Source organism: Seriola aureovittata, chromosome 18 (assembly GCF_021018895.1).
Source record: "Seriola aureovittata isolate HTS-2021-v1 ecotype China chromosome 18, ASM2101889v1, whole genome shotgun sequence".
In the NCBI taxonomy this organism is placed as follows: domain Eukaryota; kingdom Metazoa; phylum Chordata; class Actinopteri; order Carangiformes; family Carangidae; genus Seriola; species Seriola aureovittata.
Genome location: NC_079381.1, coordinates 20,970,020 through 21,041,343, shown reverse-complemented (window position 1 = coordinate 21,041,343; position 71,324 = coordinate 20,970,020). Strand labels below are relative to the sequence as shown.

Here is a 71,324-nt window from a genome sequence, read left to right as displayed (position 1 = left end):
AGGCTAACCTTGGTGAGCAGCAATCTTTCAGCATCTTGGGGGACAGGGCCATTACTCTGGCTGGTGGTAAACCAGGATAGCAAAGTGCCTCCAGCGGATCTCGGCTCTATCTGATGGTGGCACCACAGGATAAGGACCACACCCCCGACCTGATAGGTCTTTGTGGGGGCTTGTATGTGATTGAACATGTGGGACACAGCTCCCTCTACAGGCTAGAGGTGCCTCATTACCTGCAGACTCTGGTTCCAGGGGTGTTGAGCCTCCAGCCTGAACCACTGGCTTGCACCAGCCTGGCCCCATCACATTGGCCTGCATCATCGGTTTGTGGACGAGGTCTTCCACAGGTCGTACGGAAGTTAGCGTGTCCTAAATGTTTTAAGAAGGTGGTGGTTAATAATGTATTTTCATGTGCACAGTAAATGAAAACTGTGTGTTCTTTTGCATTAGTGTTTGTTCATATTCAATTCATGACCCAAAATAGTTAGTAGATAAATTATGTTATGCCAACGTATGTTTGCAATACTAATTTGCATCAACCAATTCACTTTTTGGAGCTTTCTTTCCCCAGTATTATGGTTTCTTGTAAGAAGTTCAGTCCAACAACATCATTCAAACAAAAATTATGTTTTACAAGTTAAATTTTGAGAGTTTCATACTACCAGGTTCAACAAATAAAAATAATCACAGATTTCCTATTCACAGTGAACACCTCGCAATGACAGAAAACAGCTACAGAAAATTAAAGTTTTCTTCAATCATCAATCAATCAATATCATTTTACAATCAAGATATTAGAAAAAAAAGAAATATATATCTCCACATATTACTAGAAAACATAGCAAAACATATTTATTTCATTGTATCTTATGCACTGTGTTTTATGTGTGTTATATAGTATCTGTTCAGTCTGCTTTATAGAACTTTTGTAATTGTTACGAATGATAGCCTTACTGTTTGTAATGTTATTTTTTTTTTTCTGCATATAAAGAATGAAAAAAGTTGTTGAAGGGTGAAAGTGTTGCCTGCAACGCTAAACTCAGGGCAGGAAAAACCCATCGTTAGATTGCGCTTACTTTTGCCGTACGTCACTTCCTCCCTCCTCTCTCGCTTCCATCTTGCTCCCCGCATGTGTCTGCTGTTAGTTTACAGGTCAGTGAGGAGCTTTAAATACCTTCTTCCCTGCACTGTTTCCCCCCGATCCGACGGCAAGAGGTAAACGAAAGCCTTTTCTCACTAGATGGCTGAAATCTGCCCGGGTTTGAAGCTAATGTTACTGGCGGTTTTGTGTGGCTGTGAGTGACAGGCCGTCCACTCCACAATCTCCCAGTTAGCTCAGACGCTAGCTAGAGTTAGCCCACAAGTTCTAACACAAAAGCTAAACCACACCTTGTGTCGGTGCAGTGGTTGGCTGAATTTGTCAGCAAACGTTATCTTAAACCAACCCCGACGTTAGCTGCGGTGCTTTTGGCTTATTTAGTTTGTCCTACCACAGTCTTTTGTTGTTTGGCTTTCTTCGCTGGTTGTCCATAACACAGACAGATAAGTGGAAACATGAGCTTTTAGCTCATTAAACTAACAGCGCATGTGACTGTGAATCTGACAGCTCCTTACTTGCTTTTGCAAAAAAAAAAGTACTTGCTTCTTTTTTATCCGCACTACCGCCGCCCACCACACCCACACTAAAGCCTCTACTCCCTGCGTGTGTGTGTTTACATGTGTGTGTCGTTCGAGTAGGATTTCCCTAATTTCTCCTCATTTGTTTACACCTTGCAAATCATTAGGATGTACTGCTGTCAGATAATCTTATTATTATCTTTCTTAATCACGTGGTAATCAATACATAGTCAAGGGCCGCTCATAATTTGCTTTAATTTTACCAGCTGTGGAAAGGTATACCGGGCTTTCCCTAATTTCTTAGATAAAATTATAGTCCAATTTTTAGAGACTAATAACTGTCTTAAGACCAGCAAGATAATGCCGTACTATGGAAATATAGAAATGCTTCTGTAGTCATTTAGAAAAACATTAATCTCATAAAAAGATAAACTAAATGTATCAAATTGAGCCATTTGAAATTGCAAATGGAAATTGTCTAACAAATTTCAGTAATTGTACCCAATGCTATGTAATATACTGTATATAGATAATCGCAACTGTCTATAGGTTTACAAGACTGATTTCTTTAAAACAATTCTTTTCGTCTCATAGGAAAAAAGTGCAAAGTGTCAGGGAGCTTGTTATTTCAATAGCGGAGTGGTTTTCTGAGGCAAAGATGATCTGTTCTCCTGGACTCATCTTCGTTTAGAATAACACAATTGTCAGCATGTCACATTTCTGCTTCACCAGGTGTTTTTGTGTTGCCTTCATTCATGAGTGTTTGGATCAGATACACAGCCATTAAGCCGTGAGGCAGTCTTCAAGAAAAGGCCTTATATCACGTTTAACTGGTGGCACCATGCCACTACTTTCTCTTTCCATAGTCCATCACACGTGCGATAGCTGTTTGTCTTATGGGGTTAGATTTTCCAACAACACAGTTTGTGTTTGCAATGCTTATTGAGATCAGATCCTCCAGTCAGCACATGAATGAAGCAGGTCACACCAAATATGTGCTACTCACTAAATGCACATGCTTCAAATAAGGCAGCTGTTAATTAGTGAATAGCAGGCAAGCTAAGGAGCTTCAAAGGTTTCAGGGAAATACTTGTCTTCTTCATCTGAGATGACGGTTACTGCTAGGGTGTAACACTGCAGCGCTTCACAGTCTTCATAGATCTTATCACATTGACTGTAGATAAATGTCAAACATACATAATAGGACTCTGATCAAAATGGTTTCAATAACTTTTTTTTTTATTTGTTGTTGCTGCATGTCAGACAGATAGGATTTTCAGTTTTGATACAGATGTCTAATTTTTGTTGCATTGCAGTCCCTTGCTGCATGGCGTGCTTTGTATCTTGGTATCTAAGCCTGCTATGTGCTGTATGAGCAACCGCAATTAACATAATCATATGTAATGTTCTTTCTTTTTGCAGATGAAAGAAGCAATTATGAATCAAGAAAAACTTGCTAAACTACAGGCACAAGTCCGCATCGGCGGAAAGGTAAAAAAAAAAAACAGCATTGTCACAGGTTACATGACATTTATCATTTTTCTTCAAAGCTCTCAATCTTCTCTAATCTTGACACAGTACTTATTTTATGAGACTAAAATAAAAAGCTGAAGAAAAGAAACGCTTTAACTGACAAGAGACGACTTTGATACTACTGTATGTGAGAGTGGAAAGTTTGATGCTGTGCAGGACGATGAGAGTCTTGGTTGAAAATATTAATCTGGTGACATAAGACTTTGAGCTCAGGCTGTGCAGCTTCATACAACCTGAGCTTTAGATAAGTTTCTTGCCTGTTTCTATGACAACCAGCAATTTTATCTACAGTTTTGCTTCATAGCAGCAATCATTTTTGGCAAAGGTGTACTGTGGGCCAGAGAGTGAACTACACTAAATAGACTACAAACAGCTTTTGGGCCAGAAAATGACCATATAACATGTTTGTATGAATGTCCCCATAGGGTAGTGCTCGCAGAAAGAAGAAGGTTGTACACAGAACAGCCACCGCAGATGACAAGAAGCTCCAGTTCTCCCTAAAGAAACTTGGTGTCAACAACATCTCTGGTATTGAAGAGGTACGCATAAACCTTCCTCTCAGTTTTGTCCCACCGTGATTTCAAGGTGTATTTGTTTCAGTGATTTGTTATTTTGGTCTGTTTCAGGTCAACATGTTTACAAATCAAGGAACGGTCATCCACTTCAACAATCCCAAAGTGCAGGCCTCCCTCGCAGCCAACACCTTCACCATCACTGGCCACGCTGAGACCAAGCAGCTGACCGAGATGTTGCCGGGCATCCTGAACCAGCTGGGAGCCGACAGCCTGACGAGCCTCAGGAGACTCGCCGAGGCTCTGCCCAAACAGGGTCAGCGCTCATACTCATTTAACACGTTGAATTAAGTTGTAGCATAAATCATTGTAGGAAAGGCTCCTAGTTTCCCTGATATGGACACACACTAGATTCTTAGATTCTCACCGATCTTTTCTGTCCTTACAGCTGCAGATGGAAAAGCGCCGATTGCAGCAGTAGAAGAAGAAGACGATGATGTTCCAGGTGAGTGCTAAAATGTCGCATTTTGCATTATATTCTGCTTGTCGTGCATCAAACTGTTTTGCAGTCTTATTTTGAAATACTCCTTCACACTTGTCCATTATTGCAGCAGGTTTTTTCCTCTCTTTCTCTCAGTTAAATACCCGTGGCAGGTTTGCTTTTCTTTTGGCTCATGAAAGGGGTCACACCAAGGGGATTCATCAGTTACTTTAGACGACGGAGCAATGCAGCGTTTTGTGTTTAAATCTCATGTTCATTGTTTATAAGATCTTAAGATTCGGTTTGCTTTTCTTTGTCAGGGAAATTGACCAAACACATGAGGTTGCCATTACAATAATCTCTCGCTTTTCCCAGGACTTCTCTCCCTGTAACCAGAGTTCGCACTAATGTAACAAACGATTACACATGTATTCAGCAATAGGAGCACTTGAAGTCCTAATGGCACAGGGTTAACAGCCATTGCCATCACGCCGTTATTGGAGTTAAGTTTCCTTTTTGTTCTCCCACTGAAGGAACATGTTTACTCAGACCTTTTGAATTGTTTCCATTTTAACCCTCGACCCTTTGAGCCAAAACCTGGAGACGCGGATTTCTCGCATTTCATGGAGTAATTGAAGCCAACTTTTTGGTGCGTTACGCCATAATTTTTACAGCTGCTCTCAGTAGTTGTCAGGGCCTCATATACAGAGCACATTGCAGTCCATATTAGAGTGGGAAAGACGAGCAAAGAAGTGAGGTTGCATTACACCTAGTATCATGTTTCAGATAAACACACTTTTCCTGAATTATGCTCCGCCACCTCCTGAGAATCATTTGTGCAGATGGGACATGCCTTTCTTTCTACTTCAGTCAATTTACCGCTGAATCTTTTGTTGTTTCAGATCTGGTGGAGAATTTTGATGAAGCATCCAAGGATGAGGCTAACTAGAGGAAATGGGACTCCTGGAGTATCAAAACTTGACAGGACCATGTGGGGCACAAGATGTTTTAATGTCTATTTTGAGAGGTGGAAAGTTAATCGTTTAAGTACCTGAGAAGATGGATAATCTGTCAACTTTTGGCTGTGAGCATTCTGTAATTTGTGCAACACCTGAACAAAGTACTTGCATACTCTTAAGTGAATTATTTTTGAGTAATTTTTCTAGAATAGTACTCTAAAGTATTAAAAACCAGGGTAGCAGTATTTAAGCATAAGGTATTTTAGTACTCATTCCACCTCCTGTTTGCCACCAGACTCCTCCAAATGCTTGTTGTGCTCTGTGGTCCAGTTAGAGTGAGAGATTGTGTTTAAAATGTGGTGTTTAAGGCTCCTGCTGTACATCCGTTACTGATCCTTAATTCTTTGTGGCCTCGCTAAAACCACCATATCTGGAAATAAACCTTTGCTACTGTCAGTAACTTCTGTTTCTTTTAATCATTTGAGTAGAGTAGAAATAATTAACATTTTTCCTTCTGCTTACCTCACAACTGCATCGCCAGGTGCAAGGTTTGGATACCATGCTGTAATATTCAGGTATTTACATACATACATATATAGATAGATAGATACTTTATTTGATGACCCTCTGACTTCTCTGGTGCCACTGTGACATTAGTATTTATGGATTTTTGTGAAATGGATGGATTGCCATGAAATTTTGTACACACATTCATTTCCCCCTCAGGATGAACTCCGAACTTTGGTAATCTTCTTTTAATCTACTGCCATCATCAGGTCTTATATTTGATTTGTTCAATATTTTGGTTTTTGACCAGACCAATACTGTTAAACCTAAAAACCAACCCTCAGCTGTCTATTATCAAACGTGTAGTTTGGTTTCATAAACTAGCAAATGTTAGCATGCTGAACTAAGATGGTGAACATGGAAAACATCATACCTGCTCGGCATCAGCATTGAGTTTAGCTCAAAACACTGCTATGCTTAAGCATACAGTCTATGGTACTGCCTCACTGAGCAGCAAGCAAGGTGAGAGACTCTTAAGATCATGTTTGACCATTGTTTGATCATGTTCATGCTTTTCTTCTCAACCGCTAACCTTAGCATAGCCTGCACATTAACAATGAACAATAAAATTGTAACTTGTCAATATGAAACATAACAAGAGTTACATCAATATGAGAATTTTATCACATTACAACACAACGTGTAAATTATTCAAATAAATAAACAGAGTACAACTGACACAAGGATCTTCAGTAAACAAACAGCTTGGCAGTGTCATAAAAGCACACAATCTGCCACGTGCATTCTGGACAGTAATAACGGATTTTCATTCCACCCACTGTTGTCTTCAGGGAAGACAGAAGAGCCTCAGAGATGTGCTCAATATGAAAACCAGACAGTATGAACACCAACCAATTCAACATATTACAATAAAATTCTGTTATTCTTAAAAACTGTTGATTACGGTTAATAAATTAGTTTATAAAAACACTTGCAATAACGGGAAAAGGGTAATGACAGCATGTAATGCGATATCTGATATTACAAGGGAGTCAAAACGGAGCTTCAATGCTTAATTAAAGCAAAACAAAAGCCTGCACTGCACTACTTATTTGGCAGCATACTACAGGTGGAGTGCAGTGCATGCTGGGTTGTAGTGAAGAGCTCAACTTTACATTTCTGTTTTTTGAAATCTGTCAGTGTATCCTGATAAAATTTGCTAACACACATTCGTTGTGAAAACGTGCAGAGTAAAACAGTTTGAGAGAAGCGTCAAATTCAAAATTCACACACACTCACTCACACACTCACACCCAACCTTCATGTGCATCATGCCCACAAAATAATGTCGACATGATGCAATGCTGTTGAAACATCACTTAATGGAACTAAGTATTCCTGTTGGCTGACAGCCTGGGCGTGCTACATGATTGTCCAAGAGCCCAGTGATGTCCCTCAAGTATTTGTTTTCCTCAAGTGTCACAGTTCATTCTCTGATTCCCATCAGCAACTTCAGTAAGTGTGCCTCCATCACCTGTTGAACTAAACATAGAGACATACAAGATTTTATCCAACAGTCATTTAATAGAGGATACTTATATGTACAATCTAAGGTGGCTGTCCTTCATGTGAATAGTAACTGTGCCTCCTATTTCCCTCCTTTAAAAAGATCATCCCATTTTTTATTGAGCAGAAAATTAAATACATACATGTTCTCCAAATGTATGATGTATTTTTGCTTTTGTTTCTTGTGAAAGGCTTTTAATGAAAATATCAGTACAACAGTATTAGTTTAAGTATCTAAAATTATTTTATTTGTAAGATCTATTACAACCTTTTTTTTGCTATGCAGTAAAATCCATCTTCACTCCTTTGTATACACTAACTCAAAGTCATGTGTAGGTAAGACTTTGTTATAGCTTAACTGAACCCCCTTCTAGCCCTAAATGTTGGCTCAGACTATATGTTTATTTTTCACATACCATTTCGGTGGCCCATAGCCACGGCCATGTCCATTGCATTAAATCCAGAATCTGACTCTATGGTAGGATCAGCACCACTCTCTGGAAGACGTACAAATATAATAAACAAATAGTAGACACATAATTACTGTGCATGTTCATGTTAGACGCAATATTTCCTCAACACAAAACTGCTATGTTTATATAAACAGACAGATATTTCTGACTGTCAATAAAAGGTTTGTCCTCACCTAACAAGATTTCGACACAGCGTACGTGGTTGCCATGGACAGCGTACAGCAGAGGGGCTCCTCCATTCTGAAACCCACAGAGGCAACATCACAACAAGCCACACAGACTGAAGCCTTCACAGGGCTTCATCTGATACCAACATTAAGCATCCAGCGCAAAGTGATGGTCATTTTTTTAATTGTCATATTCTACTTAACCAAGTTGAGACAACATGAAAGAAAAGCTCAGTATTCTTACCCAGTCATATTCGTTGACATCAACTCCACAGTCAATGAGCATCTTCACAATATCAGTGTATCCCTTACTGCAGGCCAAGGACAATGCGCTTTCCCTCCCTTTGGCCAGGAGGTTGGGGTCAGCACCCTATAGTGAAAAGTGACGTGGAATGACAAGCGGTTAATAAATATAGAGGGCATGCTCTAATGTATTAAAACCATAACATCTGAATAAGACAGGAGGTTAATTTTTCCATACATTTTGGAGCAGAAACTCGACAACAGCAATTTGTCCGTGTGCAGCTGCCCACATCAGAGGAGTAAAGCCTTCCTCATCTTGGAGATTGATCACAGTCTCTATTAATATGACACATAAAACATTGTCACAATATGTACTGTATTACATATATTCATCCATTATCTATAACCACTTATTCTTTGCAGATTGAGGGGAGCTGGAGCCTCTCCCAGCTGACACTGGGAGAGACTCAGCAACAATCAAAACATTTGAAATACCATGAAGAGAGTACTTTTCTTCACATGGTGCTAGAACCATAGAAAAGTACTTACTCTATAGAAAAGTTATTTGGTCATATAACTATTCAATTTTTACATTAGTTCTCAAAATACATTCCAGTTCCAGTTTGTCAGGGATATGATAGTAAACTCTACATCTTTGATTTGTGGATTGTTGGTCAGACAAAACAAGATACTTAGGGCCATCACAATTTTTCTCAATTTTCTGGCATTTTATAGTGAAAAAAGTTAATCAGTTTTTGAAAACATAATTATTATTTACAGCAATAAGAACAGTTGTTATGAGTGTCGTTTCAGATTATTTCACCACTGCATGGCCTTGGAAAATTATACTCATTTGACAACCTGGGGGAGACTGCCTACCTTGTTCAATCCTGCTGGCCAGAAACACCATTTCTCCCTGGGCTGCCAGCTGGTGAATGGACAGAGCTGAAGGAAAAAACATGCAGGTACTGATTAACATTTTGACTGGAAACATTTTAACATATGGAGTTAATACAACCGTGGTACTTACAATGCACCAGAAGAGGTGTGGAAGAAACCTCATTGCCGCGGTGTTTATTGGTGAGTGTGGTGGACTGTTTGATGGGGGAGAAGTGTTTGGTGGTGGATGGTGTGTAAACATGGCGCACCTGTATGCCCGGGGACGGTGAGGTCTGGATGTTGCACTCAGCTGAAACAGAGGGAAACATTTTGTGGCTCTCACATTAATTACAGCCTTGTACATCAGACATTCTCACAGGATAACCAAGTGATAACTAAACAGATAAATAGGGCTCCGGCTCCACCCTACCTTTGAATAAAACAGAAGCCACCTCCAGATCAGAGTTCACCTGGTCCTGGATGTTCTTGCTATCTTCCTCGTTGAGCGACTTGACAAATCTTGAGCAAACGTTCATGTCAAAGCGGTTGGGCAGGATGAACTTGATGCCCATAGCCACATTTTGAGTGCCCGTGTCAACTGGGCTTGCACCCATCGACTGCTCGGTCTTGATGGCACTCAAGTCTGGCATCACGCAGATCCCCTCCATGTCCTCAGAAACCAGGGGGCACTCTGCTGTGCCGTCCGAGGCTGACACGGCGGCGTTGTCCATCCCCTGATCACTCACTGAGCTGTCACACTGAGATTCAACTGAAACCACCACACGTCTGAAATGTGGAAAGTTTATTTCACAATTACATATAGATACCAAACAGTCCTTAGTCTCATTTCCCGTTACACTAAGCGTTATTTAACTCATTCGGTTAAATACCCAACGACTGTCTGTTAGCTATCAGTTAGCATGCTAGCTGTTGTTATCGTAACCTTCCGTTAGTCACACTAACCGGCTGGGGCTAATAAATGTTACCATGGAAACACATTACGCGCAAGCATTAACAAAAGCAAATTTTCTGAAATGAAAAGATATCTCACTCGATAAGACATTGTTTTTCTTGGATATCCTCATGGACTCATCTCTCTCCTTTCGGTGTTTTGATAGATCTGAGCATGCGCAACTGGTCTCGTCCACAAAGACGTGCATCCAGTATTAACTTCCCCCCGTTTTTTTTGTTATTTAGTTCCGGAGCCTCTCCATCATGCTGACTACTACACAGATATTCAGAATTAGTTATTTGTGAGGTGAATCATTTTGATGTCGCTGTGTAATTTCAAACACACAACTTTACACACTGTTTTTTAATAATATCAGCCTGAACCTAAATCATGCTGTTGGCTCAAAATGAAAAACAATAAAAAACAAATATTACACCATTTTTATGTACATTTATAGAACACACATCAAGAAAATGGCACAAAATTAGTCAATTGATGTGCTCACATATGGTGTTTTGCTATATATAGGCCATTTACAGGTACTTATTAAGGTAATTTACACAAGGAATGAATGACAGACTGAAGTATCAGTATCAGTATTGAATGCATTCTTTTGCAATGCTAAGGTAAATGTAATATTATTCTGAAGTCAGACCTGAGACACAGAAACCCACAGTGAGAACATTTTTCATTGCTCAAATGCCCTAATTTCCTATGTATTATATTGGAATTGTAACATGAACTGGTTGCTTCGATCCTGGCCTATATAGCTTAGATGCTGCTGCAGTCATTTAACTAAAGACATGACATGACAGTAATGACATGCCCTGAAAGAAAGTACAGAGAAGCTGAACGCAGGAAGAAAAACAAGCTTAATTTGTAAATCTTTTATGATATTATGAATGACAACATGTTGTGGTGTTTAAATGTGGTCAAAGATATGGGGGTTGTATGCTTATTAATTCAAGGGTACTATGTGAGGTTACTCCAGAGTTAAACTTCATCCTCAACCTGTCTGCATTATAGAAGCATACCTTAAGTTTCATGTCAGTCTTTGTACATTCTTCTCTGCTAGTTCAGCCTGAATACTGATGTGACTTGCAGTATGCCTTTCAAACAGAAGTGAGACAGTTTATGATCTGCCTCTGCTTCTTGGCGTTCTGCAATTTCTGACACAGGCCATGAGAGGATGTGACGCAGCTGTATGGAAAATAGAACTATGCATCATCTAAATAATGTCTTTGCCTTTCTGTCACCTGTTGTACAAAATTGTATCTATGGAACAGAGGTTGTCCCAGACATGTGAATCAGGTGCACCGGGCTCAATGCGCTGTGAGCACAGCTGTGGGGAGGCATCTTCTGAGGATGCTCCTCATTTTCTTTGAGGTGAAGTCTCTGAGCTCTGTCTCACCACTGGGGGATAATAGAAGTTTTTACCTAAGCTATTTTCTATTAGTCTGACTTGATTAAACCTGTTGTTGCCCACTGTCTGAGTGCGCCCTCTGCTGGAGGTTTGAGCTAACCAGTTATTTCATACATGCAGCACAGGCCCAGCCATCCCAAAAGTTTGGTCGCCAGTTTGGCTCAAACTCGAATTCCTGCATTTCCTATAATGCAACAGCAGTGATGGAAGAAGGACTCAGAAGTTGTACTTACTTAAAAGTACCAATATAACAGTGTAAAAATACTCAGTGTAATACTACCTCCTAAAACTTGTCAGTGACCACTAGAAGATCCTGAAAAAAACCCCACTGAAACCTGATCAGGTTTGTTCTTTCATGTCTCTGACAAAAAACACTGACATTGAGCGTTTTCTGTGAAAAGAAAACAAAGGCAAAAATTTACTTCATTTCCTTTTCTGAGGGTTGTGTTGCAAAATTCGCAACTTAATGACTGATGTTTTTTGTTTTAATGATTACTGTGTTTGAAAGGTCAAGAGAAGCCTTTGAGGGTGAGGTATACTGTTTTGTTTCCTTTATATCTTGAACATTATTGGTTTAGTTTCCTGCTGTGTGATGCTCCATCACATCACCATGGGCGCTGCAAAAAGAGACAAGGATATCTGTCCTGCTGTTTTATTTTGACAGCATGTGAGTCTCTGAGTGTGCAATGAATTCCACAGTGTGCTGCTCTCACCATCTGCAGGACAGATGACCGTACCTTGTGTCGATATCACTTTGTGGTGCATTTTGGAGCATACTTAGAAAAACAAATGCAACACTAAAATTAATTATGGGGAATGTTATCTAGAAACCTACCACAAGATGGCAGGACTGGGGGTTCACAAATCTTTTACTCACTTTTATATTTTTGCCAACAGATGGCACCACAGTCTCATAGGTTATAAGATGCAGTCAGTTCTGATGGAGTTTGTGGGGTTTTCTCCTAAATGGCCTCATCCTCTCATCTCCCCAATTAAGCAAGACAACACTGTCCTGAAGGAAACTGTTTATCAAACTCAAATTGCTGACTGTGTTGAAAGTAAGACATTACTATTGTAGCCTGTCACCTCTGACACCATCTGTTGTAAGAAATTTAATCTGTTGCTCATTATCAGTTGTGGGATAAATCTGGGAGCAAGAAGTGTGGGAAAGTCGTATCTCTCATTTCCTGTTCATGTCACATGTCTGTGTCTTCTATGAGAGCTGGAAGATTTTTATGCAACAGAGAAGCATTAGGATGTAAATTATACAATGCAAATTGAACACTGCTATAAAACAGGGCCACAGACATAAAAACAGTCATACCAGACCAGGAACTGGCTGTAAAAACAAAACCGTTGCGTGTACAGAATTGACCAAGGCCTCATTTTATTTCTAATGAATTTAACCTCTCATTTCCAAGTGGAAAAATATATTGTATAATTGTAACTGTAATGTCTGTTTTCTTTCAAAAATGATATTGTTTCTCTTTTAGCTTTACAAACTTTGATCAATTAAGCATCAGGCTTATCTACAGTAGGCCTATTACAAAAAAGTGGGCATTTGAAGTTAGGGGTTTTGAATGAAAGACCTTGCTGAGTTGCATTATGGGAAATGTAGGATTCAGCATTTCTGGAGCTTCACCCATTCCACAGACTAAAAGTCACGATCTTGGCCTCTGCTGGTCTGATTGTGACCATTAAAAAAAATAAAAAATCCTAACCTCTGACACAAGCTAACCTTATTTTCATGTAGCCCACTAGGTAAAATAAATCTTATACATACCTCAGAAGTGCATTTCTGGGTATTAGTTATGTAGGTTATACCACAGTGTAAAAATACTAAACATTAAACATTTTACATAAGAGAGAGTACAGAGGCAAAACGTACTTAAAGTATCAAAAAAGTATTCGTTTAGCAGAGATTTTATTAGCATATTAGTGTTAATTTCATCTAATTGTACCTATGCTATACATTTTCCACCACCAATAAGAGTGAAACGTTAATGACGGTGACGTCACCCCAACTTGTTTTTGATTGGAGGAAATTGAAATCGACCTGCAACCGTGTTTTCCCACAACCCCCACGAAGTGCAGAAGATTTACACTCTGATGTTGCCCATGGAAATACATAAAGCACCGTCACTATTAATGAACTATATACAGGGGATATTCCTTTATAGGCTTTATAGGGATGATACAAGCATATCATATCATAAGACTGTGTGTGTGTGTGTGTGTGTGTGTGTGTGTGTGTGTGTGTGTGTGTGTGTGTGTGTGTGTGTGTGTGTGTGTGTGTGTGTGTGTGTGTGTGTGTGTGTGTGTGTGAGAGAGAGAGAGGGGGCTGGACCAGAGGAGCAGCAGGCTGCAGAGGGGAGAAACAAGTCTGCGACACCTGCAAACAAACTCCCAACCGACTCCCTCCTGGAGCGAGGAGACGGGTGAAGCTGAGAGACCAAAGCAAACCGGAATCAGGGGAGAGAAAAATGTTTTTTTAGTCATTAAGTAAGAGACTCGAGCAACAGAGAAAGTTTAGTGTCGCGCTATACCCTTCATCTGAGTTCACGGCGGATCGGACCGAGTGTGGAGAGCTGAGAGAGAGAGAGAGAGAGAGAGGGAGAGAGAGAGGGAGAGAGACGACATCAGGTAATGGCAATAAGCTGATCATTAGAAAACTTCAGTTTAACGTAGAGTTTGGTGGACGACGTGAGATTGTCGTGATGTTGTTTATTCAGTCTGTCGGTTATCTGTCGTCTCACCGATTTTTTAGGTGATCAGACTGCTGGTGCGTTCACAGGTAAAACGTAAAAAAGCGTGGCATGGCTGGCTGGGCTTCAGCGCCCTGCACCCATTGTTAATTCAAACTCTTTCATACTCTGCTGTGATCAGTTCATAACTTTAGCTATAGCTCTGATGCATTCACTGACTGGTTTCGATTGTTTTATGCAGGAGTTTTACTTCCCAGTGAAAGCAGCAGAGGTCATTTATTGTTCCTGGAGGATGTGTTTGAATGCTGATAATGTGTGTAGCAATTATACAGAGACTGTTTTCACTTCTCTGAATGGGAGTTCATGAACCAGTCCATTCAGTGGCTTTGCAGTAAGGTTATTTTCCATTATTGAACAAGTATAGAAAAGATGGCTGGACTTTGTTTACACTGCTGATAATAGATAACCTATTATAATGGGTCTTCTTTGTGTTAATGACACTATACAATCATTAAGAAGTTAAGTTTTTACATGTTTTGTATCCCATGAAGTCACAACTGCACTGTGGAGTGACTAATTGTGCCATCTGTGTTAGTTTCATCATTGCATTGAGCAGCACATTCTTATGAGAAGTAATGAGTAACATTTACCTCCATGTACCAAATAAGAGTGTGTAGCAAATGAAAGTGTAATTATCAGAAGCTGAAAGCAGAAAAACTTTTCACACAGCCTGATAACTGATAGCAGCTTGTCATGTGAGAGGAATTAGATTATTCAATCATGCATCAGCTGAAAAAAAAAAATCTAAGGACAGCAGGAACAACTTGTTCACGTCTGAAAATATTTGCACCGCTTGTATAGAAGTCAAAATGAATTTCCGAAATGAATGACACCATGCGTTATCTTGCTATGTGTGCCTCTCTTTCTCACGCTCGGCCCTGGAGCGTGTGGCCACAAGCCAAGGTCAGGTTTCTTATTCACATTGAACATGTCAGAGGCTAAAGTCAGGCTGAGGACGATGACTGACAAAAATTTCTGTGCAAACTAGAAAAACTGGGCTCTAAACCTTGGACCTAAGATTCATCCTTTTGTTGACCTAATGGGGCGCAACCTGTAAAGGACAATGTTTATTCTACAGTATGACATGTAAACCTTCTCTATTTCCTTATACAGTAGTTTAAGCCCCATTGATATGAGCAGGATTAAAAGCAGAGCTTGACGCCAACTCCTGTGGCATTGCCCTCTTCAATAGATAAGATTTCCTTTGGGCACAACATTACACTATGCAAATGTGATAGTGATATTATTGTTAGATAAACCCTAAGGACATCAGTCAGTGTATTACAGTATAATGTAACTGAACCTGCTATTAAGACAATGAATCCTGTTGTTGTTGTTGGTCCGCTGCGGCACTTCACAGGTTTATTTTCATAACATAATATAACCTTGGGGTTTGACCCAGATTCAGAGCATGGTGCCGCCGACTATTACAGTTATGATCTTGCAATCATTTACTTTTATTATATTTATATTTACCATAAAAAAGGAATTGTTATTTTATTTGTTTTATTTGTGGAATAATAGGTTATATTGACAATACTAAAGATGAAACCATTACTCGCTGATTAATTGATAAGTCGACTGACAGAAAATTAATCTGAAACTTTTTTTTATAATTGAGTAATTCTCTAGGTCAAACTTCTGCAACGTGAAGATTTTCTGCTTTTCTTTGTGTAGTATCATCTTAAATGGAATATCCTTGAGTTATGGACAGCTGGTCAAACAAAACAAAACATTTCAAGACCGTCTCCCTGGGCTCTGGGAACATGTGATGGGCATTTTTTCCTTTTTTTCTGACAGGCAATAGACCAAATTATCACTCGATTAATGGAGAAATTGTTTTGTCAGATGCGAGCCGCAGCTGTAATTAGGCTACAGACAGCTGGTTTGTTATGTACAGTGTATGCAGTGTATACAGCGTAAACAAACACGTAACGAACTGTTTCGGCTTGTCCAAGTGGCTCATGATGCAGATGAGTGTCCAGACAAAGTGCAGCCTGCAGAGCTGACACCACTGTGCAGCTTTGAAGTCATGCACTATTCACAGCTGAGAGTGAAGTCACAGGGGATCAGGTGTGTGCAGGTGATGATACAGTTACGGTTTCCTCCCTTCCTGTATTCTGCCTGAAGACTGTGGCGCTGCGGCTTGCTGTAGCTGTTGTAGCTTCATCCACATGCTGGTGGTTGATCCCTGCTGATGAACTAGCGGCGCTAAGCAGAGCACCATGTGTATAGGAGTGTATACATCTCACATGTTTCCCCAGAAAATGACCTCAGGTGTTGGTGTGTTTACTATTTTCAAATAACTATCATTCATCACTTATCTCAGTTCTCTGGCTGCAACATATGTTTCTCCTTTTGTTTCTGGCTTTGGAAGACAACACGTTCCACCAAACTGCACTACACAGACAACCGTGGACAAAATATAGTTTTTCATTATAGTGACATGACTGTTTCCTCTCCAGGCTGTGGCTCTCCAGGCTCTGGTGGATGGGGAGAAAATGGAGGTGAACAGAAGAGAGGCGCCTCTGTATGTAAGTGCCAAAACGATTTGTGATTGTGTGATGTGCTGTTCGTCTAGCGGAGGGGTCTGTTAGGGTATTTTTGGGAGTGGTTGGGCGATTACATGAACTCTAAATGCTCCTCTGGATTAGTCTCCCACATTTAGACCCAATCCTGTCTTTGTTCTCACCAGAATTAGAGCACTCTAGTCTTTCCCTCCAGCTGTCCCTTTCCTCTCTCTCTCTCTCTCTCAGTCCTGACCCCTCTGTCTGTGCTGTGGTTGACTGGCAAGCCTTGTGTCGCAGGTGAAACCCAAGCCAGGAGGGGTTCAGTCCCTGGGGAAGCCAGGCCTTACACAGTCTGTTCACCAACTGACAAGCACCCCCCCCCCCCCCCCCCCCGAAAGCTTGCTCTCTACAGTGAACATGGGAGCCAGGAGAAGAGAATATGCCCATTTGTTTCTTGGCTTTTTAAAGGAGTATACACACCCAGTTTTATGAATTAAATAAATACACATTTTTCTTTTGGACGGCGTGCAGGTGTGTTTGAATTATTGTTTTAAAACTTTTTTCTTTGCTGTTACTTTCATTTCTTCCATCTGTCTTCCTTTTCCCCTCCAATCCTCCATATCCTGCATCTCTCTCTCTCTCTCTCTCTCTCTCTCTCTCTCTTTCTCTCTCGCCCCTATTCTCCGGTCTGTGTGGAAGCCTGGGTGGGCCAGTCACTGAAGCGTTGCCAGATTTCTGGTAAGCAGAGTGTCTGCTTGTTTTGCTGTGTCACCAGTTTCAGACAGGGGGTGGGCGGGAGGCTCACTCCAAAACCTTTGCTTCTACTGGCTCATAGAGGCTGATTGAGGACCGCTCCGAAAAAACCCTGGCCTGTGAATCATTACGGGCTCTAGCACTTACACATACACCTCTCCATTAAGAGGAAGTGGCGTCTCCACCCCTCTAAGGTCACAGCTCAACAGGAGCAACTCTCACCGCTGAATGAGGTCCACATTTCAATGCCGGGCTTTGTGCAGGCAAGCCACGGCACACTGCTGTGATATAAAGGCTGTTATTGTAACACGCCCAGTAAAGTTTTATGGTGCACCTCCACACATGCAACACAGTGTCAGACCCGCAGTAGATACAGTTAGGCCAGATCAATGGACAAATGGCTGCATTGACTTGCAGGCAGAAAGTGTGGGAGTTCCTGTGTTGTAAGGAGGTTTTTTATTGAGGTTGGGTGCAAAAGTTCATGTCAAAGTGATTTTATTGTGCGGGTGTGTATGTGTGAGTAAAAAGTTGCGGTATGTGCTTTAACCATGCAGCTGTGAGGGTGCACGAGGTTGGCGTTTTTTTTTTAACAGCTATTGCATAGATTACCTCTGAGCATGAACTGCAATTAGTGCCAGCATCAAAGAGCAAATACCTGCAAAACGAATGACACTTAGTGCTGGTGAACATTGCACCTGCTAAACATCAACATGTTATCTTTGTTTTTGGGAGCATGTTAGCATGATGTTAGCATTTCCCTTGGAGCACCACTGTGTCTAAGTATAGTCTCACACAGCTGCTAGCATCGCCGTGTAGACTCCTTGCAGCTGTTATCTCAGTACAGCACAAATGGAGGCAGATTAGCGATATCCTTGCTGTACCATATTTGTTCAGTTATCACCTTCTCTTTGAGCGAGAAAGCATCTCTGTGGTTTATGATTTTCTTTTAAGTGCTGTGGTTGTGTTTGCGATGCTTTTCACATGTTGAACCAATAGAAAACCTCACCCTGCCCGTTATTGATTGATAAGCCAATCAATCATGAAAAGAAGGAAAAAAAATCTTTAACTGAAACAAATAATTTGCCTTTTTCTCCAATATTGCAGACCTAAAATATCAAGATTAGGTGCTTCTTGGAATTATTATGTAACAATCAGTCTATACTTGGCTGCCCTGTTCTTTGAAGTGAAATGTTTGTAACACAGCGCCAGTTTTACTGACGGCCTTTTCTTACATGTAGACCAGTTATTAGTATCTCATTTTCACAGCAGATTAAATCAGAGGTATGTGTTTCAGCTGAGTATGAGAACAGGCCGACAGTGCAGTGCCAGCTGTCACCCTCAAGACTCCAATGAGATTCTGGTCCACTGACTCTTTTAGCTCAGATGTGTCACTGTGGTATTCTGTCACTTTCTTATACATTTTTGAGTTTAAAGAATGTTTTGCTCGATGTATTAGCGTGTTTGAATGTTTATGAAATGGACTGAGCATGTGGGCTTTGGTAGAATGGTCCAAGCATCTGCCTTTTCTCAGCCCCCTGTGAGTTTTTGATCAAAGCCAAAGTCATTATGATATAATGATTTACAGTGACTGTAACAGGAGCGTCTTTTTTTTTTTTTGGTAATTCTATATGAGGATTTCATTGTTCAGTAGACGTCATTCGTGTCAGCTTCAGTTCCGAAATACTACACTGTGAAAAATTGTTAATATTTAAAGCAGAAAATACTCAGTCCCCCCAGACGTCAGGCTGTCTTCTCACTAGGAGAACCTACTGTTATTGGAGCTGTTTTTGTTGTTGCAGTAGCAGCGATCTCGCTCCCCTGACGTCACCTACGTGTTGCACTCAGGAGATCGGGGCAAGAGCTGGAGAGCTGATGACTTGCTGGTTTCCTGGAGACCACAGGCAGCAGATCTGATGTTGTTTTTCCCCAATGATCGGACAACAACATGTGGGGATTACAAAGTCATGTCACTGGATTTGGTGTTTTAGTGAGAACCAGTGCTAAACAAAATACCCAACAATTATTATGTTATTAAGGTAATCATACAGTCGCCTTTTAGATTTGTAGCAATCTTCTAGTCCATATGTGAAAAACCTCCTCATGTTTATGTTCCATTATTAACACATTATGCTTGACCTGAAAACTGCCCATATGGGAGGCATGAGGTAAAAACCACAAGGTGTTGAATATTTCATTGTTACTGGATCAGGCTGTGTCATGATAACGCCCAGGAGTAAAGGCCACAGATCACATCAGTCTGACATCTTATCACCAGCCAGCCGTCCTCCTTCCTCTTCCCTAAGGCACAGGAGATACAGTTAGGATCAAACAAATTCTCTCTGATCAGATTGTGCTGGTGTAAAGCAATATTATCTGAGGTTGTTGTAGACTGTTATGTGGGGAACTACAGCCTTCTTGGAGGAGTGGAAACACAATCAAAAGATATTAGAAAAGAAGTGTTCACATGTGTTCCTGTGTCTTTCATAGACAGGTAAATATAATTGCTGGAAGACAATACAGGAAGAGTAAGGACAGAGAATTGATAAAGCTTCTTGATGTTTACATGATTTCTTGTCCAGTGACAATAAATCGGATAATTAACATGATCGGTGTCCAGATCTATGCAAAAAGTGTCAGAAGAAAGTCTCTCCAGTACTTAAGAATAACTATTTTATTTATTTTGAAAACATAAAGAAAGAATGTAAAAATTATTCCTCTACTTTTCTAAATGACCAGTGACCGGTGTCTAGCTTGGCCTTGTAAGAAATCTGATTGGCTGCGCAAAACACAGTCCGACATCTTATCTTCTTGTTATGTGGAAAAACAATCAGCGATAACATTAACAGTGGTAAGTGTGCACTAAGTGGTACTGCAGCAAAGCACTTAGTGCGCACAACGAGCTCAGAAAGTGCAGCTTGAGTCAGACCTCTATTATCAGTATAAAGCAATAGCCTGCTAACACATGAGGTCAGTTGCATTTCTAACCCCTGAACCGACCATTCAGGGGTGGACTCAAGTAGCAAGTGTTGAAAGCTCCCAAGAGTTTAGGGACAAAGTGAATAAAAAGGGATATTAGTTTGAATAGTGCCGTTATTGACTGGTTAGCCAGGAGCATATGACCTCTTGTTAGAAAAATCCTTCACCTGTAATTACATTGACTAGATACATTTTGAAAATAACATTATGTCCTCTCACCATACTCCTAAGTTATGGCCAAGTCTAGAAGATTTAAGCTAATGTAATTACATTCTAGCATTTAGCCATGCTAGAAATAAAATAGCAGCAAAAGTAATGACAGTCCTATCAACCTCAGTCCGACTTAGCTCTACTCTCCAGGTCATACCTCTAAATATACTTCAATGACCAAGAAGAATTAGCCTATTTTCTTTTTAGCCAGGCTAGCAGCTAAAAAGAAAACGTATTTGCAGCAAAAGTAATAAACTTCTGTTATATTTAGCATTTTGTGCTAATTAGCAAATGTTAGCATGTTAACATGCTAAACCATATGGTGAACATGGTAAAGATTATACTTGCTAAACATCAGCATTTTGCATGCTCACGTTAGCATTTAGCCCAAAGCACTGCTGTTGCCTCACTGAGCTGCTAGCATGGACACACACTTTAAGTCCTGTTTAAATATAATAATGAAGATAATCCATGAAGTTGAAACTGTAACGGTCAACTGTGTATGCTTCAGCCCCTTGTGTTTGGTGAACTCCTGCTAAAATGTAAGACTCTGGATGATTATGATACATGGAGAGGCCACAAATGTTAAGATGATGCAGGTACTAAAAATACATTTTAACATGATGGATGCCTTAGCCTTAAGTATTAACAATGAGGACGAATTAAGGATGGCCCATAAATCACAAGATAAAACCCTAAACTGAGCTCAGGAAAACAAAAGATAAGATATTGCACAAGCAAGGAACTTCAAGTATGCGATCCCTCTTGAACTTGAACGATGCATTCTGAGCTAACCCTCTTGTAAAGGTCAGTGCTGGAGGAAAATAATACTGAGGAGGAAAACTCAACCCTGTGCCTCCTATTGTTTGGTCATCTAGATTAATATTTAGGGCAAAAAAAACATCTTCTTTGTTTTGTTAGTGAATAAGAGGCACTCCAGTCACTCTACCGGCATTGGTAACCGAATTCTTTATAAATGCTTATATGCTGCAGAAACATACCAGATACACTGACTAATGTGAGTGATACTACTGAGAGACAATCTTGTTGATTTTTCTCTGTGTTTGTGTACACACAACATGAGCTTCTACACTATCAGAAATAAACAAGTTTACATGGTATGTACATTTTACAACACTTATGTAAAGATTAAAATGACTCCCAGATAGAACTTAAAGTCTAAAAGCAGCAGCTATGAGTAGTAAAAAACAAAAACAAAGCTAACATAAGTCACCAAACAGCAAAAACACAAACTCTCACAAACAAAATAAAGAACACAACTGTGTTAAATAATACTAAACTGCAAAAAACATATGGAAAGATAAACTTATTGTCTACAATCCCACTTATCCCCAGTCTAAAACCCAAATCCCAACTCTTGAGTCGTGGGGGTCTTTTGAGGTAGGAAAAAACTGAGTTTATATGAGGTCAATAAAAAAAACAAGGTCAATGATGTAACAGAAATAATGAATCTCATTATGAAGGTGGATCATGAAGTAGACACTCAGTAGGGTGCAGCTCTCTCCCATTGTGAGAAAATAACGGGTGTCTTTCTTCCTTCTTTTTTCCCTGCTGCCCCATTTTGCCTTCTTCCATCCAGCACAGAGTGTACTGTGAACTTTGTGAAATTGACTGAAGTAGATTTAAGGTGTCAGCAGGCTGATCAGAAAAAGATGTTTTCCCCTCTAAAGAAAGTTGTTTAGTCGAGCCCTGTTACTGATTTCCACCTTAAATTGGAGCCGTTTGAGTGTGATAATTAAATGAATAATTACGTAACTACGCTGATAGTTTTATGACGAATCATTTACTTTCGTTGACTTTCTCATCTCAGGGACAAGTGGAGGCCAATGTCAGGTTACAAGCCAGCGCTCCTGATGGTGCAGAGTTTTACGTTGTTGTACAAGGTTCAAGACTTACACATGTGACCACAGCAAAAAGAAGAGATGATGGGCTGACCCTTTGCTTCACAGTTCCCGGTAAGTCCTTCAGTCAACTTAATGCCAGTCAGGTTTTACTCATTGCTTGTCATTACCTCCAAAGATCTATTATGGTTTTCTCTGTCTCCCATAGGCCATGACCTTGTGGAAGTTGTCTGTGTCACATCCTACTTTTATTCAGAGGACCAAGTGAAGCCATGCGAGGGTGAAGCATCTCTTGAATACTTCAGGGACGTTGCCCAGGAAGCAGCAGAGTATCTGAGTGCACACAAAGACCAGCTCAGCCCCCAGAGCTACCTAGAAGTCCTGAAGAGGTTTCCTGCGTGGGCAGATGCTGCTGATGAGGAGTTCCCTGCCGGAGGGTTAGAGCGTGATGAGGAGGATGTGCGATTCAGAGAATGTAGAGGCGATGAATCTGGTCTCAGGCATCTGGATGAGAAGATCACGCAGGCTATGGCCAACATAGATTACCCTCAGCAGTGGAAAAACAGTCAGCCAAGGGAAGGTAATGAAATAGTATGTGAGAGTGTCAGTCACAAACTGCAGCCTTGTCGGTTTTTATTTGCCAGAGGTAAATTTGTAAGCACTTTAGCAGTGCCTGCCATGATACTGTTGCTTTCTAACGCCTCTAAAGCACAGATGCAACTTCATATTGCACTAAAAAATTGTCCTCAAAACTCAAACAGATCCAAATCAATCAGTCTATGTGGACTAATTTAAGTGTCTCAGAAGTCTCAAATCTGAGCAGCCTCATCTTCATGTCCTGGTTTGTGCTATTTCTACTACTTCTTTTTATCCAGAGTAACTGGATTGACATAAACTGTCTTCAAAGTTTCACTCAAACTAGTAATTTGATTTCCACACTAGCATTATTTAAACTTTTCATCATCAAACGAAGAGTCTTATCTCTCTTAATTATGTTACTAGATTAGATTAGATAACCTACTTAGTTATGGCAACAGTTAATCCACAATTACAGTAATGCTAGCTAGCAAGTTAATGTTAGCTAGCAAACGATTGTTAGCTAGCAAGTTAATGTTAGTTAGCTGCAAAGTAATTACACATATACCTTTTTTTTCAGGTAATTGTTATCAAATTGTAAATGCTTGTAAAAGGGCTGTCAATTGGTCATATCAATTTACATGAGGTAAAATAAAAAATACAAGTAGATAAAACCTGTGTCAAATGTAGAATTGTCTTGCCGGCAAATATAATAATGTGAATGAAAGTTCTGATGTGGTTCAGTACAGTGAAAATAACAGTGATACAGATAATAGGAAATCTCACAACCTCAGATATCTCGAAACTTGGGCGAATTAAAGACAAAAACATCTTCATCTAAATATCAGTAGGAAAAAGTTAGAAAATAAGTCGTTTGTTTGTAATTCCGATGCACCAACCCTTTTAACATACAAACAATATTAGTCCTTCAGGTTAATATTGTTGACTAGGTTTCAGACCCAACATGAGATCTGACTGTGCAGACCAACTCTTCTATCACATGATGTACAGGACCAGCCAGCCAAGCCAGGCAGAGGCCAGTGTGCTCCAAAGACGGAGCAATTACTGCCATTATTCCTCCTCAGTCAGATTAGAGTTGTCTTGCAGACCTCCGTGTCTATTAAATCAACTCCCACAATCCTCCTCTGCACCACACTCCCACTCCTTTACACCACAGCTGTGTCAGAGTTGTTTTTGGCGTCTGGCCTCAGATTTTTGTTATTTATGATGTTTCATTATTTCAAAGCATTATTCAAAAACAGGAAACACCAGCTATGTGCCAATGCATTACTGTGTATTGAACATAGGTGTGTTTTTAAATGAGATTCAAAGAGGTTTAAGAGATCACATGCCCAAGCAGAGTCCAGAGACAGGGGCCCACAACAAATGACATGTCCTTTTCAGCCCTCTGCTGAATGCTGTATAGAGTCTTCGGAGTGTTTTCTCATTAGATATCTGTATGTGCATGGCAATGTGCATGCAAAAAAAAACAAATGTCCATGCAAAATATGGGTGTGGGGCAAATGCAAAGTAGCAAAATAGCTGCCAACCCTTAGTCCTTCAGTGCATTGTTTGTTTACTGGTCAATTTGACAATGACATTCTTGTCTGCTGAACGTTGCATGAAGAGCATGTTCAGTATTCGCTCTTCTCAGTCACTCGAAACTGGGTCACAATCATGGTCACAATTAGCGGCGCCATTTTGGAGGTGACGGGGGTGTTTCAGTTCATCTCGGGGCTACAGCAGCAAATCGGAGGGAATAGAGAAAATGTGGGGTTGAATTCTTCTGAATGCTTCCAGGTTTGAAAGATAGTACCATGGCAACATTTCACCCGCTCACCCACACTTAAAGGGAAGGCCCAGAGATACAGTCTTTCTGCTGTGCTTACAAAACCACAAGTGTGTATATGGAGGATTTGCTAAGCAGTAATCAACCAGCATAAACATGCCAATCTGTTGTAGAAAGTGTGTTAAGTATACCCTTACACTCTCTGTTTAGACTCCCTTATATTCAAGTGCACCCGAGGCAAGAAGCAGCAAATGTTGCACAGCAGGTGCAGGCTGAGTGAAAGATCCAGTTTTTCAAGGTAGAAATATAATTGATAAACTGCGAGCCTTTCATTACTTCATCTGCATGGTGTGTTACTGTCATACATTCCATACATAGCCAGGACGTGATCTATGCATGTGCGCGGAGTGAAGGTTGATTGCTATGTTTACTTCCCTATAGACTGGTATGTTCAGTATGTTCAGTTACCTGAAGAAAGGATGGAACTGCTGTTTATTCACTTATTTTAATCTGCTTTGTGTATAATGTTACCTAGAGGCAAAATTAGTTTGGACTTTGTTTATTTTATATCTCTGCTTGTATCTCCCATTTCTTTTACATCTCTAGCTGCTGAGCTTCAGCCCAAAGAAACCCTGCTTCACCTGGCGGTGCGTTTGGGTTTGGTCCATCTCTCCCGTTTCTTAATTCACCAACCGAGAGGTCAAAGGGCACTGACCTCACCCAATCAGGAAGGAGACACACCCCTCCAGCTGGCTCAGAGGGACGGACAACATGCCATGTTCAGGGTGCTGGCAGCGTAAGGCTATGATGTTACAGTTTGTGTACAAATCTCTTATTAGTGAGACTGTAATAATCATGTACAAACATGAAATAATATTTCTTTCAGTTTCTCACACAAACACCTTTATTTACTTCCAGGAACTATTTTCAGAGGGAACTCCTTGAACTATTTAAGGAGTTTAAAGGCTGTCTGGATCCTTTTTATTTTATCACAAGTTAAGCTCATGCTATTAGCTTCTTATTATTTTAAAGAGCTGCTAGAAAAACATGATCTAAGACCATGTTAGTCATGACTCAGACATTATTATCATCTCTGGGACACAAGCCACGTCTTCAGATGACCACACCTGCCAACATCAAACATAAACTTCCTCCTCATGAGCTGATCAGAGCCAAATCTAAGTAAATAAGTTATAATCCATATGCAAAATAACATATATCCAATAAAAACCAACTCAGCCAGCAAAGGAGAACATGAAACCCACAGCTTAAACCGTCTGTGCTTTACAGACAACCACTGAAATCTACTCAAGCAGCAAAATAAAATAGCACTGTTTATAGATTGCACAGTAGATTTGCTTCAGGTCTGATAAGAGCTCATATTTACTCGAAATTTCCACCTGCAGTGATAGAGCTGTACAGATAAAGCTCGAGAGCTTGTCAGTGGAAGCATACAAATGATATAGCAATGACAGCACATGATAACTGATGAAGACTTTAGTGAAGGCTTATTCATAAGGAAGGCGCCTTTCTGTTCTCATTAACTTCAGTTCATGTTACTCTCACTTCTGATAATCTCTGTTCTGACTGAGGGCGGGTGTGTTTGCTTCGTTCTCTCTCCTCATCAGTCCTCCAGGTCCTGTGGTCGGCCCTGCCCCAGGGGTGTGTAGCTTGTGGTCCGACAGCTCCAGCATGCTGAGGTTTTGTCCCGGGACAAATTCTCTGACCCTGACTGTGCGACAGGCTCCCTGCAGCTGCCCTCAGGACGGCATCATGGTCCTACGAGACAGACTGGCAGACCACAGCATCCTCAAACTGGTAAGAGCAGACCGTGGGGAACACTTTGATTTAAAATCTTTATCTGTTGCTGTATATGGGACAGACAGAGGTAGCTAATACATATTCCCATGCATCTCTGCGCGTGATGTAATGAGGCGCTGATGTCGAGATAAGGCCATTTGCACTGGTTTTGTTCGGACTTGTGTAAACGGCAAGCCCTTGACTCTCACACCCTTTAACATACAGTCTGACATTTTGATAAGAGTTGAGTAACAGTAAACAAAACACTGCATCTATTGCAGCTAGTAGATCAAAGGGCAAGATGGGATAACATGAAAAGGACGGGCAGGTCAGGTGGTAGAGATATTAGCATTACAGTATTATGAAGAGATTATGATCACATTATTTACACTTCAGAGTTTTTACAATATCTACCTGTTGAGGACAGCTCAACTGGTTGTGGCATTATGACCAAATAATTGAATAATATCACAATCTCACGTTTTGAGCTGTTGTTTTCTGGTTTCTTTGTATAATTTTCAGTATAGCTGTGTTGATATGATATCTGCTTTTGTTCCAGATCAATATGCTCAGAGCTGATACTGAAGTAGACAAGAGAAGCAAAGATGAAGTCCCTTCTAATAATGAAGGTAAGATGACTTATTAATTTAAACTCTGTCCAATATGAAGTATTGAATAATGGCCATTTGTTAGTCATCTGATAATGAGGTTTGCTTCCCAGTGACATATCACAAGAGGCTTTTTACTGTGATCCCTGCATGAGGAAGTAGTTAACGCAATGCTACATCAAACATTTCAGAGTAGAGTTACTTAGAATAACAAGTACAAATACTTGAAACTGTACTCAGATACAGTAACTATAAATCTGTACTTGTAATCAGTTGTAATCTTGTGTCTTACCCATGATATACCTGCATGAGAGACATGAGCTTAATCCTCACACGTGCATTACCTGTGTTCTCCCTCATGTGCCACACATCACCTGTCACGGCTGTGTAACAGGAGCTGTGGAAAAAAAAAAATGAAAGAAATGTACACAAAACCGCACGACCACGACCACACACACACACACACACACACACACACACACACACACACACACACACACAGTGACCTACATGTAGGAGCATAAAGATGACGCATGATTGTAATAGTGCAGTGCTGAAACGATTAGTCGCCGGATGACAATAGTCAATTAATCTTTTAATGTGTTATGAAGCAGCTTCTCGTTGCTCAGTTTTTTGTCAGACAAAACAAACAATTTAAAGATGTCTCCATTAACTGTGGGAAATTTTACTTTATTTACCGTTGTCTAACATTTCAGAGACTAAGTATTTATTTGATGCATCAAAACTAATAATCAACAGATTACCCAATAATGAAAATAATTATTAGTTGCAGCTCTAGCTTTGCCATCACACTAGTCTCTGCTTGCACCAACAGCTCATATATTTGCTGTGTGTGTGTGTGTGTGTGTGTGTGTGTGTGTGTGTGTGTGTGTGTGTGTGTGTGTGTGTGTGTGTGTGTGTGTGTGTGTGTGTGTGTGTGTGTGTGTGTGTGGCGGTATGTGAGTGCAGACTGTACTGGAGAGCGGTGGAAAACGAACCACCGCAGATTGACTTGAGCAAACATTTGTACGTTCAGACATCCATCACTTACAACCTGAAGAGACTAAGAAAACACTTCCAACACACACCATAAAAGGCACACGCTCCTCTACACATGTGTTTGTTTTTCCTCTGAGATAACAGAGAAAACTCAGAGGGGGGGCAGATAGTTTTTTTTTTTTTTTTCTTTCTTGGGGTGACATGCTCAGGCTGGCATGCAACCACACACAAAGAAAAAAGATCCTTTCAGATTTCCAATGCCGCCACTGAATATTTTATTTTTCTGGCATTCTCTCTCTCTCTCTCACACACTCGCGCGCACACACACACACACATTTGATAGCTCTCAGTTAACCTGTGGCTGCTGTTTTTGGTAACCATAGAGATGGCAGATGGCAGTATCGACTCGTAAAGAGAAGCAGGAAGTGTACCTCAGTATTGACCTTAACCCTGTCCCAACTTCAGCAGCCGTCCATTAATCCTCTCGAAATAACAGCCACACAGTAGGGAGTATGTGCTCTTCCTCTCGACCTGCTGCTTTGGATGAGCACAACATCTCATTGGCCAGTTTTCCCCATTCCTGGATAGTAGAGTCATATCCAGAGGAGCTGATGTTGTGTCGTCCACACGACTCTTCTTGTGAGGAGGAGGAGGAGTTAAGTGTGCCATGCATCAACTTCTAGTTGAATATTTTTATTTTGCACAGGCGTTAGCAAGGAGCTCCGAGTGGAAGGGCACGTGCGGGTGGACAATGTGAGTATACTTATAAATATATGTTGTAGTCTGTGGTACAGAGCGCATTGTGTGCTGTAAATGTTTATTAGATCTGCCTCTTAAGTTCATTGCATACAGCTGTGTTGTTGTTGTCAAGTACACAGTTCTCGAATTTTCTTAAGAGCTGTGCTGTCTTTGTGTCTTTTTTTTCTTTCTGGTTTGTTAAAAGGTTTTTGAAGAACAGCTCGTCCTCTCATTGGACGACGACGATGATGAAGAGGAGTACCCATCCTTATCATCTGGTAATTCTTCTCTTCTTTTCTCCTCTCTCAATCTATCACGATCGATCTATTTATCCACCTCATGGATTTACGATAGATCAAGGATTTATTTTCTCAACATTTTGACTTGACAAGCACAAAAGAAACTTGTCCAGACCAAAAATTCTCTTTCCATTTTAATATTATGGCAATAATACTCTGGCATCTGGCTTAAATGATGAATGGGTAATCCATAAAAAACACAACAACATATTTGTGGCTGTACTGAACAGCAGGCTGTGGGAACAATGCATAATAAGCTGGTTGAGAAGCCCTGACTGGAATCCTTTCTCCTGTGGAGCTGGCACAATATGCAGAGCTCTGTTTTGAATCACATCATAGGAAATCAATACACTGACTGCTTCACAGGCGCAGACAAGGATGGACTTTTATCTGGGGTTGAGGAGCAGTTTTCTTTGATTAAACAGATGAATTATCTTCCTGGAGTCTTTAGATGATGCAGGTTTGGTCTTTTCCTGCTTGGCCAACACTTTGACTCAGTATGAGAGCCTAGGAATCTGCCCTGTCACTGGGACAAAGACAGGAATGGGGTCAGGCTTGTCCCACTCAAGCTCTGTCTGAGCTGGGAGATGCCCCGCTCTGGCCTGTCGCCCTGCCATCCCCCACCCTCTCCCCCCTCCTTATGCGACTCCCCTGGGTTGGACACTGGAGCTGTGTACTTGATGCGAGAGGGGGAATGTGAACAAGCTTAGCTTACAAAAGCTGACATTTTAGGTGAACCACACATATTAACCTTGAATTCTCTTTAAACACACGCGTGCACAAAAGCTTAGCCAGCGCAAACACTCACTGCCTAGTAAAAACCGTGAGGAGGATGCTCAAAGGTTTCAGGTGTTGCCGCGGTTACTGTGAATGCTAATTTCCTGTGTGTTGTTGTGGAAGAAGAAAGAGTTTGCTGTAAACTCAAAAGAGACTCTGGCGCTGCTGAAAGGAGCCTGTAAACTTTGACCATAAACTGGAGCATGTGTGTGTGAGTGTGTGTATGATGATTGGTCTTTGTGAAGTACTGATGAGTGACAACACAAGGGCAGTGATCCCAGTGTTTCCCACTTAAGCAGACTGCAGATTTCTTCTGTGTTGCTCAAGTCATCAACTCACTGTTGAGCTGAGTGTTTTTGTTGTGATGACAGGGCCTCAAGGCTGCTATGGTACAAAGTTGTCATCCAGAGTTATTGCTTTTTCCGAATCTGTCGGAACGATTGTAAAGGTTTCTCTAGTTTCACTGACATAACTCAGCAGTGTCAGTTATTGTTGGAGCTGGCCAGTTGGACAATTAGTCTACCAGCTGAGACTGGTGCTTCTTCAATCTGTCACCGTCCTTTAAATTAAAGTGGAGTAGAGATTTTTGGGTCCATGTGTGAAGCTGCGCACACACTATCAGTTTGACTTGAGCAAATCAAATGAAAGCAGACAGGCAGAGTCGTATAGAGAAAACAAGATAAATGCAATGAATGGATATAAGGAGTTTGCCTTTTACTGTATGTTTGAGCTCCATGCCAATGTCTGCACTGTGTGAGAGCAGCAGAGAGGAAATGCCTCTGTGATGCCCAGGATTTCCCTTACATTAGTGCAGGCTTGGCCGATCCAGACATCAAAGTCTGGCTGGAAAGTGCACAGAGTGCAATTAAAATGGCATCTCATCAGGAGGTAATTTTCCACATTGTTATAGTAGAAATACCATTCACCGCTCTGTAGACACGCTGTCATGTCAACAGTACAAAGTACACACATACTTATATGTACATACTGTACCTGTTTAATTAGGCGCTGTACTTAAGTAAATTTTGAGGTGCTATACTACTACTACTACTACTACTACTACTACCACTACTTGTATTTCTACTTTATTACATGAGCATAAATGTACTTTTTCCACTCCACTTTATCAATTTGACAGCTATAATTACTAGTACAGATTACATTATATACAAAACATGTAATCATCTTCACATATTTTCATTATTCACTAATCTGACAATTATTTCTTCAATTAATAGTTAAAGGTTTTGTCGTCTACAAAATGCCAGAAAATAAGGAAAAATATCTGTTTTAATGTCCCACAGACCAAGGCGTCATATTCAAACCAATAGTTCAAAATCCAAAGATATTCAGTTTAATATCATGTGTGACAAAAGCATCAAAGTTAGAGAAGTTACAAACATTTTTCCTCAAAAGATGACTAAAACAAATATTAGATTCTCAGAATAATTATCTGTTGATTGACTAATCGAGTAACTGATTTATCAACTAATCGTCGCAGCTCTAATATAAGGGAGTTAGAATTAGCTCTCCTTCCACCACCTACAGTGTAACATTAAAATGCTGTTTACATGTTCATGGATCAGTAATAATTAAGTTATAAAGATGGAATACTTCTTCCATCACTCCATATAAATAAACTGTCTCATGTTAAATGTACAAAACTGAGAGTCTGCAGCTATGCTAGCAGCTCTCTTAGCACAGAGGTGCTTTCAGCTAAATGCTAATGTCAACATGCTAACATGCTCACAATGACAATGCGTATATGCTGATAGCATGCAAACATTTACTAACTAACGCTAAACAGGAAGTATAAGTGAGTCATGACCGTGTGTCATTAGTTTTGCATGTGTTTTGTCATCAATAAATTTATTGGATAAATTAAAATGTTGACTGATATTTCAGTGATAATGATACACAAAATGGTACATAATAATACATAATAGAATGTACTCACATGAAAGCGAGTATGACTCAGTGTAAGACAATATTACAATAATACTTTAGACAGCCTGTGGTTAAGGATGATACTTGGAGGTTTCTATGAAAACGAACCTTTAAAGGTCAAACAGGGAGTAGGTATGCACTATCTCATCATATTTTCCTTTCTTCACTCTAAGCCGTGACATTTAAGTAATGAAAGATCAATGAATCATGGTAAAAAATGATCCGAAATTACCAGAATAAACCAAAACAGAAGGTTTATCAGAACTGAAGAAAATATGACTTAAAGGTCTGATATCATGACATGTTTGGTAATCTATTTTCTTTTCTTTTTTTCTTTGATGTGTTTTTTTTTTTGTCTGGTGTCAGACAATGTAATCTGTTGTTTGGTTAAAATATTTGGTTATGTTTTTACTCTGAGCTGCTCTCTTTATTCAACCAGACATTTAGACATCTGGCTGACAGAGGGATGAATTACAGTGATCAAAAGTGGCTTTTCACCGTGTACTGTGACAGTAAATCATTCAGCAAGATGAAAACAAATTTCTAGTAGACATCTGCTGGAAGTGTAGAGTAGCTGATCGTAACTGAGACAAGGAGAAAATAGTCTGTTTGAATTATTATTATAAACTATGCTGAAACTCTGCTGAGGTTGTACTGCATGTTTATCGCAGTAAATGGGCATCCCATGAAGTCCAGTGGCGTGGAGAGCCAGTTCACCCAGCGTGCTCCAGACCCTCTGCTCTCCATGATCAACAGCAACGATCAGACCATCGCACACCAGACACAGGTTGTGCATCATCCACTCTCTTCAAACACAAAATTTAGTGTTTTCTAACTATTTTTTTTTTCTTCATTGCATCTTTCTTATGCATATTTCTTTTTTCCTTTTTGTGTTTTTGCCTCAGCCGGATGATGTTGACCTCAAGTACAGCATCAGTGGAGTGACAAGGGACAGCACAGGGACAGACAGCGGGTTATGGGATACAGTGGATTCTCAAGATCTCCTGCTCGCCACCGACACTCCTCTGCCCTTTTCAGAAAACTTCTACCACAACTCTGTACCGTGCTCTCTCCCTCTCTCACCTCCTGACCAGGCCCTCGCCAGGCTGAACCGTCCCATCTGCTTTGAGCCGACCAATGAGAGGGACAGTCCGCCCATGGACACCTGCGACCTCAGGTATAAAATGTCGTAGAAAGATTTCTCCAGTAAGAATGCTTGTTGAGTTGTGGGTGTAACTGGACATTTATCTCTCCAGCCCCAGTCTAGTGGCCCTGGAGGTGGACAGTGAAGAGGACAGCACCGAGCCAAAGTCTCCGCTGTCCCCGCTCTCGTCAGATGTTGAGAAGAGCGAAGACAAAAGGGACGCATTTCGTCCCTCGCCTGACCTTACTTGCACTCGCAGCCAGTCGGCCTCCTCAGCATGTGAACCCACCACAAAAGTAAAACACCATCTCAGTTGCCAAACACTGTCATCAGACATTTCCACTTCTGCTTATATCAATGAGACACATTGTTTGAAGTCTAAATGTTTTTGCTGCGGATGATTCTTTTTCCTCGTGTAGGAATTGGGTGACCAGGGGATTCGACTCCGTTCCTATTCCTACTCCTCGCCCAAAATCAGTTTGCGACCTGCTCGATTCACCCGGGATAATCACACCTCAGATATCACTCCTGGTCAGTAACACGTGGACTGTTAACTGCCTCACAAAGTTATATATACAGTCTAACACACACACACACACACACACACACACACACACACACACACACACACACACACACACACACACACACACAAACACACAACTAACAATGTTTCCATGAACTAACTTTGCTTCTATGATGATGTCTCTCTTAAACTGGCTTTTAACTGTAGCCTCTCTACTAATATAAATCACAGCCAACTCCTTACGAATCTACTGTATGTGCTTTCTTGTTAAATGAGAAGATCAATTCCGCTCTCATGTCTTTCTGTTAAATATGAAGCTACCGTGAGAAGACAGTTAGCTTAGCTTAGAAAACAGAGGGAAACAGCTAGCCTGGCTCTGTCCAGAGCTAACAAAAGAATCTCTAAACCTCACTAATTAACACGTTTTATCTTGCTTGTTTAATCTGTACAAAAGCAGAAGTTTAACGACATGTTGTGGTTCTGTGGGGGCTGATGTGTCAGATTATTTCTTGGCCAGAAACAGTGACTTCTTGTCAGTTTGCAAGGTCTGGCCAAAAAACAGTCTGGCGCATAAACCCCCCCCCAGAAAACCACAATTTATCATGTCGTTTGAATGGATTAAACAAATGAGATATAATGTGTTAAGCAGTGAGCTTTAGAAGTGATAATAGGTAGATTGTGTTACTTCGAACAGAGCCATGCTAACTCTTTCCTGTCTTTATGCTAAACTAAGCTAACTAGCTGCTGGCTCCAGCTTCATATTGAACGAACAGATATAAAAAGGTGGTATCAATCAATATTACTGTTTGTTACTGTCAAACTATTCTTTTAACATCTTTTTTTTCAAATAGAGAGGGATTCTAGTTTTTCTTTTTTTTTCAAATATTCACAATAAAGCTTCACTGCTGCATGAAATAGTGATGTCAGAGCTCTCAGCCTGGAGTTTACTGTACGTGGTGATAGTTTGCACCCTCTGTAGTTGATGTGTGAGCCGCCCTCTGTCCACTGTGCCCTGTAGATGCCGTGCTCCACAGTGTCAGCCACAGCCGATCTCTCCTTCAGGCCCTCTCTCTGTCTAAATCTCTGTCTCTGCTCCACCCTGGTAGTAAGTACTGGACACCTGCAGCCGTCACACTGCGCCAAGGCCCCGTATAGCCGGCACGTCGCTGTCAGTGTCAGTGCTTATATGTCTGTGTGTGTGTGTGTGTGTGTTTGTGTGTGTGTGTGTGTGGATGGGGGAAGTCAAGGTTATTTCGGTAAACTGATTCAGCTGCTGAAAATCAAAGCTTTAAAACATCTGAACCCCATAGAGGAATATCACTCATCTCTGCATTTCCTGTCAGATCTATGGAACATTACAGCACGTTTCAGCTCATCGTTTTGGCTTCCTGACCTGCAGCTTTGATATTTCGGTTCCCTCTCACAGCTCTCATCAGCGTTGCTTCCAGATGCAGGCAGCTGGTTTTTACTGATAAATCAACAGTGTGCTGCCTGATCAGCACCAAACAGGAGACACTTTAAATTAACAACTAGCTGGTAAACATGGTGGACCACGTATATACAGTATATATACACCGAAACAGAGCTGGAGTGAGAGTGAATATTGGACTTTCATGACAAGAAACTCTCGCCACATCAACTTTAAAAGACAGTGATAGTAAAATCAGTTTTTTGCAGCTTTGAATTTCACAGTTTTGTTTTGATCCTTCGTGTGGAGAGACCAGTTATTTCCATCATGGCCGATCGAATTTAAGGGAATTTATCCAACATTATTTGAAAATACAAATGATGTACCCTGCTGAACATGAAATGAAAATTTGATATCAACTGCTCATCATCTTAGATATAAAACCTGTGAATATTAATGTGGAAAAAAGCTCATGCTGAAGTACAAACCAAATGGAAAACAAGCGAAAATGAGTTGGGATTAGAATGGGGGAGTTGAAACTATAATCTTAGCGAGAACTAAATTAAGATCATGAAACTGTAATAACCTTGGCGTGTGTCTGCATGTGTGTCTGAGCAGATCTGTGTCTGTGTATGGCTTGCCTAATCATGACACACCCATGCTGTAATCAGAACGGCAGCGGGAGAGCAGGAAGAAATCCTATTTGCTGTGATGAAATGCGAAGATAACTGATTGCTTTGCAGCCTGGCGAGGCCGCGTGTGGAGTCTCGCAGGGGTCAGCGCTCTGCGTCTGCTTGTGCTACAGCTTTAATATGTATTGTTCTGTCCTGGTTACATACTGCAGTATCATATGGGTTGTGTTTGCATTCAGATGCTTTCATATAAACCTATTCAGATGGTGAACAGTTTCTCTGGCATGTAAATCAACTTAAAACGTCTGATATTAAGAATGAAGATCACTAATTTTGTTCCTTGTTATGTTTTCATCTTCTGATTTTTATGGATATTTTTGTGCAACTTGTGCTTTTCCTGTCGGTTTTAAAGGTTCTGTAAACGATAGTCACTTCCACTAGATGTCACACTAGACCAACAGCATCTTAGACCAAAACAAATGTTTCGTCAGCCACACTTCTGGCCTTTGTTCGACCGGTTCTGAGTCGAGCTGTAGCTTTATAGCAGCTCGTGGGGCTCTCCATCTCGCTAAAGCCTGACCAAGACAAAAAAAAAAGAAAGTTAGCTTTGGATTTAATCTGCTGTCACCAGCGGCACGAATGACACCGACGTAGCCGGTACAAATTTAAAAAACTTCATGGATGTTTTGATGGGCCACCAGCCGACGGTGATTTGAGCCGGTAGTCGCCATGACCAGCGCCTGTGCTCTGGTCTCATCTGTTTCTTTGTCCTTTTTACTCCAATGGTTTAAAAGGAGGGACTCACGGTATCAGACCGGCTAACAAAACAAAGAGCAAAGAAACTCAGATCACAACACACACGGGGGGGTGGGGGGTGGGGTCGGGACGCATCAATCCACTATATCTTTACATAAAAAATCAGTTGTTTGCTGCTTAATTATCGTTTAAAATCTCGTTAACAGAATCTTCTTCCCGTTCTTTATGTTCACAGAGCAACGAGCCTCCAGTATTTCTGAGCAGTCACACGAGAAAAGGTATTTATTATATGTTTTACACTTCATTTACTTATTTGAATTACCTTGTATTGAGTTTCAGTGTTTCTCTGTTTCCCTGATGCTGAATGATTCAGCCTTTCACATGGCTCTCACTCTCTGGGGTTTTTTCACTCTTAATTAAAAAGACCAGATATGTAATCCCTACTGCCAAGAGAAACATATGTGTGTAACCATGACGACTGGGTTGATCGGTGACAGCGGGCACTCTGAAGTTTGCTGACGTCTTTTATGAGGCTCTTTTGTCTCTCTGAAGCAGAGCTGGTATTATGCGTGTTACTGGTGTTTTGATCCTTTCAATAGAGGCAGTGACGCACAGATATCAGAATGACCCTGAGCTGCTTTCAGCCCTGCTTTTTGTAATGCACAATGCCTTTGCTCTGTATTTCATCTGTGGCTTACAGACAGTGTCATCTTGCCCCTGTGTGGTTTATTTTCAGATATGACCAGCTGCATCATGGATACATGTCACCACGTGCGACAAATGCACTGTATGCACAAGCAAATTATGCTTTTATGAATTGAAAAAACTGCACAATTTAGTATAACATAATGACAAAAAGCGACAGTGTTGAAGCTTTTATACGGCCTCTGTCTGCTCTAAGAGGAGTAGCTCTGATTTCTTTTTTAAAAGGACATCCTTTTCTACTTCTTTCCTTATTTTACACTGCTGCTACATCAGGAATCATGCCAGTGTATATTTCCTCTGCCACTTCATGTATAAATACTCTTAATTGGACGGCTACACTTCAGTAGCTCCCCCTAGTGGAAGATACCAAAATAGATTCCGAGATAAAAGAAAGTGTAAAAGGCCGTCACAGCAAGAATTCTGATTCCTGATTTTGGCTTATTTTGTTGTGTAGTAGAGCTGCAATTATGAATCAATTAGTCAATCAAAAGAAAATTAATTGGTGACCATTTTGATCATTTAAGTCACAGTTCAAGCAAAAGGCCCAAACAATTGATGGTTTCAGTTTCTCAAATGTGGGAATGTTCTGCTTTTCTTGGACTTACATTTAATATTAGCAGACAAAAAAAACATAATAAAATAACTTTTTGCTCTAGGGTGTTGTGATGGGCATTTTTCACAGTTATCTAATGTTTTAAAAAAAACAAACAATTAATCAATTAATCAAAAAATGAATGTCCACATTAATCAACAGTGAAAATAATCATCGTTCCACCTGTGAGGCTTGCATCTTTATGTCTGATTGCAGCTTATATCTGTGGCCTTTGTGGCTTTTCATCAGCGTTAAAACACTCCTGTGTGTCCGTGTGTGTATGTGTGTGTGTGTGTGTGTGTGTTCTTCACAGGGAGATTAGGTTCCGTAAGCGAGCCCAGTCCGCTGATGATGAGGGCAGCATGGAGCTGGCAGAGTCCCTCCAACATCTCACACTGTCTGAGTTCCTCAAAGAGTATGTGGGGGGGTGCTGAACCTCCTTCCGCCTGTTGAAACGTCCTTAACCGTCCAATATAAACACAACTAACCTTAAAGACCCTTAAACTCCACTTACAGTATGACATGTTTACCACCTAACGACAATAGACCCCAACCTCCCTCTCTCCTCTCCTCTCAGTGTGCGGCAAAGTCTGTCATTGTCATTTTGCATGTCTCTAACAATCTACTAATTTTAATTTATTTTCACAGCACAGCGTCGCAGAGGATGAAAACAAACTTTGTGTGTGTGTGTGTTCATGTTTATTTATTTCCATCACATTTCTTTTTCCAGAGACGACACAATGAAATAATATGTTGGGATGAACTGTTATTTCATGGCAGGACGTTGCAGTTTGAACTAACCACAGCACAGCTCATGAACCAGTTGTATGCATGTGCACTATAAGCATACGAGAATAGACCGCTGTACATTTCACACTCATCTGGAGCCTCTGCCTGCACCTGCACAAGCCTGTCGTTCTTGCTTTTCTTGTAGACTCAGAAAATCAAGACTTCAACCTTACCTAACACAAATGTGACATTTTTAGTGGTTTTTAATCACAGAGCTGAAATGCAACGTAATGAACTGCACTGACGTTATTTGAACTTTTCCACAGAATTGAAGAGGAGGAGCTGGATAAGTACAATATCCCGACCAAGACAGAGTCAGAGAAGTACAAAGTCATCCGCACCTTTAGTTTCCTGAAGAGCAGGATGTCCAGCACACGCAACAAGACCAAGGTAAACACAGAGCACAAACAGTCCTCGCCTCTGCTGCTACACCCATCTAAACTTCAGCTTAAATTAAAACTAGACTGTACAGAATAACTTAACAAAACTTAAAGTCATAACACAGGCTGATTTATAAAATGGGTTGTTGTAATATTGCATCTAAGGGCAGATGTCAGTTTTCAGATAATACTCATTCAGCAAAGAATGACTCATATAGTCAAATGTATGTATGATGTTGCATTAGAAGATTTGAAACCCACACACCGTAAACATCTGTTTTATTTGTGGTTAAATGAAAGTATTGTTAAAATGTTTCAGCACAACATCTCTGATGATTATAAGTTACAAAGCAATGTTTATTTGGATTTCTCAGATTTAGGAAAAAGTAAAACTTTTGATTCAATCTATAAAAGGGAAAATTTTAGCTTGTGTTTCAGGGCCAGATATTTTCAGTGGAGCAATACTTTGGCTCGCAGACCGCTAACTGCCTTCCTCTGCTGCACAGTCCAGTCAGCTTTATATGCTGCACTAGCCTGTCTCACTAGTTTAATAGCTTAATAACACATGGGATATTTCCACTGAAGTGTGAGCTCTGGAGATGTAAGTGTGCACATACGAGCTGATTGAATTTTATATGTGTTTTAAAGTGTTTTACAGTTTAGTAAAAACCTGTTATCCCAGGTCTAGACTCAGGTATGGAATATGTGGCTCTGTCTTTCTGCTCTCTGGGAGACAGAACCAGGAAATGTTTCTGGGACTCACTCAAGGTCAGAGTGACAGACCAAACATGGTGTCCAGCCTCTTTCCTTTTAATGATTAATCCCCTGTTGTTGAGTCAGCACAGAAACTGGAAGCCCCCTCCGACCTGCATCTGTTGTTTATGCCATGCTTCATTTCCTCGTCAGCGGAACTTTCTTATGGTTCGGAAAGAGGCGGGCATTCCTTCCAGGCTCAGCTTGTCTACTCACGTGCGGGAGAGTTTACTCTGCAAATAGAAACTTGACAGAGATCTTTACCCCGGCGTATGAGGCCTGCTTTGGCTTGAGTTCATAGGTGTGGTTGTCAATCACACTTTTTCTCTGTCTGTGCCTTCTTTGTTTACACTGATGTCTCTGTCATGGTTTTCAAAGGGGAAGGGGAAGGACAGGGAATCCAAGGATAGGCAACTGAATGGACATCGGTTTGCGACAGGGTCCTGTTTGGGCCCCACCGTGTGTGTGGTATGTGACAAACCGGCGTCTGGAAAGGACCTGCTGCATTGCCCCAGTGAGTAAAATTTTAACTCCAAGAAGTTTATATTTATAATTCTTTAAAAAAAATAAAAAAATTCACATACGTACAAATGGTCCTATCCTAGGTTGCACTGCCATCGTCCATAAGGGCTGTAAGGAATCCGTTCCCCCATGTTTGAAGGTGAGGGTTGTCCTGAAATAGATTTATCTGCTCGCTCCTGCTGGAGCTTGTCCTTGGATCAATTGTTTATCCGCTCTAACTAGCCTCTCTCATTTGTATTACTCAGAAACTTCAGGATAAATATGCTGTTACCATGGTGAAGAACAGGACAGCATCCCTCCCACAGAGTGAGTTTACAAGACAAGGGTCAACGGTCGCAAACAGTTTTGTTGTTGAGTCTCTTAACCGTGTTGTGCATGAAATTTCCTGTTTTGTAACATTTCTGTGTGGTTGCAGTGGGGATGTCAGTGCCATGTACGCTAATGTGGGGTTACTCTCGTTTAAAATCTGTTCCTGCAGATTTCACAGTGAGAGACAGCCCTCCTCAGTGTGTGGCCCCCATCTCTACCTCTCTACCTGTCATGACCCCCAAGGAGAAGAAGGATGCTGTGACCCAGTCCTGCTCTCTCTCCAACAGTGACAGGTCATTAAACTCTCAGATTTAATAAATTACATAAATATGATGTGGTGATATTGGTAAAAAATAATATTGGTATAATAATGCTTGTCTATGTTCTTCTGTGTGTGTCCAGTCGGCTCAGTGAGAGTTCAGAGACAGAGTCTGATGCCGTGAAGGTGACCAGCCATTCAGAAGAGCTGCTGCCGACTCCGACGTCCTCCACCTCCACGGACTCATACTTCGGAGAAGGTACGAGATCAATAATTGGTCGTTGTTTTAGGTTTTCACAGATTCCCACTGAAACAGACCCAAAACCAAACAGATTGGTCTCCAATTTTTACATGGATTTTATGTCCCCACGAACCCAAACACTATTATATTACGATTGTGAAACAGCGTTGCTCAGAAAATCCTCCAGTGATCGGAAGTAAAGAAAACAATAGGGAGAAAATGGAAATGAGCCGCTGCCGATGCGTCACAGATGTTTAGGCATTTTGAGTTACATAACAGGACACAACAAACAGCTGCGTCGAAAATGTGTGTTTTAAAAATTGTATTTTACGTCTTTTCAGGATTTTAATTTTTTTAAATTTTATCTAATTGAAAATGAAGCAAACACAAATGTATGGAGAAAAATTTGTCTCTTATTTTTTATATTATATTTATATATTATTTACATTACAAGTTTCTTCTTGTAAAAAAAGTGGTCCTGTTCTGAAGTCATTAGATGCAATGTGGTGTTATGAGGAACAATTTCAACTGATTTTGAAATTGTTATCATGTCGGGACACGACACAGTCTCTACATTTACTGGAATATTTACTTAAATATTGTCGGATAAAAACGGTGACTAGCTGTTGACTGTTTTGGGAAAAACTCATTTCCTACTTTGAAATTCCACATCCTGACTGCAGTGACAAAACAATAGGTGTCCATATTTTCCACCCGCACTTAAACACAACCTCTATTTGGGGATCAGAGACGGTGAAAAGAGTCAAAACTCCAGATACAAATGTAACCCACTCCAGATATTTATACACACAGGAAGCTTTTCAGAAGCAAATTAAATCACAAAATTATCCAGCCTGAGGTTGGAGATTTGTACATAGACTACTGACATTAAAATACTGCCGACCCTAGTAGTCAGATTTATTTGTCCATTGTTTTACATTTGTTTAAATTGGTTGGTGTGTGTGTGTTTTCTTGTAAACACCACAAATTTCTAATTAATCTTCAGTTTGTAAATGGTTTTTATTTATGGATCAAGAAACAGGCATTTGTTGTGGCCAGTACTGAGACTAAGTTCTCTCTAGATAATTATCCCCAGGGATGAAACAGCACACTGAGATGGGTGGAAGTCTGTTTTCAATAAAAGTTGAACAATAAGTCATGAAAATGAAGCCTGGCAGTTTTGATTAATATTAGTTTTGTCCCTTTTTGTATCCATAGACTGTGTGGACGCGTATATCCAAAGTGACATCTCGGCTGATGCTGTGGATTACGAGGCGGAGTCGTGGAGTCTGACGGTGGAGCACAAGTTCTGCAAGAGGCAGGAGAAACGAGCTGTCAAGAGGCAGGATGTTATCTATGGTGAGCAGATGCCAGACCGCTGGAATGTGCCATTTTCTGCCAGTGTCAGTATTTCATATGCAAGATTGCTTTAACTGCATATAATTGTTGTAAGGTTGCCAATGGTTGAGTAACAGACTCAGTTTTTTGAAGAGATATAACATAAGTGAAACAGACATTGAGTGTTGACGTGTTGAACCTCTGATGCAGAGCTGATGCAGACAGAGCTCCACCACCTCCAGACGCTACACATCATGGCGGAGGTTTTCCGGCGAGGCATGAGGGAGGAAGTGCAGCTCGATACGGAGGCGGTGAAGCGGGTCTTCCCCTGTCTGGACCAGCTGCTTCTCTTCCACCACGCCTTCTTCGCCGCCATGAAGGAGCGGCGACACAGCTCAGCCGAGCCCCAGGGACACAGGAACTACCTCATCCAGCAAATAGGAGACGTCCTGCTCCAGCAGGTTGGTCTTCTGAGACTACCTGTCTCTGAGGTGTGGCTGGTTGGAAACTGGTGCAGATGTGAATCACTGTGTGTGTGTGTGTCTGTATTTTTCTGCAGTTTTCAGATGAAAATGGGGAGAAAATGAAGCAGGTATATGGACAGTTCTGCAGTCGTCACAACGAAGCAGTCAGCTTTTTCAAAGAGCTCCAGCAGCATAACAAGAGATTTCAGAACTTCATTAAGGTATTTAACGTTCCCATCCCTCATCATCTTTTTTTTTTTACGTATTTACCGCTCTTTCAACCAATTCCAAAATAAAAGTATCACTACCCCGCTGCTCATGCAGATGTTGTATAAATCTTGATGATACTTTTTAAAAGCAACAAGGTAATAATTCTCTGGTGCGACGGAGGGAGATCCCAGAGTGCATCTTGCTGGTGACCCAGAGGATAACAAAGTACCCAGTGCTGCTGGAGAGGGTCCTACAATATACTCAAGGTAAGTCATTTACTGCCATCTGCTGGCGAGATTGGTCACTAGAGCCAAATGCTTGCTCAAAAACAGCACAATGCACAGTATCTCAGTTGCAAACATAGAACTAAATCATGATTCAGTCTTCATGTGTTCGTCCTTCCTCACCCGTCAGAAGAAACAGAGGAGCACGCCGACCTTTCCAAAGCCCTGGCTCAGATCCGGGAGGTGATAGCCGCCGTGGACTTGAGCGTCAGCGAGTACGAGCGGCACCAGAGGTTACAGGAGGTGTGGAACCGCATGGAGAACCGCAGCTCGGCCAAGCTGAAGAACGGACATATGTTCCGCAAGCAGGACATGATGGGGCCGGGACAAACGCTCAAACACCAGGGGCTGCTCCTGTGGAAGACTGCCACGGGTCGACTAAAAGGTGAGACTGGCATACGGTAAAACTGTTTTATTAATGTTTTTTTTTACATGCATTTACATGATGACAATGTTTTCCTACTTATACTCACTTCCACAGATGTGCTGGCGCTCCTTCTCACAGACACACTCATCTTCCTGCAAGAAAAAGACCAGAAGTACACGTTCGCCACCGTGGTACGCACACATTCATCGCGTGGGACAAATTCCCACCTGTTCACATAAAGTGAATTATTTTATGCAGGGCCATTATCATCTTGTGTAAAATAATACATTTCCCCTCCTTTTTAATGTGCTCCAGGACCAGAAGCCTCCAGTCATCGCGCTGCAGAAGTTAATAGTGCGAGAAGTTGCAAACGAAGAGAGAGGGATGTTTCTGATCAGCGCGTCAGCCGCCGGGCCAGAAATGTACGAGGTCCATACGTCATCCAAAGAGGAGCGAAACGCTTGGATGAGGCTGATTAGAGAGGCTGTAGAGAGGTTTGTATACGTCTGTGTGTGTGACCTGAGGAGAGGCAAACTGAACATCAAGATTTCACTATTTTTTTCTGACCTTTGTTTACTGTTGCCTCTGCTCAGCTGTCCGGAGGAAGAGGAGGAGTACACAAGTGAATCTGAAGAGGAGAAGCGAGCTGCCGAGGCTCGTATTCAGAAGATCCATAAGTTACAAGGTACTTGGAAACGTGACTTCATTTATTTTATTTTTTTCCCCTTCACAACCTTGAATATTTATCACCACAGAGTTAATACAGTAGAGTGCTTAATCCTTGAACCATATGAACTTGTGTATCAGAGAGTCTGATGAGCCAGGACCAGCAGATCTGCTCCAGCCTGGAGGAGAAGCTGCACATTTACACAGAGCTCTCGGCTCTGAACGGGAGGACGGACCCTCCGGTGGTCGAAGCGCGCCTGCTCGTCCAGCCGCACTCAGAGGAGCTGCCCCAGGCCGCCGTGCTGCTGGCTGCAGCTCTGCAAGAGGGTGAGACGTTTGGCATGGACTATACTACAAACACAGACATACAGTACAGTATTGTTTTGCGAAAGTTTATTACTGTTATTTATTTATTTATTTTGTTTGACTATTTTAGATATTATTCATGTAGTTGTCTATTGATAAAGTTCAGTTTCTCCACTCATTTAAATTCATTGACAATTGCTGTCCATTCATAAATGTATGTGGGATATTGCTCGGGTGTAATGTAACAAAAGAGCAGTCAACTTCTACTCTAATAATTCACTTCTTATTGCTTTCCAAAAAATAAAAAACACTAACATCACGCAGAACAAAGACATTAACAGAAGAGGTAATGATAATAATGATAAAAACAATAAACCTAAGTATTTTCATTTTGTGAAAAAAATTAAAGGATGAGCTCAGATAATATGAAAATGGTGTGTCATTTTTTTTTACACCTGCCTCCAGCATTTGTTTTGTTTCTGTGAGCCCCTTTGTCAGAATTTGAGTTCTGGTTAGAAGAAAATATCGTATTATTTTCTTCTAACCAAATGCTCACAGAAACCTTATAAGCCCAGTTGCACACTTAGTTTCACACTTGTGTTGTTTTTTGTTTTCCAGCTGAAAACCTTAAAGCCACGCTGTCATCCAAGGCTCGTTCTCCCTCCAGCCAGAGCCCGGACTCTGACACAGACTCTGTGTTTCCTGTCAGCCCTGCTCCGCTCGCAGAGCTCCCCTCAGATCCCTCTGAGCCCTCACCTGAAACCCCCGAGGCCAGTGAGGCGAGCTGGACCGAGGCCCTTGTTTTTCAGTCCCCAACTCAGTTACAAAAAACGGACACAGATGAAGTTGACCTCAAGGTACAGCACTGATCCTTGTATTTAGCTCATAGCAATGATTGCTTGACCTCATGATATAAATTGAAATAGAAAATTAGATAGGTTGTTTGAGTTAAATATTGATGCAGCAATATGATGTAATGTTTTTCCCATTACTGTAGTTGTGATGGTGGAGTTACAGTGCTATTGCAGAGGTTATTATAGGTCATTACAGCCTCTTACAGCCTGCAACTGAATGTCACCTATTTCCACTTCTCCACTGATGTGTGGCTCGAGATTGCCAGCAGTTGTTTTAATAATTCAGTGCGGTCTATTAGAATTACATTTCAGTCTTAATGTGATGAATCATTGATTAGCTCATAATAAAGGAAGAAGTCCATTTAGTTCCCAAAGGTATTGTGCCATTAAAAATGGATATGGAGACTTATTCCAATTACCGTGCCACAGTTGTGCTACCGTTTGCAGAATTTTTGTGAACTGTGAGGTAAATGACGCTGATAAAAGAAGGAGAATCATTTTCTTATCCACTGCTATGTGATAATTCAAGCCCAGAGAGTTTGGTAGGAAATCATGTGGCCTCAGGGGGGCGCAAATGTTGCATGAATGCAACTTCAAATTTTAGACTCTTCCATTAGCTTTTCCATGAGAGGGGAATACTCTGACTTCCCTGTGTAACTCATTAATTAGCAATAAGTGACATGTACATGAAATCTTAAAATTCAAGCATGAAATAAACATTAACCTGCATGTTGTGTGTGACTCTGTCCGTTAACAGGTTGCTCAAAGTGTCCAAAGCCTGACCCAGTTACTCTACAGTCTGCAGGTGAGTGGATTACCTCAGTATGCAGGTGTACAACCACAGCCCTCATCTACATTAGCAAGTCTACAAACAAAACAAAGCCCCACTATGTTCTCACTGCGAACAGACACATGCTATGTTAGTGTCTCACTCAGTGGAGATGAAGGCTTTAGAGTGTCTGCACACACCAGCTTCAGTAAACACAAGCAACACTCCGCTCAGCTGTTTGAAGCCGAGAGCAGTGAGCTACAGGAGAGAGGATCCTACTGATCTGTTTTCTGCTGAGAGGCATCGGACGTCTTTTGTTTCTCTGCACACGCACACACACACACACACACACACACACACACACACACACACACACACACACACACTCTCTCTACACAAATTTACATTTTATACCCAAGAGGAGTGTATATATGTGTGTGTGTGTGTGTGTGTGTCTGTGTGTGTGTGTGTGTGTGTGTGTATTTGCATATGGACATGTTTGCCCGCACAATCTGTGTAGGTTTGCTGGTTTTGATCTCAGTTTCATTTTCATATACAAAGTCCTTTCTTACGCATGAACCTGAAAGCCGCAGTTCTACCAGCGGCAGTGGGAATCTTTCCTCCGTCTAAAGAGACGCTGTTTCCCATCGCACATAAAAAGTCAGGGCGCCCTGCGGAGCCTGACGATAATTTCCGTCACATTTTGCCATTCAAATCACTTTCTCTTTCTGCCTGTTGTGAGGAGGCACACGTGGTTAAAGTGGTGGTTAAAGTCTGTGCATTTTGATGAACCCCATCCCATCCCTGTGCCAGGCGGCGGTGACCATCCAGGACAGCTGCTACGAGGTCCAGAGGCTCCTCCTCCGAGAGACAGGGCGCCCCTCTCCCCGCGCCCAGCGACCTCACCTTCCAAGCATCCGGGGCAACACCCTACAGGAGCAGGAGAAGCAGCGTAACCTGGAGAAGCAGAAGGAGGAGGTGGCGGCGACTCAGCGGCTCCAGTACCGACTGCGCCAGGAGAAGGAGCGCTGGGAGAGGGCGTGCCAGGCCAGGGAGAGCCAGCAGGGGGAGCAGGAGAGCAAGCTGGAGGAGAGGGAGAGGCAGTGCCACCTGGCGGCGGAGAGGCTGAGGCGTGAGAGGGAAGAGCTGGACGAGCAGCTGGAGGAGTACCAGCAGAGCCTGGAGCGGCTCAGGGAGGGCCAGAGGAGCGTGGAGAGGGAGCGGGAGCGCCTGGAGAACCAGGAGAAGCTGCTCCAGACCTGGAGGCACGGCCGGCAGAGGAGCCTGCCCACTGTGATTCCTCACATGGTCATACCTCTAGATGGGCAGCAGGTAGGGCAGCGAACACAACTGACACAACACAGATCAGTTTCTTCTGTCTGTGGGTTTTTTTTAAATAACCACAACTTAATAACTGTGATGCTTCCAGGCCAAAGCTCTTGACCCTGACACCAGCCTGATGTTCAGATATACAGTGTTTATGGAGTATTTCTTGGCTAAAGTCATTAATGAGCTTTTCCCAGACAGCTATCACCCTGAGTTACGCTGGTTCACTCATTTACACAGAGCAGCTCAATCCCCTCTTGATGTACGACCTGCGATAATGAGAGCAATTTCAGCATCATTTGTCTTAGTGCTCCAGCAGCTCCACTCACCAATAAACATCTTAATGATTGATGATAATTAAACCGTTGCAAATAAAAGCTCCCGACAAAATAATTAAAACCAGAGGCACGCAGCACGAGAAACCAATCAATCGTGTCCAAAAGGACTTAAATCATCTGCACTTTGTTTGAAAAGCACTACAGTGAAATGTCCCCCGCAGCTGGAAGGCATAGAGGATAAAGGGTGCGCCGCTCTCCTTGCCCTTTAAGTCTCAGTGTACTTCAAATGGGGAAGCAGCGGTGGTGAAACGAATAAAGCAGGTTTAGCCTCCGCTGGGCACGTCTTTATGCCGCTCAGTTCAGCAGGTGTGAGCGTTCAAAAGACGCACACAGAGCACTCGAACGGACAGACAAATGAGCAGCCTCGTGTTACAATGCTCCCTCCCTCCCTCGTTAATTTACACGCCACCCTGGGCTTCTGCAGGCTGGACGTGAGGCTCTCCTGGCTGTTTGCACACTTATTTATTTCCATTCATCTGCGGTAGCCGGTGTGGAGGCTGCATTAAAAGCAGTGGGTTGACAAAGGCGTGCAGAAGCAGTTGAGGTCCTAATGTTCCCCTCCTAATGTTTTTAGCCAGAGGCAGCAGTTCACGGGGTCAGAGACAGATCGAATGACGCACACACACACACACACACACACACACACCAGCTCTCAGGTCCTCTCTAATTAGCTGTGCTGCCTCGGCTCAGCGATGGAAAGGCCATGTAGATGTGAAGATGGGAGAGGAGAGGGTATTAGAAGAGGGGTTAATGTTCACCAGACATTAAAGGGTCAGTTCATCCAAATGACTAAACATTTTTCCCATTTACCTCCAGTTGTACTCAGCCATGCATTTTTAGTTTAATTTCCCCTAAGGTCAGAGAGATCCATCTCTTAACAGCTTCACCTTTAAACCCGTCCAACAGAGGTTTTTTTGTGTTGCGCAAAGCAATGAAAAATTACCTTTTGAAAAACATCCTTTTTTTCCTCATTGCTCAGGATAATCCACAGAACACACTGTCCAGTTTTAATGGGAACTGCTTTCAACAGAAAAAATAGTCCCTATGAAGAACGTGCTGTCCGTTAAGTTATAAAATCTAATTCCTGATCCCTCATGCAAATGCATCAGTGCCCTTCAAAGGTGCATTGTTGGAAGGTTTCACATGTGTTCAACATCAAGAATATGCGCTTCCTCTGTTTTCATGTTCACGCTGTGCTTGGTTTTCACCTTTCAGCTCCTTTGCTGAATGTGACCGTGATATTTGCTCGCTCCCTCAGGACCCGGCGCCAAGTCAGTCAAGAGACCACGGCGGCAACGGCTCCATGTTTGTGAATGAGGCTGCGTTCGCCAGCACCAGCATCAACAACCGCCACGTCCACCACAAAAGAAACGACCCCAGCGCACACAACTGTCTCAACAGCCTGCTGGCCAGATCCAACAGCAGACAGCCCCCCACAGCGAAGACCCCCCATAATCCACACTCAGACTCCCAGGGATGGGTGATGGGGACAGGGTACCTCTACAGCCCTGCAGGAAGGCTGGCACTGCCGCACACACCCGCTGGTAAGGTTCACTAACAAGTTCATCTTTTATCATCTTTTGAATGTCAGAAAAAAGGGGAAATGTCTGTTACAATTTCCTGCAATCCTGCAATCCAATCTTGTTTTGTCCGTCCAACAGTCCATAACCAATGATGTTCAGTCTGCTTTCATATGAGTCTGTGTGTCCCAAACTTTTTGGCTCATGACCCCCAAAAATTGCCAATGACCTGACATCACAGGTGTCAGAAGTCTATGAGTTACACATTTTGACCTCTCAGTCTCCCAGATTGTCTCATTTGAAAACATTTTTGAGGCACAAAGAGATGCAACTATTTTCTATTAGACTATTTCTCCAAAAAAATGAACAGACTGTAGATTAGAATAAAAATAGTCCAGCAGAATCTATCACGCATTTAAGGGGTCTCGAACCCTAGATTGGGAAACACTGAGATAGGAATAAAGAAAAGCTGGAACGAACTTCAGAGATTATGTGTTGCTTTGACTTTGAGAAAGAAACCAAAGCTATAGAGAAAGTGATTTGATATTTGAGCACGTAGCTACATTAATTTCCATATTAATGAGTAAAAACTGTTTCTTTTTTTTACTGTTATCTTTGGTTTCAGATACCATCAGTGATGGGATGTAAGTTGGCATGGGAATATCCACTAATGAATGCATCAAGTGGCTTAATTAGTCATTTTCATTAGTGGTTATGTTTAATATCCTGTGTCTTAATGCTAATGGTGCGATATTGCACAGCTCAAGAGCGGCTCTTATATTGGACAGTAGTGTGCTGTTATCATGGTGTCGCTGCATAATTGAGAAATCTGCTACCTGTGAGAATGTAAACAAACCCTCTGCCTCCTGTTTGTGTGATACACACACACACACACACACACACACACACACACACACAACACACACACACACACACACACACACACATACACACACACACATGCATACATGCATACATACATACACTGCTGTCAAGGCTGTATCCCTGGTGAGGCCTTGTCTGTCCTTCCTCTCAGTTAATCAGTGTCTCCCAACAAAGAAACCCCACCCCCCCACCCCCACCCGCACCTCCCACCTCCTCCACCTGCACCACCAGCGGGCCCCTCGCCTGCCAAAGGAAAAGAAAATCAATGGTTTCTCTATCTATCGACTGGTGGGGCAGACAACAGCATGTGAATCACAGTTCACAGGCGATGGCTGACTGATTGGGACATCGATCTGAAAAAATCTTTACAAAACTCATTACAGCATGACTTGTCATCGCATCGGGCGAAGGGTTGGGGGCTGGTGAAAGGAAGGAATGAGAGATGCAGACGAGTATTAATCTGTGTTTCACTCGGGAGGCGTCAGCTACACTCTCATGTTTTTGCCCGTCCCCATTCCTAATGCATTCATGCACACGCTCATTCTGATATTCACGACAGGCGGGGGTGGGGGGGGGATTACAGGTTATATGTGACTTGTCTCTCGGTCCTTGTAAAAAAAAAAATGGGGTCAGTGTTAACTGATGATGTGGACTTTCTGGTATTGTTTACCAGCTATAGCAGCTCCCACAATCTCCTCCTCATTGATCAGCTTATTAACCTTTCCTCATTATTGAGCCCCACTGAAACCTGAGTCACTTGTTAACAAGCCCAGGTTGTATACTCGGTTGCAGTCTACAGCGCAGGGTGCGCTCCAGCTGACATCTACCCACAATCCATTTCTCAGTGGATCCCATGAGAGCCTGCAATGAAATAATCTTACACAGTGAATAAAATCCCCAATCTTCACATGATTTCCTGTTAGATTTAAACCTCTATAAGGAGTCGTTTTGGTATTTTTATGTGCAGTCGAGGCTTTAAAAGCTCCTTTGCGGCCACACAGTGGATGACGCGCTGTCTGGTATGTGGAGGAACCTGGTGTCTCTTTATTCCTGTTAAAAAGAAAAGGAATCCCTTTCAAATGCAAATGATCCGTGGTGCCGCCAGTCACATGGATCAAAATATGATCTCACTTCTCCTCCTCACCTGAGCATGTGAATATTTTTTTTCTCATGCACACACACAGACACGCACACAGACAGACACATGCACACCCTTTTTTTTTTTTTTTCATTCAGTGGATTTCCATAAATTGTTCCTGCTCGGCGTAATCTCGGGGAACCAGTTGGATGGAATTTACTGAAATGACGACTCATCTGATGAGTCGTATCTGGTTTTTGTTGCTCACCCGTCTCACACAAAGGATGACAGCATCGTGAGTGCGCTGAGGAAGAAAAGAGAGATGAAACTGGTGCTGCTTACAATCTGTAGATGAATTCACACTTTGTATAACGTGCTGCGTGATGCACAAACCTGCTTTGTTACTATGTAACAAAGACATCTGGCTGCACATTAATGGCTAAATCATACTAATGATTATGTTTGCTCAACTGGGATCGTTACTAGAACAGAATAAAAGGACGTTTTTGTCCCACTAGGACAGGAAATTTGTCTTTGTCTGACCAATCAAGACAATAAACAAAGTAAAAGTATACACATATGATCAGAAATACATCAACATATGTGCAAACTTTGATGAAATCTTCCTTTATTGGGACGTTTTAGTGCTGTGTGTTCATCCAAGGATTTTTGTGGACGATCTACAATAGTACAGATTGTTCTGACAATCCTAACCAACTTGTTATTGTTTGCCACAGTCAGGTTGCCAAACCAGACTCAGATATTATTGGGATTATCACACATGACATCAAAATTGTTGGTGGAGTTCAGTTTGTTGTCAGTGTATGTTCCCAGCCTGAAACTTTTAAAGGGGAGCACAGACGTCATAGTCAAAGTGTTTACAGGTTTTGAGGAATACAAGTTGTGTGAAGTGTTTTGTGGCTCCAGAGGGAGCTGAGCAAAGTCTGATAAATTGCCTCAGGTCATGTCATTGAAGTCGGTTCGGTCTGAAGACTACAAGTTCAAATTAAAAAAACGTGGGTGTGTGGGGTTGCAAAGAATTGAGCTTGGCAGATCTCTGTAGGCTACTCCTCATCTCTGCTACAGGCTAGCAGCTCAAGACTACATTAGCCTAACACACCCAAATACCCGACCTAACTTTCAGTGGTTGGGTTGCATTGTGGGAAATGGAGGCGCCAGGTTTTGACAAGGAAAAGAAATGCGTTAAAAAAGATATCTCTTTACCTCGGGGGCTGGGAATGACAGCACTCCAGCGTCGACCGCATTCCAGTACAACAAGTCGGAAGTGCGCTGTTGTTGTTGCTTGTTGTTGTTGTTGTTATTGTTAAGAATACCAGCTGATAACAAAGCATTACGCGGTATTTGTATACCGCACATGTTTGCACAACATGTCCACAAATAGAAGTTAGGACAGAACAAGATAGAAATATAAGACAGAAGTGCTAATAAACAGAATATTAATACAGCTTTCACTTCTGTTGCTGCACAGAGCAGCCATCTTGGATTTTTAGGTCGGGGGTTGTTGAGGTTCATCTAACTCTCTGAGTCGGAAATCCAACTTCAGGGGACGTTCCTGTTGAAACTTCCAGTTGAAATGGAACAACCCATTATTTTTAGGCCTTTTTGCCTTTATTATTATTATTATTATTATTCTAGTCAGAATCAGAGATGCAAACTAAGAATAAATGGTACACGGTCTATCAGGTGAACCACTGGAGCGCCCGTTCACCATTATTATATACCCAGGAGTGGAGGGGGGGTGGCTTCATATAGTCATCAATGTTTAGGGTTAAGTAGATGTTATGCAGCCCCTAACAAATTCATATTCTGTACTGCTTTCTTTCAATAGCATCCACTCGCTGTCTGTGTCTGGAACATATTAATAATGCTAAAATCTTTTCATCATCTGGCTGCACACTGATGTCTCATCTATCAGAGGCCAGGCCTATATGGTGGCTAACAGAGCTACTCTAACAGACTCTTATATAATTAATCAAACAGAGACACTTTCCTACAGGGACACAATGAGGCAATTTATAGTTCACGCCATCTGTTACCATGACAGCGCACCTGCCCTAATGCTAGACAGCACCCGCCATGCACACAAATGCGAGAATGCAACCTCGCACACGGACACATTATGAACTAGATACCACCCATGAAAACACATTGTCTTTCAGATCTCAATTAATTCAATAATAATGTTATTGATCCTTAAAGGGAACTCCTGAAGCTATAACAACATACTTCACACATCTTGGGTTTTTCATCCCTCCTCATTTCCGGTCTCATCTCTTCGTGTCAGCTGAGAAGTGTGCGGAGGCAGGTGTCATCGAATCCCGACCATGACGATTGATTGGGTTGACAAACAATGATAAAAGTGACACCTCTAAGAGTGATGGATACCTTGGAAATCGTATTGTTTTCACTTTCACTCTCATGCTCCAGTGCAGGAGCTAGCAGCAGGCTGAGCTGCAGCAGCTGTGGCTGATCTATATGCCGTTAGTGATTAGATGAGTGAGCTAAACAATTAGACTGAGCTCATTAAACACTGGCTACATGTCCCATCCTGGTGATTATTTGTCAGTGGTTACTAAATGATGAAGTCTCTTTAGTTTTAATTTGGTCAGTGTATTATCAGTGTCAGTTGCTGCGTTTCTTTTACATAGAGTATAATAATGTGTTTCTGTGTGTGTGCCCACTCAGATCATAACAGTCACAGCTACATCGGGGAGACATGGTCGTCAACAGCAAGCGGCGCTGATCCGTATCCGGAGCTCCCGCGTCCAAATGACCCTCAGCTGGACCTCAGTGCACTGGTTTCCTTGGATACTGACAGTGGTGGGGAGGAGGGCAGGGAGGAAACCATTGTGTACCTCTGAATATTGATAAATATCAGACTCTAAAAGGCCAACCCAGCATTTGGAGGATCATCAGAACCACGACTGGATCGGGGCGGCTTCAGGAAGCATTCCCTGTAAAGATTTTTTTTTTTTTTTTTTGTATATTTGAAAGATTGTTTCGTGTTCTTTTTTTGTGTCTTTTTTTGTGCAGTGGTGAGTTACTGGAAACACGGAGAGAGAAACTGAGTTAAAGAAACTGAGGTTGTTTCAGACTCAATCTCACATGTGTCATGCACCTTAGCTTGAGGCACCACTGGGTGTTCAGTGTCTCTTTATTTTCTGTTTTCTTTTTTTGTGTGTGTGTGTGTGTGTGTGTGTGTGTGTGTGGTCTTTATTGTCTGCCTGGGCCCCTGCAGCCACACCTTTCCCCCTCTTCCCCTCTCTTCTTCCTACTGTCCCTCCCTCATCGCCTTCCTTCCTCAGGTCCCACATATCTCATCTCTCGAGCTCTATATTTATTAAATTTACCACAGAGCGAGACAAAGTGTATATCCAATATCAGTGAAACATCATGCTGCATCTCTCCAGTGGGTGATTGTCTTGCTATGGAGTAAACTGCCCCTTTTTCATTCATCAGACAGGCTGTGTTTATGTACGAGCCGAGCACAACGTGAAGCACAAAACATTAGGATTGAAAGATGAGGTGCGACAGCGTCACTCCCACGTTTTTCCGACCCGCTGCCTGTAGCATTCATTTATTTCTTTTCTATCTTGGGCACGTTTTTCTTGTTAAGAGAAATAAGCACCGATGTGAGTTTAAAAAAGATGTTGCAGCTGTGCTAATATGTCAGTTTTATCAGAGCGTAGCTATTCCATCACGAAAGCCTGAGAAAGCATCTTCTGAGCGCATCTGTTCCTGCAAAACGTCAAAGGAAGCTGTGGCGCAGGAAGATGAACATAAGAAAAACACATTGGGCCGAGCTAATTTAAGCACTAATGCAATTGCAACAATTCACAGTAACACAAATCTCTGATGACATTCCCAGAGGATAAATCCTTGTTGCTTTAGTGATTCCATGACTTTTTCTCTAGCTCCACCACGAATTTGACATTTGCATTTTTCAAATGAAATTTGGTTAAGACGTTCATCTGCACCTCAGGATGAATTATAACAACTTGTGATCCCTTAACTTTTCATCTGGCACCATGTCAAACTTTTAATTTGGCCAGTATTTTGGTTTATGACTAAACACCTGCAAAACCAACGATATTCCCATTATTGTCAGCTGTACTTTGTCTTCAGTGCTAGTTATCAAATGTTAGCATGCTAGCCGCTAAACTAAGATGATGAACATCGTAAGCATGGTAGTATTGTCATTGGGAGCATGTCAGCATGCTGACATTAGCATTTAGCTCAAACTGCAATTGTGCCTTAGTGCAGCTTCACAGAGCTGCTAGCATGGCTGTAGGATCTTAGCCTGTTGTTTTTTTTAATCCTCTCTCATTTTTCTGTCACCACTTTATGAAAATCCCATATTTGCTACATCTTTACATGTTGTAAAGGGTGGAAGACATTATCCTGAAATTATATTTGCAAGTGCCCAGAACAGTTTGAAGCAGCCATACCCTCAAAGCTGTTATGCTTAACACTAACTTGATTATTCATTTAGTATATTTACTTATTATCTCTCATGGGCATTTTTGTGTAAAGACGTCCCTGTGCCAATGCTTTAGGTGTCTCAATGTTTTACAGACACTATAAAAGATGAATTGGTTTAATTACTGTTGTAGTCTCCTAATGGGGCGATAAGGCAGTGACAGTATTTTGACGTGATTTTAGTGCCGTGTATATATGTTTGTGCTTTTATTTATTTATTACAGTATAAAAGAGTTTTAATGTTCTACAGTGCTTTGTGAAGGGTTGTATTGTAAATAGAAGTGTACCTGTGTAAACTGATGAACAGGTGTGTTTTTTGTTGTGTACTCATGTGTTGTATATTCATACGCAGGTGTATTGATAAAATTACTTTTATTGAACTTGATATAGTGCTTTGTTTTCCTTTAGGCTAATTCACGGGGCTTTGTGAGGGTGTTAGTACAATGAAACAGCAAACTGGCTGAACCACAGACACAATGTTCAGCTCGGGTACAAATTTCTCTTCAGTTTTTACGTCCCCTGGTCTGAATGTGAAGCAGTGTCAGCAGATGTTTGAGTGAGGCACACGTTCGGTTGCCAGCAGTTACAGGTGGTGGACCAGGTGCATGAATGTCAGTGATTTCCTGTCTAACTGCACCTCTGTTGTGCAGTTACAAAAACCACATCAGGATTGGATGAAAGCGATATGTTGTGTAGCAACAAACAACCTCGTAACTAAACAGGCGGCCGCTGTGTTTTGAACACACGCTAAGAAATTTTATGCATATAAAGATTCCTAACAATCAAGTTCTGACTCTCACATTAAAGCAAGAAATAAAAACCGACTCCTCAGTTGGAGCTCTCAGGCTTTCCCTGACAGCAGTAATGTATTTCATGTGCTCCACCTGTGTGTAGTATGTTGCTCTTTCCCTTTCAGACAGAAGAGCAGATGCCTGAGATCAACAGGGTCTCTGTTCCACACCTAATATGTGCCTTATTATTTCACCAAGGTGCCGTATATAAACACCCACTCCTCGTTAGCTACAGTCCTCAGTCTTTTTACAGCTTATTAGATTTTGCTTTATTTAATGTAATTTACAGAGAAATGCAGAGTAATTCATGCTGTTAAGTGCCATGTATACCAATTTATCATGTATGTAGCTCATACATGATTATATCTTAGAGAGAATAAGAGCAAAGGTGGATAAGATGCTGTTATTGATCCTAACCAGTTCAAACAGATTACCATATTTTGTATATCTTTCTCTTTCATTTGAATCACCTCATCAAGTTTTAATCTTAACCATTAAGCCACCAAAATGTGGTAACTTGTCTTGATGATTTTAAACTATCATTTTCATTGATTTTAAGTGTATATTCCTTGGGGATATTATTAATAATAATATTGATTACTCCAAGGCAGTTGTGTTAAAGAACATACTTTGAACTGACAGCATTTTAACCTAATTTGCCTTCATTTGCATATGTGAATGAAAGGCTTATAACAGCTACAACAACTGCAAGGCCAAAATGCATTTATGAGATATTTGAAAGGTTTTGCATGTGATTAAAACCCAACCTAAACTACATCAGCTCATACATGGTATGTTTTTGTATTTTTTTTTGTCCTCAAAGTCATATTTGTTGACTGTAACTAGGATATACTTTATACAAGAACTATGAAAATCATTATATTATTTTTACATCGTGTCAAAAGTCTCCGGTCTCTGGGCCTAATAATATGAGCTGTAAAGAAAACATTTGAAAAACCATTCAAAACACCTCTCACAGCCTACAGTGTTGGCTCAGAAGCGCCCGCCCCCTCGTTTGGTCTCATTGGACGCCTGTCTTCAATCTAGAATGATTGACAAAGGCAGTAACCAATAGCAGCGCTTTCTCCGACTGAAAGAAGTACGTCATCGCTTTTTTCGCTCGGGTATGCTCCCTATCTTCACCCAGGCCTCCTGGACGGAAATCTGAACGCATCTTCGCAGGAAGGCCTCCATTTTGTAGCCAGAAAGCTAACGAAAATAATCATAACACCTGCTGACACAGTTGCAGATGCAGAAGGAAGAAGAGACATCAATGAAATACTGAGAGAAGTGCCGTGGATAACGAATCGCGCGATAGTCTGCTATGGACTTCTCATGCCGATATTCATAACTTGGAATATTTTCATGAAAAAACCCTTTTAATTTCTGTGATCTGTGGACTCTGTGGAATACAACTAATGGATGAATGGACAGACAGTAGGACTTCTAGACCTTCTAGAGGTAGGGAATCACCTGGTGTACATGAGGTGTAACATGCCAGTATTGACAAAAACATTTACACCTTCAGAACTCCTTCCTAAAAACTGCGAAACCATCGGAACCGGTGAACAAACAAAATCAACAATCAAATATACAATCAAACAGTCAAATGTCCTCTGAGAACTATGGACTTAAAAATGAAATATGATGGTATTCTATATTGTTGTTCATATATAAAAATAAATATATCCCATGATAACCCCAAAACCAGCAATGCACTAAGCCTGGCAGCTTATTCCTGTGTGTCATAGACTGCCATTGTTGTCCCAAAACTATTTAAAAGACATCAGTAAGGCACACTGTATTGGATGTTCCTCCATTACCATGAACATGGGCACTGTAGTTCTTTACTCAATCCCACATAAACCATCCTGTATCCTGTAAATATGCATTAGCACCAAATCCTGAAACCAGTCCCCCCAAAATGTACTATTTACTTCTGAATCATGTTTGCTAAAAACTATGAAGCCCATCTGTTTTAGGAAATAGTCTCTCACTTATGTGGCTCTTAGCCTCAAATCCCTTTTTTTATTAAATTACCTAAATCTCAAAATAAAGTACGGTACATTAATTTTATAGAGACTTGACTGATGCATTCTTGTATAAAATATTTTTATACGAGTTGTTGTTGTTGTAAACATAAATATAGAATTTAGTCAGCCTTACTCCTTAAAAATATAGTGCAAATAAATGTATATATTTAATGTTCTACACCCACAATACTTCTGATACTCCTTCAGTGGCCTCTCAGGTGATCTGGGGCTGCTTTGCCTTCGAGTTTTAAAACAGTATATATAGTGAAGCTGCAGTTTGTTTCTCTGCACCACAAATCTGGAACAAATTTCTATAGGGAGATCTGAGGTCTGCTCCCAGTCTAATTTCTTCTAAACCAATGTTTCTCTGTTTACCACGGCTTTTAGTAAAGTTGGGGGCCATTTTTGCACTGAAAAAACACACTTTAACATTAATTATCTTGGCTAATATTCTGCTTTTATTTTATATACTTAAGTCCTCTTTATAAGCGCTGTGTGTTGCCTTGCCTTCTCACTCTGATCTTTCCCTTTTGAAGAGCATATCGAGATGTGGTCAGACCTCTGATCGATCCCCTTTGTACCTCTGGTAGCCGTTCAAAGATGCATTTTACTTGTCACCTCTGCTGTTAAAATAGAGATTACACTCCTCTCCATCAGCTCTTTTTGAGCCCGTTGTGGAAAACCCTCACCTAATCAGTTTTGAAAGACTCTGTCCGCTTCAGTGAGCAGTCACTCGTGGACCACATAGTTTCATATAATCCAAATGCTCCTGTGTTTTATGTCTTCTGCAGCCTTTAGAGTTCTGCTTGAAGGGAGCCGGTCAAAGGCACCAAACAGCTGCTTCAGGAGGGAGTGTTTGTGTGCCACAAAGAGAGATGGTGAAAAGGTGTGGAAAGAAAGAGGAGCAGTGCATTTTAGTACAACACAAGCTTTTTGTATGCATGTCATGAAGATGTGTCTGTGGATGTACCTGTCCCCTTTTGTGTTTGACAGGTGTTATTCCATATGCAGCCGCTCGTACTAGGATATAAATGCCTGTCAGCCATATATTTCCAGTTGAGTTGACAGTCTCTGATATCGTTCCCTGATAACATCACAAAGGCTTTTCATTTCCTGCTAAGTTCACAAAGTTATTGATTCAGATCTCTTTGCAGGCTGTGAACAGTGGAGCCAAAAGTCTAAATGTCATTACGTGATTTTTTTTTGTTTGTTTTTGTTTCAGTAAACCTTACACACTCCCCATTTCAACTGAAACAATGAATACTTAAGTCTCCCTCGGCTTCATCCAATAATCAGAAGCTCCTTTCTCATTACACAGTGAAGAAACCCCAGTGCTGTATGTGGTCCCTGTCTGTCTCCCCTAGTTGTTTTTTAATGACCCCTGTGGAAGGTAACCAATAACAACAAAGGAAAAACCGATAAAGGGGGAAACATATTATCGCTGAGTCATCTGCCAGGGTGAAACACGCGTTGCTACAGCCTCTCCCAAGGGGAAGTGTAATGATTTCTGTAGGCACACAGAATAAACCTGCCCGGCCCAAATATAAATAATAGCCATTAAAGCTTATCCCAGAGAGGAATGCTTTCTTGAGAAACCTGAACAATATACAGCACATATACAGGTTATTAGATTTCTCTTGGGGAGAAATATAGTGACAGGCTAGACTCAATATATATATATATATATGTATGTATATACACAGAGTCCTCGAGGAGAAGATCCACGATGACTGTAACAACTTACTGTGAATTTGTTTGACTTTCAATACTTTTTGCCAGGCTTTCTTTTTTTCTCTATATTAGTGTGTGCTACATATTTCAGTGTAAATGCCTTTGCAGCCTTTGCACTCTTTTGGAAAGTATGCAGCCTTATTTTTGAAGTGACATTTTCAGTCACAGATCGTTTGATCTTTGCTTTTGACCCTGCTTTTTAATTGGTCTCACTCATCACGTCCCCTTTAAAGTCACGGCCTTCTCCTGCAGCTGTGTCAAGACCAAGTGCAATGATGTTTACCCCAAAATAAATGCTAATTACAGCACTTAAACAGTAGACTGCTTCAATGTCACAGCCACAAGTATGAGCCTCAGAGCAACGGCGTGCAGGTCAGATAGGACACTGTTTTATAACATCACCGAAGGCTAGAGTACGAGAAGTTTACACCATTTCTAGACGTGCTTCATTATGCCTGGGAAAATTAAATCTGTAATTTCTCTGCTCATGAGTGTTTTGCATTTCCAGTTGGCTCTAAAAATGATATTATAAGCCGGGCTCTGTGTTAGAATAACAACAGTTTGGCTGCTTTTCCTCCTTTTGTCTGAACATCAAGAGGCACATAAATTTAAATTAGCCCAGAAACAGAACCTGATAGTTATCCAACAACAGGCCACAGTGGGATAGTCACAACTGATTGCGTGGAAGTAAATAATAATGTACAGGAAGAAAATAGATTTAAATTGGGTATTATATACCTTTTTTAATGGTTGACACAAGCCATTGCCGTTTGTTTGCTTTTCAGACATTTCCATATTGTAGAAAGCCAAGTTGGATATATCAGAGCTTTGGGAAAACACTTCCATCGGCTGGTAAGAGTTATGACTTGGATGTTGGTTTTATAGGCTGGAAAATGGCAAATATGTTCCTTCCGTGTGACGTTAATACAGCAATAATTGGCTTGCCAACATTGTTATTATGAGACTGCTTTGCAAATTTCTAGCAGCCTAAGTTACAGTAACTCTCCCACATTCTCTGACATTTAGGTCATCAGCAATTTTTTTAGTTCAATAAATGACTCATATATATTGTACGTATTCATCATCCAACCGTAATGGTGTGGTAATAATTATCTGAAAAATAAACAGAAACACTGACAAGGCTTTTATCTGCGACAGCTGAACTCCACATAAACACATTCCTTCATTTACAGTATATACCCATCTAATGCAAATGTAAATGCTTATGATTATCTTATAAATTATTAATAGAAATACTGATAAGGAGCAGCTGGAAGTGTCGCTAGCAGAGACAGGTTAAATTCAAACATGTATTCTCCCTCACTGTAAAACACAGTCACAAGCACAAACATTTATCCTATTTGCTCTTGGTTAAGAAACACTGTATATTAATATTATTAGTCAGGATATGTCAGAGAGGGTTGGAGCTGATAATCCAAACACCTCCCCCTGCACAAATCAATACAAAAATGATCCATGTCAACACTGCATTTACTGTCACCAAGCAACTTTCTACACTAGTTTGCTAAAGTATCTGCTAATGCTGGCCAACTATAAATAGCCTCCATACTGTATGTTTTGTCCTTGAAATGTTTATGATTTATCTTTCAGAGAGTAAGAAGAAATAAGTTTGAAGCCACTACATACAGTAAACACATAGTGACTGTCTCACCACCTGTTGGAGGCGTTTCTGAACAGTGTATCATTCTTCATGACATGTTGTTTCTGTGGAAGTGTGTTCACCGCCTGTCGTCCTGTCAGCACTGCTCCCTTCTTTCTGTCATCAGTGCCATCAGTTGTTCCTGTGCTGGAGCATGTGTATGTGTGTGTTGGTCTGTATGTGAGGGGAGGAAAAAAAAGTCTTATTTAATCGTGTGTGTGTTTGTGGTTTGGTCATAGACCATCATCAGCTGCCTGAAGGGAGGGAGAGAGAGAGGATGTTTTTACTAATTGTGACTTTACAGAGGGTGGCCATTTTTAAATGTCTTCCTTAATTGCTGTCTTGGTGTTTTGTTTTGTTTTTTTTCCCCGGGGGGGGCTGAGGTGAGCGGTCTCTAAGGCATACTGGTACACAGCAAAGACCCGTACGTACCTGTCGGCACTTGAGGAGCGTGTGACATGCGTGTGATGGTGTTCGTGAGAGCGCGGAGATGAGCTGTTCACTCTGATCCTGCACCGTGACAGTGGGGTAATCCTCAACAATAAGCTCACTCATTAGTTCAACTCACCCACCTGCTTCTCAATAGGACCCTCATTTTCCTGCTTTGTCCTCCTAATTATAGTGGACTGTTAGGTGTCTGTGTGGTGTGCGTGTGAGCAAGAGGCAGCACAGGTATTGGGTAATGGATAATGGATGGGTAGGCTGTTGTGTGCAAGTTATAGGATAAGTTATGTGTTAATGTGTGCGGACTGAATTATAGGGGACACACTGTGATCTCTGAATGTTTCCTACATGCAGGGAGAACTGCGAGATTTATATACTTGTATAACTTAGTTTTGTGTTGGAATTGATGAAGAAAAACTTTCTGATCAGATGTTTAATGAATGGATTAGAGAGACCTGTGTGTTTTTAGCAAAGAAATACATACAAAAACCCTTATCCTGTTAGGAGGTTCATCTTATAACTTGGTGGCATCGGAGGTAAACTTCCTCCATCTTACTTCTAACTTCCTAACTAAACTCTTGGTGTCAACTTGTCCTTTATGTTACAGTTATGCTATGTTATGCTATCTAAGTCTGATTGCGTGCTAAAAGAGTTTAGAAATGTTTAGCTGTTTGGCAATATCATGAATAAAAAGCCAATAAAAAGAGTCAAGAGACAGATGGTGAATCTGCTTTCAGTTCAGTCCTGAATGTTCGATCATTATCATTAAAATCAAATTGTTGTTACAGGGTCACCAACATTTTTGAGATTTTCAAGTGGGCCATGAATTAGAAAAGGTTGAGAACTACTGACTTAGAGGTAAAATGACGAGTGAAGCACCTGAAATTTACATGATAATTCCCTATAGCACAGTTAAACTGAGTCTTTGTGCACAGACAGCTACGATAATGCTGTGTTCTTGTGAATGGATGGTAAAGGTGGGATTTTTTTGGTTTAATTACATTTAATAACAGTATTCGGTTGATGTGAGGCCGCCATGTTCGGGTTTCAAGCACCTCCAGTCGGTCAGATACACTGGAGCTTTCTGATGAATCTGGGTTTCCTCTTAATTATAGTTTGGAAGTTGATGTGAACCCACATTGAAATAAACTTGAATTACCCTTTACATTGGCTCATCTGAATGCATATAGACTTTCTTCTATCTCTAAATGAGCGTCCCTGTCTGCTGATTGGATCGTGAGCTCTTTAATGTCAGTCTTTCACTCTGCTTCCCTTTGACAACGTCCTTCTCGCGATCAGAGTTGGCATCAGTTAAGAGACACGCAGCGTGCACGCCCTCCACAGACGAACACTCGGTCATTAAAATAGGTGAAAACAAGGTCAGTCCACACCTCCATCCGCCCGTGCACAAAGAGGAACCGACAATTATAGCTTTCAGGGGTCATTTGCTGTTAGTCACGGGCGCAGCAGCTTTGTGATCAGCTGAGAAGGTTGGAATTAGTGATGCTCTGTACACCAGCTATTTAGGCCGTAGCAGATTAAACGGGTTAGAAACCCTCTGGCTGAAGTGGGTCATCATGCATCTGCTTTGACCCACTAGTCAAAAGGAGAACTTCAATCTTAGTCAGACACCGCTGAGAGGGAAATAATGGCCGTCTTCAGAGATTTATTAGAGATTTAGTTATTGATCTCACATTTGATATGCTGTAATCATATTCAAAACTCACCACGCCTGCACCTTCATTGGACGTTTTTTTTTTCGAGCCTGCACACCTTATGTGAACCTCACGTTTTAGATGCAACACGACTTCAGCTACTGGCATCATCATGTGTCACCTTTCGCTGTGCTCTTCATTACATCAGCTCCAAACAAAAGACTTAACGGCAGGGGATCGAGGCAAACCGGCTCTTCCAGCTCTAAAAGCTTTAATGTGTTTCATGATGGGAGGCAGAGAAATCACTACTCTTCATTTTGATTCTGAACAACATTACACTGTCACTTAAGGTTAGGAAGCCAGTGCCAAATAGATCGCTTGCATAAAGTTTGTGTTGCAAATGAAGTGGAATGATGTCATGCTCTCTGTTTAAGCAAATGATACTCTCTCGTGGATTAAGGAGGCACAGCTCCATGTGTTACTGGTTAGATGGCCTTGAAACCTTATAGATTAATATATGGTGACTGACTTCTTATGCATGGAGGTTTCATACAGTCACAAGAAAGCAACTAATCTGACATGAAAAGGCTTTTTCATATTGTCAAAAACAAGACAGCGCAGCTCTGCGAGGCTGCGCTCAGGCACAGCGGTGCTTTGTGTTAAATGCTAACATAAGCATGCTAATATGCAAGGATAATGCGAGGATTTAATGTTTTGCAGGGGAGAAAGGTTTCGGGGACAGGGACTAAGAATGTGTGCATCAGTGTCATGGTACTCTATCCAATAGTTGTCTTAACTTAAATAAAAAGGTCATCAACAAGGTAATTACAATACATTTCTTTGGAACCACAAATTTCAGTACAAGATTTTTAGTAGATATTGAGATGTTTGGTGTGATCTGAAAACTTTGGCACTAGCTGTAAAGTCAGAGGATCACTAAAGTCATGAGAATTGATCCTCTAGGGGAATCCATCCAATAGCTGTGAGGATATTTCACTCTGATCCCTCAAATGTCAACTTCATGTTGGCTCTACAGGAAAAGTTAGAGGATTACCAAAGTCCCTCATATACTTTCTCTTGGGATCATGAATGTCACTACAAAATTTCATAGCAGTCCATCCAGTACTGGTTCATTATTTTTGGACCAAAGTGGTGGACTGACCGGATAACAGACTGATGGCACAGCTAAAATTTACTTTATTCAAATTTGCATATTTTTTTTTGTGCTGTTATCTTTGCATGCGCATAACTTTACTGTGCATTACTGCAGCTCCTCGGTGTGTCCACAGTCCCAGAACAGAGGCACGTAAACATCCCTTTCTACTCTGCAACTCGACTGAATGAAAACAGACTCTGCTCTGCAACAGTTCCTCAGAAAATTCCATTCTGCACCTGAAGTGTGGCGAAGTTAAAACATTTCCTTGTCATATGCTGGCTAACCTGACGCAGACCATTTCCACTAGTATGCGCGTGTGTGTGTGTGTGTGTGTGTTCATGTTAAGCTAACTGATGCCTATCAAATAATTTCGGCCACTTCCTCAGAGAATAAATTATTTTTGTAGTTGGAACTCAATTTACTGTGGCGGTAAAATGAAATTGCCTGTTATTAATTGCATATAAAATCAGAATTTAAAACTCATTTAGATTTTATATCCTGGGTCACAACGTGGTCATAGTTTTACATTCCAGTTCCAGGGTATTGGTTAATGAAAGCTCCAACTCTGACAGGTGCAATATATTGGACAAAGATTTTTTTTTTTTTCCGTTCAGGTGCAGTTCATTGTTAATAATCTCTGAGGCAGGATATATTTCGGTTACACTGGCTGCGGTTTACACTCTCCGGTTTGTTTTGTGAGATGATACTCACTCGGCCTGATATTAGAGCTCCACGTTTTTCGGTCTTTTGATGTCTTTGATGTGATTTTTCATCCAGAGGAAAGTAGTGATCTTCCCTTTCCAAAATGAGAAAACTGCTCTGAGCTTATTTGCACACACACACACACACACACACACACTGATAAACACATACACAGTTATATCCATAACTCCGGCAGTTAGGGCACGAGTTAAAAGGATTTGGTCTCATTAAAAGATTTTGGAGGATAGAGAGGAAGAGGGATCAGACTTTATTTGATAGCTCGGGGCTGGGGAGCCGAGTACTTCAATCAAAGAACAATTGCTTTAAAATCACAGCCTCTCTCTGTATTAGCTTTCCCCTCCCTCTAAGCTCAACTACTGAGACTCCATGTTTGTTTGTTTGTGTTTCAAGCTGCTATTTATGATTGATGTAGCGGCGTCGCGAGGCCAAAAAATTATAAACACAAAGCTTTACCTGGTATTTTAAATGCATTTCCTCATACATTTGGCCACTAACAGTTCAGGTGCACTCTTGACTGACATTATCTAACATTTAGTTTTAATATCTATGATTAGAATTTGATTTAACGGGTTTTAACCAACATATTTATGTTGTCTTTTTTTTTTTTTGCTGTGATATTATATTTCACTTATGTATAATTGATCTCCAAGTATAGTTTGATAAATATAAGAAGGTGAATTTAATCATTTTGTAATTCGAATTCATTGAGCTTTCACTTGATTTTTGCTTTGCTTTGCTTTTGCATCCACACTCTCATGGACACGCCACTAACCCCTGAGCCCCATATGAATTTTAATTACAGAAGGGTAAAGCAGTGAAGTGCAAATTCTGACACAATGCCCCAATTACCAAGCTGGTAGCAGTTTCAGGGGCCCAATTAGTTGCAGAAAGAGCAACTGAAGAGTATCCCTGTTAGGCCTTCTTCCTGCTAACAAGACGCTGTGACAAAGGTGAAAGAGCTTGCAACGGACTATCTTTGGATAATTAATCTGACTATTTAAACTGTATGATGAAGAAAAATGCCGGTATCTGTTCCTTACATTTATCTTATAAAAGTACAAGTCGGGAGTTTTAATGAATTTCAATGACAGAGAGCTGAGACTCGTGTTTACCACAAGAAAGCCTGTAACACTTGAACCTGAACTCCCACACGACGGAAACTCTCCCAGCATGACTCATGCATAAGCTTCACTTGGTGACCTTAAGTGAGAGAAAATGAACTAAAATTCACTGCGTTCCCTTAAAGTACTTCAAAAGACACTTTGATGTACAAAGTTGTGGCCTAGTAAAGTTTTCTTACATAAGGATCCTTATTCAATAACAAATGGACACGCACTTGGTCATCACTGTCTACTTTTTAAACTCAGTTCATCCAAAAGAAGGAAAGACAGACTAGGTCAGAACCTAGTATATGTGAGGTCAATGTGCAGAAGTGAGGATGTAGATGAAAACTGTTGTGGAACCGCTGTAAACAACTTCATTCAGTGGAAAGTTAAACGATACGCTTATATGCTAATTAGCACATTCATGACGTCACTGCATCATATTTGCAGCTGGTTTCATCCCTTTATCAGTTTGCATCTCTCCAATACTCTCTGTGCTCACATATACAGCAGGATTCACAGTAAAGCTGTTCTCATTTACAAGTTTTTCTGTTTCTGTTGTCAGACAACGGAACAAGAATGAAATAGTGACCAAAACGTCGTCTGACAAAATCACCAAACATATAAATTAAAGACACACTGTGCTGTGTTTTTGGCTATATTTCTTGTAAAGTGATCTCGCTGAGAGATTTTCTTAAATTTGTTTTTATAAAGTTCCTATATGGCTCTGAAAATAATAACTTTTGTAGATCCACTGTGATCCACCGCCTGATAACGTAATAGAAATTGTTTGCGCCAAATCATTTTTAAAGAGCAACGGCCAATGGGAAAAGTCCAACACTCGGCCAACCAATCATTCACTCACTCAGTCACAGACATTCAGAGATTTAGTGATGTACCAGCTAAAAATCACTCAACTCAAGCGATGACAGTGAATGAAAAAATGTCCTTTTGTAATTTGCCAGAAGTGTCCGTTTAGACTGAAAAGAATCAGGTGAAAAATGTCCTTTTCTGAGTCATGAAATGTGTCATCATGAGTCACACATTGGTTATAATTTGTTTGAAATTTTACTCCTTCAACTGAGACAACTCAGCTCTGTGCAGCAGCACCACTGTGCAGTACATGGTAATCCTGTGAGTGTATGCTAGAAAGCAGAGACAAGCTGTGTCGTCTGGGGCACAAAACAGCATCTGCATTTCATTATAGGAAAAAGAGGTATGGAAATCCAATAGCAGTTGTGCCTCTGAGGATGTGCACATGTCTATGTGTGTGTGTGTGTGCGTGTGTGTGTGTACATGCCAATATGCACCTGGCACACATTACATGTTTCTGCCGTTTGTGGTTGTTAAGAAAAACAGCAAACAGACAGTTGTTTGCCAGTGCCGAAAAGCATGTTGTCAGTATGTGCCCTGCATTCCTGTGTCCCTGTTAATGATTGTTTGTTTGTTTTTTCCACCAGGACAGGAGTATGTAGCGCAGCGGTGCTCTGAAACCAAATTTATTCATGAAGGACGTAATAGTCAGACAGTAGAAACGAGGTGGGAAATGGGAACTATTTCTAAATGGTGATGGGCTGCTGCGTGTCCTTGGTGCCTCGGTGGAGGAGACGCAGATGGATATACTCACTCTGATCGGGGTGACTGACAGCTCCTGTCTCTGTCTGCATTTAATTCACACGCCGGGCTGTCTCGCACTGATAACCCTGAGTGATATAGCTGACACGGCGGCGACGGAGGAGAGGGGAGAAGTGTTTAATTGTGATTCATCCGGTGGTCACTCATCAGTCGTGGCTCTCTGCACTGCAGCTATAAGAGAACAAGCTGACCGGGTGCTGATGATGGATCATGGATAATGAGAGTGCGAGAAGTTCATGTGTCATACAAGTAATCAGGGCCGGTTCCACCTCCCTTGAGTTGGTGAATCACCTCCCCTTGTGTCAAGGGAGAAAGAACAGCAGCAGAAGAAAGGCACTCCTGTTTAATTTGTGTGAGAGAGTGTTGTCCTTGATCTATCAGCTGGTGGAAATGTCTTTCCCAGAGTCCAATCAGAGCTCAGGAACAACATGGAAGTGACTCACTACAACGGGGCGTCATATCTGGGACTGTCCTCAGTTGTAGCCTTTCACTCTCCTAAGTTGTTTACATCAAGCTTTATAAAATTAGGTTTGCCTAAAACATTTCATCTCCACATGCAGTTCCCTCCACACGTGATCCCGACCTACCTCACATAACACCGATGAGATGTAGGAGGTGTTAGGGTTATGGAGCCGTGAGATGGAGGGAAATGGGGGAGGGGAAATGATAAATCACGTCAAGAGCACACGAGGATGAGAGAGCGTTGCCATCGATCACCTCTGCTGTGTCATAGCAGCGCATTTAATGAGGAAATCTGGGCAGACAAGGGGCGGGGGCGGCAGTCTGTCACCGTGGGCGGCTGTCAATCAGTTTCAAATTCAAGCATTTAGACGACCAACTTATCCAGAGCAATTTAGTATGATACAAAAAATTGAAATCGTCACCATAAAATGTATAAAATAAAATGGTTTTGCCTGAGAAATGATAGAAGATTCACAGTGACGTAATCAAACATTAGATGGTACTCTAAATGTGTGCTGTGACCCAGGTGACCGCACAACACTGTGCCGATGGATCAACAGCTATGGCAGGTTAACGGTGCATTTGGTTGCAGGACATTAACAGATAACTACAGTTTATTACTATTCTTGTTTTTGTAGTTCTGGCTATCATTTCTTTTGGTTGTGATAACGTTGTGCTCATCAAAGTAACTGATGAGACCTTGGAATATGGCAGCGTCACACAGGGCAGGAGGTGTGAGCAGTCAGTCAGCCAGAGAGGTTTTTAATTTAACTGAACAAGAGGGCACATGAAAATTCAGGTAATAATCCCTCACACATCCCTCGTAAGTATACGGCAGGTAAGCCAAATGATCATTAGGTCGGTCTATAAACTGACATGGTTGTTTACAAGGGACAGTTTAGGTGGTTCATTGTTCACTCCCATTTTTCTCTTTTCTAAATGAGTTTGGCTTCTGGGGATTTAAAAAAACCAAACAAAAAAACAATTATATTTCCAGGCTCTTTGTCCTATCAAACTTCGTTAGAATAAACGACAGTGCCCATGTTGTGTGGCTCAGTAGTCGCAGTAGTTTCTGGACAGTGGAGCTCTATAGAGAGCTACAGGAATGAGTCCTGAAACCTGGAAATGAGTCAGCGTTATAACACTTCTGGTATCCTCGTCCTGAAGTCTATGGGTTTTTTGAATGGGTTTTTGGTTAGATGGGTGAAATAAAGTCTGTGATTAACACAAGCATAATACATTTTTCAAGACAGGTTTCATTCAATGACACAAAATATGTGAGTGATTTCTTTGAGCTTTTACGTCTCTTAAAAAGGCCGGTTGCTAACAAGTGGCTAAATGAGACTACAGAGGTTGTCGAGGATGTTAAAGGTCATCACAGTGAACACGAGAGCCGATCTACTCACCAGTCCACCTTTACAGCCTTTGTTTTAAACTCGCACTTTTGCAAACTATTACAAACTTTGTAAGAGGAGAGGCTTTTTGTAGAAGAGGTAAGCGCCAAACCGAACTACAAGTTGGAAGTTTAGCGGTGGCGTCGTTGAAGTTATCACAGTGCCGTAGTTTGTTTGTAGCCTAACATTAGCCTTTTACTTCTGGCAATTGTATTTAGGCTCTAATAAATCATAAAAGTGGTGTTCTGTTTTCTGTAGTCGTCCAAAAGCCCGTGTCAAAATCCCATTGGCTTTTTGTCGAGGGAACCAGGGTGATGCTAACATCCGTGTTGGCCCTTTAAAAATACGTCATCCTTGCAACAGAGCAAGAAGATATATCTGGTTTTGGATAAATAGACATTTGGTTTTTGTTAACAATAAGACACATATAGAACATCCTGAGGCTCCTCCTTTAATGAAGTCGGAACCTATTCAGCTTGTGTGATGATGAACTGTACACAGGGTTTAGACTTGTACTGTAATAGCTCATATTATGTTACTTTGCATTACAAAGAACAGTCATTTTAGACCTTTGATGGCCCATTTAAGTCTATAGTGTGTTTCTGTCACTGCAAATTGGGCTAAATTAATTTAATGAGGATGTCAGGTGGTGACTGGTTTAGCTTTGTTAGACTCGTTTCACGTCGAGCAAAGATTCA

The 71,324-nt window shown here is 41.3% G+C and overlaps 3 protein-coding genes across 7 annotated transcripts; 2 read left to right on the top strand and 1 right to left on the bottom strand.

The window, feature by feature from the left end:
* The first annotated feature begins 1,074 nt into the window (after nt 1-1,074).
* btf3 (basic transcription factor 3) lies at nt 1,075-5,559 on the top strand. 2 transcript variants are annotated; one of them, XM_056403870.1, is made up of 6 exons: nt 1,075-1,149; nt 3,037-3,105; nt 3,573-3,686; nt 3,774-3,975; nt 4,108-4,164; nt 5,043-5,559. In XM_056403870.1, the coding sequence occupies exons 2-6, from the start codon at nt 3,037-3,039 to the stop codon at nt 5,087-5,089; spliced, it is 489 nt and encodes a 162-aa protein (XP_056259845.1). In that variant the 5' UTR covers nt 1,075-1,149; the 3' UTR covers nt 5,090-5,559. The 2 variants fall into 2 exon arrangements, with proteins under 2 accessions (XP_056259845.1, XP_056259844.1); XM_056403869.1 differs by having other exon boundaries at nt 1,079-1,212.
* A 708-nt stretch (nt 5,560-6,267) lies between these two features.
* ankra2 (ankyrin repeat, family A (RFXANK-like), 2) lies at nt 6,268-10,077 on the bottom strand. Its single transcript, XM_056403868.1, has 9 exons — nt 9,986-10,077; nt 9,365-9,720; nt 9,086-9,244; nt 8,935-9,000; nt 8,294-8,391; nt 8,057-8,182; nt 7,819-7,885; nt 7,589-7,669; nt 6,268-7,148 (listed from the first exon to the last, which is right to left on the bottom strand). Exons 2-9 carry the CDS (start codon nt 9,663-9,665, stop codon nt 7,093-7,095), a joined length of 954 nt encoding a protein of 317 aa, XP_056259843.1. The 5' UTR covers nt 9,666-9,720; nt 9,986-10,077; the 3' UTR covers nt 6,268-7,092.
* Nucleotides 10,078-13,662: 3,585 nt separating this feature from the next.
* On the top strand, nt 13,663-56,224 carry arhgef28a (Rho guanine nucleotide exchange factor (GEF) 28a). Of its 4 annotated transcripts, XM_056403993.1 has the most exons (36): nt 13,663-13,952; nt 16,540-16,608; nt 22,355-22,499; nt 22,594-22,965; nt 25,357-25,546; nt 26,379-26,568; nt 27,110-27,179; nt 28,864-28,910; nt 29,101-29,173; nt 32,590-32,705; nt 32,824-33,095; nt 33,175-33,358; nt 33,482-33,593; nt 34,607-34,693; nt 36,620-36,662; nt 37,995-38,096; nt 38,737-38,860; nt 39,982-40,117; nt 40,209-40,264; nt 40,371-40,431; nt 40,604-40,727; nt 40,837-40,952; nt 42,153-42,293; nt 42,483-42,733; nt 42,832-42,957; nt 43,095-43,212; nt 43,361-43,615; nt 43,712-43,788; nt 43,913-44,091; nt 44,191-44,282; nt 44,405-44,590; nt 45,188-45,426; nt 46,181-46,228; nt 47,006-47,524; nt 49,115-49,400; nt 54,046-56,224. In XM_056403993.1, the coding sequence occupies exons 2-36, from the start codon at nt 16,576-16,578 to the stop codon at nt 54,219-54,221; spliced, it is 5,346 nt and encodes a 1,781-aa protein (XP_056259968.1). In that variant the 5' UTR covers nt 13,663-13,952; nt 16,540-16,575; the 3' UTR covers nt 54,222-56,224. The 4 variants fall into 4 exon arrangements, with proteins under 4 accessions (XP_056259968.1, XP_056259969.1, XP_056259970.1 ...); XM_056403994.1 differs by lacking the exon at nt 34,607-34,693; XM_056403995.1 differs by lacking the exon at nt 37,995-38,096.
* The last annotated feature ends 15,100 nt before the right edge of the window (nt 56,225-71,324 follow it).

What these genes read in the sequence shown, in the direction of transcription:
- btf3 (XM_056403870.1), top strand. Translation starts at nt 3,037, where the DNA reads ATGAAAGAAGCAATTATGAATCAAGAAAAACTTGCTAAACTACAGGCA. An exon ending in AAGTCCGCATCGGCGGAAAG is followed by an intron (nt 3,106 to 3,572) that starts GTAAAAAAAAAA and finishes ATGTCCCCATAG; the next exon opens with GGTAGTGCTCGCAGAAAGAA. An exon ending in AGAAGACGATGATGTTCCAG is followed by an intron (nt 4,165 to 5,042) that starts GTGAGTGCTAAA and finishes TTGTTGTTTCAG; the next exon opens with ATCTGGTGGAGAATTTTGAT.
- ankra2 (XM_056403868.1), bottom strand. Translation starts at nt 9,665, where the DNA reads ATGGACAACGCCGCCGTGTCAGCCTCGGACGGCACAGCAGAGTGCCCC. An exon ending in GGCCAGCAGGATTGAACAAG is followed by an intron (nt 8,392 to 8,934) that starts GTAGGCAGTCTC and finishes TCATATTAATAG; the next exon opens with AGACTGTGATCAATCTCCAA. An exon ending in ATGTCAACGAATATGACTGG is followed by an intron (nt 7,886 to 8,056) that starts GTAAGAATACTG and finishes TGTGGGTTTCAG; the next exon opens with AATGGAGGAGCCCCTCTGCT.
- arhgef28a (XM_056403993.1), top strand. Translation starts at nt 16,576, where the DNA reads ATGGAGGTGAACAGAAGAGAGGCGCCTCTGTAT. An exon ending in ATTAGAGAGGCTGTAGAGAG is followed by an intron (nt 44,092 to 44,190) that starts GTTTGTATACGT and finishes GCCTCTGCTCAG; the next exon opens with CTGTCCGGAGGAAGAGGAGG. An exon ending in GGCTGCAGCTCTGCAAGAGG is followed by an intron (nt 44,591 to 45,187) that starts GTGAGACGTTTG and finishes TTTGTTTTCCAG; the next exon opens with CTGAAAACCTTAAAGCCACG.